The sequence below is a fragment of the Anolis carolinensis genome, chromosome 4 (assembly GCF_035594765.1).
Source record: "Anolis carolinensis isolate JA03-04 chromosome 4, rAnoCar3.1.pri, whole genome shotgun sequence".
NCBI classification, from domain to species: Eukaryota; Metazoa; Chordata; class Lepidosauria; order Squamata; family Dactyloidae; genus Anolis; species Anolis carolinensis.
The window spans coordinates 180,001,332-180,073,420 of record NC_085844.1 but is presented as its reverse complement, the minus strand read 5'-3'; the positions used below and the strand labels follow the sequence as shown (position 1 = coordinate 180,073,420).

The window sequence follows — 72,089 nt, the reverse complement described above, 5'->3', positions numbered from 1 at the left end:
TCCAAAAATGATGTATTTATTTCAGGCTCTCCCAGGAATTCCTCCCATGGCAAAATTAAAGGAATGGGATAGGAAACTAAATTATTGGGTTGAAGGAGGGAAAAGACCAAGAGTAAGGAAAAAATTGATAATTGCAAAAGAAATGAAAGGGGGATGGGGCTGTCCATGCATAGAGCTATATAGTGATGCCTTCCAAATTGAAAGAGCAATAGAATTACAAGTGACAAATAAAAAATGGGTGAGATTTGAAAAGGAAATGAATGGAGTTAATTGTGAAGAAATAATCTTTAGAAAATGGGATAAGAGAAATATAGATAAATTAATAGGACCAATGAAAGGAACAATGCAAGTGTGGAAGAAATGGCAAGGGAGAATAAGTAGCTTAAAATCTAAAATGTCAACAGTATGGATAATCAATAAGGATAAGGAATCAAATATGAATAGAAATATTCAAACATTGAAGGAAAAAGGAATAGAGAGACTAGAACAACTATATGACAGAGAGGGAACGGTAAGAGAAAATAAAATTAAACAATGGCTTGGAGAAGAAAATTGGTTACAGATAAGAGCAATCTGTGCATATTGCAAAATAAAAGAAAATATTAATATGGTTAAGAGAGAAGATAACGCCTTTGAAAAGATAATAAGAGAAAAGGGGGAAGGAAAGAAGGCACAGGCCAGCAAAATATATACAATGCTCATAGAGGCTGATGGATGTATAATACGGGATCTGAAAAGTATGTGGGAAACGGAGCTGCAAATCACAGAACAAGAGATGAGATATGTGGTAGAGACAATAGGGATGAAAATGAATACCAGAGTATGAGAAATGAGGAGGAAAATATTGCACAAATGGTATCGTACACCCTGCCATTTAGCATACTACTATAAAAAGGGGAGTAGTCACTGCTGGCATGGATGTCATCAGAAAGGGCGGTTTATGCACATGATGTGGGAATGTGAACATGTACAATATTTTTGGCAGACTATACAAAATGAGTCAAATCAAATACTAGGAAATGAGTGGGTCATAACAAAGGAAATAGCGGTATTAGGGAAAAGAGAGGAAATGGGAAATAAAAGGGAAATAAAAGAAGCAATAATTGAATGTGCACAAGCAGTAATAGTATTAGGGTGGAAAGATAAATCAAAATGGACAGTAAATAAATGGTACCAATATATGGTGGAGCAAATGGAATTTGAAATTATGAATGTGAAACTAAATGTTGTAAAAACTAATGAAAATAGAACAAGAGAAATGGAAGAAAGATGGACAATGGTAAAGAACTATATCATGAATCAATCTGGAGATCAAGCCATAAGAAATAAGATACAAATGTTATATAGTATATAGGTTGGAAATGGATTAAGATAAAGATATAAAAATTGTCTCATAAAGAAACGAATATGTAAAAAGAAAACAATCCTCGTGTTGGTGGTGGGAATTGTAAATGTTTTGTATGTCTACGGTATGTATTTTTTGTGTTTTAAAAAATAAAAATTTATTAAAAAAAAAAAGGGGGGGAACTACGTATTTGTGTGGACTATAGGGCTCTGAACAATATCACGAAGCGGAACTGCTACCCATTGCCGCTAATCTCGGACTTATTGGACCAACTTCGAGGAGCCAAAGTTTACACCAAGCTGGATCTTCGCGGGGCTTATAATCTGATTCGCGTGAGAGAAGGAGATGAATGGAAAATGGTTTTCCAGACCAAATTCGGATTATACGAAACGCTAGTTATGAATTTCGGTTTATCAAATGCACCCGCAACATTCCAACATTTTGTCAACGATATCTACCACTTTCTAGTCATATATTTGGACGATTTTTTGGTGTATTCTAGGTCACAAACAGAGCATGATCAGCACGTCAGGATGGTGCTGCAACGCTTGCGAGACCACGGATTATATGCCAAGTTGGAAAAATGTGCCTTTGATTTGAAAGAAGTAGACTTCCTGGGATACCACGTCTCGCCACTAGGGCTGTCCATGGATCCGGCGAAAGTTTCAGCCGTGTTAGAATGGCGGGCGCCAACTAACAAAAAGGAAGTACAGCGCTTCTTAGGATTCGCTAACTATTACCGTAAATTCATTCCAGACTTTGCCTGCTGGACAGATCCAATCACCAGTTGCATCCGAGGGAAACGGCCGTTCCGCTGGACAGAGCAAGCTGAAAAGGGGTTCCAGCAGTTAAAGCGATTATTCACGACCCAGCCAATTCTTCAACACCCTGACCCAAACACCCCATTTGTTGTCCAAGCAGATGCCTCTGATGTGGCAGTGGGGGCCGTGTTAATGCAGCCAGTGGGAGAACATCTCCACCCTTGTGCCTATTATTCCCGTCAGCTAACAGCCCCAGAGAGGAACTACACCATCTGGGAAAAGGAGCTCCTAGCTATCAAGGTAGCCTTCGAGAATTGGAGGCACTGGCTCGAAGGAGCCAAGTTTCCAATTGAAGTTCATACTGACCACCGGAATTTGGAGCACTTAAGGACTGCCCAGAAGCTAAACCAAAGGCAGCAACGTTGGGCTTTGTTCTTTGAACGTTTTGACTTCCGGATCCATTATGTGACTCCTGCCCAGACCAAGCAAGCCGATGCCCTATCACGGAAGCCGGAATACGCAGCAGGGCGTAAAGACATCCCAGAGACCCAGTTGTTGCAACCCGAGAACTTTGCCACGCTCACGGTGGGAAATACCAAATCCACTTCAGCTGAACCAGCTTCATCTAGTACAAAATCCACATCCACGGACTCTCTTTCTACCCAAGAGATCAGGACCAGTCAACAGACAGACGCCTGGGCCCAAGAACAGATCCAACGAGGACTACAGTTCCCATTTTCACTTAAAAATGGATTATTATGCTACAGGAATCATGTTTATGTTCCTCCAGGAGCCGGAAGGGAAAAGGCTCTCAGCTTGTGCCATGACAGCAAACCTGCTGGACATTTTGGACTGTTCAAAACCATGCATTTGATCTTGCGGGATTTCTGGTGGCCCAAGATTCGCAAGGACGTAGAAAACTATGTCAATTCTTGCCCTACATGCCAGCGTTCCAAGACACGAAGGGAAAAACCTTCAGGACTTTTGCATCCCCTTCCCACCCCCTCTCGGCCTTGGGAGATAATTTCAGCGGATTTCATCACGGACCTACCACCGTCCCTTGGATTCACCACGATCCTAGTGGTGGTGGACCTTTTTACCAAGATGGCCCATTTCATTCCTTGTGAGGGGCTCCCCACAGCCAAAGAGACCGCAGACCTACTCCTTCAGCATGTATTCCGACTACATGGCCTGCCCAAGAGTCTGGTCACAGACCGAGGATCTCAGTTTACCTCCCGTTTCTGGAGGGCCCTTCAGAAACTATTGGGCATTGACTCTCGTCTTTCCTCAGCTCACCATCCTCAGACGGATGGACAGACTGAGCGCACTAATGCCACTCTGGAACAATATCTTCGTTGTTATGTCAACTACCAACAGGACAATTGGGCATCCTTATTACCGCTTTCAGAGTTTGCATTTAACAATGGTGTCCAGAATTCAACCAAAGAAGCCCCGTTCTTTGCAAACTACGGATTTCATCCCCGTTTCTTCCCTCCCATTGTGGAAACCTCAGAAGTCCCTGCAGCGGAGAATTGGCTACAGGAACTCACAGCAGTGCAAGAACTCCTGCACCAGCAACTTGACCAAGCCAAGGAGGACTATAAACGTCATGCTGACAGCCATCGCCAGCCCGGCCCCGAGATCAAGGTAGGAGACCGGGTTTGGTTGTCCACTCGTTTTTTGCCCTCCCACCGCCCCTGTCGGAAATTAGATGCCCGCTTCATTGGTCCATACACCGTAGTGGCGCAACTTAACCCCGTGACTTTCAAACTCCAACTTCCGCGTTCCATGCGCATTCATCCGGTGTTCCACCGTTCCCTCCTCCTTCCGGCGGATGGTGTCCGCCCCGATGTGAACCAGCCACCCCCCGCCCCCACTTTGGTGGACGGGGAAGAGGAATTTGAGGTCCAGGACATTTTGGATTCTCGTATTCATCGCCGCCGCCTTCAGTATCTGATTGATTGGGTAGGCTATGGACTGGAAGAACGCTCTTGGGAGGACGCTTCCACAGTCCATGCTCCTGACTTAGTCCAACGCTTCCACCGGACCTACCCTTCCAAGCCGCGGCCCCGTGGATCTCGGGGAGCGGGCCCGGTTGGGTAGGGGCTTGAGGGGGGGGGATAGTGTGATGCCTCATGGGTTTTGTAGTCCTGTGCCTAGTGTCACCGTGACAGATGAGGATGAAAACATGGGGTTTTCACAGCCAGAGCCAGAGTTTTTCCAGATGCCTGAGGTTCTTGTCCAAGAACCAATTAAAATTGACCTTGATCAATGCTCACCTCTCTTCGCTAGAAAGCAATCCTTCTCGGCAGATAGGGGAGTGAGAGAGAGAATTCGGAGGAGTGCCCGAATTGCTGCCAAGCAAGAGACTGATTAGCCATGTTTCCCCTGGGAAAATCCAGTGAGTCTCACACCTGCAAGTTGGGTTTCGTTCCCTGTTCTATAGGGAAAGAGAACGCTGGACGCCCGTTGGCGGGAAATGAGACCCAGATAAAAGTATCGGGCTCTGTTGATTCTTTGCGGAGACAACAGCTCAGCTTCGGGAGTGAATTCCATGTTTCCAGCCTAGTGTGGACTTTGCTAAGTCCACAATCCAGTTTCCTTGCCTCGCCTGCTCAAGTCTCAAAGAATTGCCTTGCTTTGTCCTTAGTCACGGATTTTGTTCTTAGAATCAAGTTTTAGACTACCTTGCCTCGTTTTGAACCACGGACCTTGTTTCCTAGATTCAAGCCTTGTTCCCAGCTTCCTTGTGGATTTAACCTTGTGCCTTGAAAGACTTTGGACAATTCCCCTCACTATTGCCTGGCAATAGTGAGTGTTTCGGTAATGGATTTTATCTTTGAACTCTAATATCATTTATTGGACAAACTATTCCTGGACTATTTTAGACCTCATTTGAAAGGTCTGTTTCCGGACTATATTCTCTACTTGCTTTTATCCTTCTTATATATTTCCTTAATAAAGATATTAGATAGTTTTATTGGCCTCTGTGTCTGGTTCTTGGTGCTCCGCTGCCTTGGTGTGTGACATCTCCCCATGTTGCCAAAGTACAGTGTACAATCTATTATGTATGCACCACATTGCTATATTTCCGGGATCATGAGATATAAATGTACAAATGTGAAATTTCCAGCATGTATGAAGGAGCATATGTGAATAAATGACACAGTAGAGTTTTGTAAAGTTAAATCCAGCTGACAATATTAATTCATCGTCTGCTTCAAACAAGAAAAATCCCTGCTGAAAAACAACCTTGGGAATCTGGTTCACATCATTAATTGTGATGATGATGATGAATAGAGTAACATTTTATTAGTATCTAAAATCTCAGTATTTTTGCTTTAGAGGTTGACACCATACTTCTTTTTTTTAAGGGTATTAACTGAAGAAATTATTGTAAGTTTACTCATTGTCTAATGCATTATAAGAATTCTTCATAATTGTGTTTTTTAAAACAAAATATTACACTGATCCAAGGCTTGCAACATAAAATATTTATAAAAAATGCCTCAGTTATCTCCTACAGTTATAATTGCTCAAGAAACACTGTATTATTCAAATGTTCATAAGGCAGTAATTCAAAATGGAGAGGTTTTCAAAAATCGACATTCTCTTTAATTATCCATAGTTATAATGTTTGTTATCAAATCATTAGCAGTTCCAGTCATTCCAATGGATACTGTAATAAATTATACTGAACCTGAATATTTTGATATAAAGGAACACAATTTAAAAGTAAAGTATCTAGACCGTTAAATACAAGGACTATACAATATATATACAATATATATACAATATATATATATATATATATATATATATACAATACAATATATGTTATTAGGATAGTATATACTGGTATATTAAAATATGTATGTTTTTACATAGACTAGGCATATATTTTACTCGAATATTAATTCCTGAAATATGTAATTTATCAAGATCACATGGAACTGAGGTATGAATTTATTCTGAGTTCAGATCCTGTTCAAAGAGAAAACTGCTATTCTTTGCAATAAAAAGCTGCTTAGTGTCAATTACAATAAGGAAAGTTGAAATGTCTTCCCATCAACTGTGGCATTCACAGAAAGAGAAAGTGAAGTACAGAAAAAATAGGATCTAGGAATGAGGATCAGCACATTCTTGCTCACCAAAATGGTTGAGTTCTAAACAACAGCAAGCATGTTCTATCTTTTATTCCAGTCATTCTCAAGAGCAGGGGTCCCCAACAATTATCGGTCCACCAGTTTTGTACTTCAAATTCCAGTATCTTCTGCCAGTATGGGCAAGGAAGACAGATTTGGGAAGCTCACGTTCAACACTTCTGGAGGACCAAAAATTCGGAAATATTTCTGTAGGCTTTTTGCAGATTTTCTTAGTGGTCTGTGCTGCTAGCCAATATGAATCCTTCCATAAGTTATAGGGTTTTTCTCTCCTTCACAACATTCAGTGATGAGAATGGAGGACTGGAGCTGGTGTTTCCAATTTTAATCAAAATTGTTCTAATATACAGTATGACCTCGTATCCATGAAACCAATATATGCAGTTTCACTTAACCATGCTTTTTACTTATTCAGTTATTCGCTGAATTTGGTCCACCATGTCATTTTATGTGGCCTGTGAGGCTTTCAGTGCCAGGGCAACGTGGTTACATTTACACAGTCTTACACAGTACAAATGGCCCTTTGAAGGCAACCATAAGGCTGATTTGGCCCTAGGTCAAAATGAGTTTGACACCCCAACTGTAAAATGTTACCCTCTCTTCTTGGCACATCTACTATTCCTGCCATTGAAAAAATAGGGTTTGCTATTATTTGTGGTTTCACATATCCATGTGAAGTACAGGAAGATATATGGGGATAATACTGTATATGACTATGTAAGGATCTTGATCTTACCACTATTCAATTTTAAGGATATATTAAATTATACACCAATGTCAATAATTCAAAGTTCTTGAACATGATGGAAAAGGTATCCAATTTCAAAAGGTATACAAAGACAGTGTGTAAGTCTTTACTGTGACATTCTGTATACCACCACATCATTTTAAAAGCCCCATAGACTCCACATGGGCACAAGAACAAGACTTGGTCACACCAGCTAAGCTCTAAATCAATGAAAGCTGAGAAGAGCACAAATAGCAAACTTTATAGCCATAAATACTAGACTTGCTCTCTTTCAGTGGACTCTGACAGGTTTAACATTAGGCTCCATCACACACAAAAACAGTGGCTGTTTATTTCTGACAGCAACATGATTAAAAACCAGTAAACCGGGAAGGCAACAGAAAGTCTTTCTTTAGGTGTTTGGTTCCTTTAAAAGGAGTTTTTTTTAATGTTCTGATACAGCACACTCATGACATAAGCTGTCAAAGAAACAGAAACATTAATTTTTGTATCACCATATCCTTGAGCAGTAAAGAGTCACTGAACCCATTTTAAAAAACATGAAGAATCTGAATACTGCTGAAAAGGTTAAAAGCCAAAAAATAGTACATGGCCAGTTTGGAATTTCACACATACAAATTTCTCTTAAATGGTAATATACCACACACACACACAAACACACACACAAGAAGTAACAACAGCAAATAAAATCAGAATTAGGATGCTAGATTCAGCTGGAAAATTTCTAACGTATGAAATAATGTAAAAAGAATGAAATTGGATTGATCTAATCCAGCAATTAATTTAGGGTGATGAAATGCGATTTATCCCCAAGAGCTATGTTTCTTTCAAAGCCAAAAAATAATCCCAGTGTCTAGAGACGGTGCTTCCAATATAATGAAGAAGAAATTCACACTTAGAAATCTGCATATCTCTGCATGGCTATATAGATGTTCTAACTTCTATCCAAGTTGTATACCATTTTCACAATCTCATGGCTATGTTATGAACTGTATAATTCTGAGCTGAATCTAGGCTGGCTGCATAAAACATGAAATGCCAAAAGACAATTATATGTGTGGGGGTGGGGTTACATTAGTATTGTACCTCAAACCGATGACCACTAGCTTTTGAAGGCTTTGCATAGATAATTCATGAAAAATGCACTCAGGCCTTCTAACTTAAGTGGGTCACTACAACATTATCATTCTTTAGCACCTTTTCCATTTCTGCATGGATCCTCACATATGATCAAATTCTCTCCCTTTGGGGAGATATTGTAAATGGGCAGCATCCTGAATACACCACGGTAAGTTTCCACTTGGTAAATGTTTGTTTCCTTCCTCTGTTGAAAACTGCATCCAGGGTAGCCGTCTTGCTCAGTACTGAGAGCCAGATGGGTTTAGGAATTGTAAGATACTTAAATCCACAAAGTATTTGGGATTCCTTTTAACATGCTTTTGATTCTTAAGCTCATGGAGTACATTGTCAACACTTTTTTAGCTGCATGCAGCTTATAAAGTCATTTGCCCACGACTGCCATATGCTGATTACATTTTTATGTCATTTGCAAACAAAGAATCTAACGTATTGCAGGAGTTCTCATATCCTGCAATGGCATTTATTTTGAGAAAAAAGGACATGCCCACCAGTTTTCTGTTTCTCTTCAATTATATGGGGCTTTTTTCTGTACTGGACTAGGAATCTCTATTTTAAGACACAAAATAATGCCTCCCCTGGTTACAGACACACCACTTTGTAAAAGGGAAAAGATAAGGAACAAGCACAGAAATAATGCTATTGAAAACTACTTGGGAACTCAAAAATTTGCATTTGATAGAAGGGATTTAAATCATATCAGAAGGTAAGGTGCACTAAACAATTACTGTTTATTACAGTGTTGGTTCACCGCCTAAAAGGTTACTTATAATGTGCTGCAGTTGAGGAGACACAGCCTGCCCTGTGCTTTTGTTTGCCAGAAAACAGCAGGTTAGCCAATAGAAAACAGAAGTGACTTGGAGAATTATGCATGGATTGAGATGAGGAATTTCTACCTCTTATTCATACTCAGAATAGTCTTTAACCTGCAAAAGATATCATATAATACTTGAAGACAATCTATATATATAAAAGGGTAATGAAATTTCGGCCTAGGACAAAACAACAAAGCTACACATCCTAGAAACACTAAACTTGGCAGCACAACCCCTCATCCATGCCTCTACGTTCATACAACAAAAAGAAAAGAAAAATAAAGTCCTAATTAGAGGGAGAGGAATAATTGTTTTTATCCAATTGCTGCCAGTTAAAAGGCTAAGCTTCGCCCACTTGGTCTCCTAGCAACCTACTCAGCCTAGGGCCTCTTCCACACTGCCTATAAAATACAGATTATCTGATTTCAACTGGATTATATTTAGTGTAGACTGAGCACCAACACCCAGAGTCAGACACGACTGGACTTAACGTCAGGGGAAAACCTTTACCCTTTACCTTAACTACCACCAATTCCTCAATACTTTATTTCCCATACCACCATACTTCGCCACAGCAACGCGTGGCCGGGCACAGCTAGTTACTAAAGAAAAAAGGAAACCTCTTTCTGTATATAGGAAGAATGAGATCACGTGTTATGAACAGATGTACTTTCACATCTGCTACAATTATTGGTATTATTAACTCTGGTCTTAATGGAACAGTCTTGCAAAAAGTAGTAAGATGTCACAGGGAAGTAATAGGCAAGATAAAGAATAAAACCCAGCAGTATATAACAGAGGAGCTGCTTTGCATTTTATAAAAGGAGTATAACATATAATTGTAAAATAAGTTTTTCCTGAGGACACAAATCCCTCTTCCTATCTTCAAATTTAGCACTGCCAACACTACTGTACACAATTGCTATAAAGAAGCTCATAAGTTATCATCTGTATGTACTTAATTGACAATAAGTACCACTGAACTCAACAGGATTTGCCTATAAGCATATTTCTATATTTTACCTTTGTGTTTCCCTTCCCACTTCTAAAATTACTAGGTTAGTGGAGATTCACAAAGTACTGCTGAAAGCTGAGGAAAATATAACACTCTGTGGGAAATAATCTTTTATTTAGGACAGGATGAACAAAGTGCAGTCTCCAGATGTTGTAGAACTCCAGTTCCCATCAGTCCTGACAGAGGATTCTTAGTCCACCAAACTCTGGGCAGCCACACTTTTGGCAACCTAAGAGAATGCCCTTCAATACTCCAATTCAGAAAGGCACTGTAATGCGCACCCTTATCTCAAACATATCTGACCGTCTTTCTAAGGTAGCCTGAGAAGTTAAAAAAAAAAAAGATTAACTATCTGGGGATTAACAGAGGACAGCCTGCTGCATTTCATTTCTAGATATAGATGAGAGATGAGGGGTTCTATCCCTCCTTTGCCAAAGTAACTTGTCTAAACAGTTTTATGCAATTGATTCTAATCCCTAGATTCTCGGTTAAGGCTTAATAAGAGGCCTACTTAATGAAATTCAGCCAGGAAACCTTTTTGCTATGAAAAAGCACATTTCAGAACCAGTGAGGGAGGATACCAGGAAACTTAAGGTTGGCAAGTCTGGTCCTGAGAGAGTGTATTTTTCTGTAATCCAGCCCAAGAACTTGGTTCATGGGGCAGCATTTAGTTTATCATGCAGGCCTTGAAGAATGTATGACAAAGGACACCATCAATGAGATGAAGAGATGTGAACTATCCTTGTCTTTAGGTTTCATGGCTGCTCTTTTACACTTTTGTACAAACAATAACCCATCATTCTGCTGCACCTGTGATTCTATTTCATTTTCAAAGATATAAACATGTTAGTCTGAATCAGTGTGCAAAGAGATCTTGAAGCAAGATGATAGTAGCATAAGTTTTTGTAGACTTAAGTTTACTACATCAGATTCATGAAGTGTCTAGGAACAGACCTTTGTACCTATGGATGAGCTGTGACCAGCAACCGAAATGCAAAATTTGTGGGTATGGTGATGAGGTGGCAAGTTCATTTTTAGCAATGGTTTTTGTGAAATAAAGGAAGGAAGAGATATGTTCCCTAAGGCCAGGGTGAGCAGATAGGGACAATATAGGGACAATAAAGTCAATTTTTGGGACAATAGCGACAATAAAGTCAATTTTTGTGTTGTTGAAGGCTTTCATGGCCGGGATCACAGGGTTGTTGTATGTCTTTCGGGCTGTGTGGCCATGTTCCAGAAGTATTCTCTCCTGACGTTTCGCCCACATCTATGGCAGGCATCCTCAGAGGCTGTGTGGTATGGATAAACTAGGCAAGGAAAGGAAAAAATATATATCTGTGGAGAGTCCAGGGTGTGGCAAGAGTCCTTTGTCACCCTAATTAGCATTGGAAAGGTTTTGTTTCTTGCCTGGGGGGCATCCTTTGTTCAGTCATTAGCGTACTTGGGTCTCCTCTGCCCTCAGAGTGTTGCTTCCCATCTACTGTTTTGATTTTAGAGTTTTTTAATACTGGTAGCCAAATTTTGTTCAGTTTCATGGTTTCCTCCTTTCTGTTGAAGTTGTCCACATGCTTGTGGATTTCAATGGCTTCTCTGTGTAGTCTGACATGATAGTTGTTGGAGTGGTCCAGCATTTCTGTGTTCTCAAATAATATACTGTGTCCAGGTTGGTTCATCAAGTGCTCTGCTATGGCTGATTTCTCTGGTTGAATTAGTCTGCAGTGCCTTTCATGTTCTTTGACTTGTGTTTGGGCAATGCTGTGTTTGGTGGTCCCTATGTATACTTTTCCACAGCTGCATGGTGTCCGGTAGACTCCAGCAGAGGAGAGGATCCCTCTTGTCTTTCGCTGACCGTAGCATTTGTTGGATTTTCTTTGTGGGTCTGTAGATAGTTTGTAGGTTGTGCTTCTTCATCAGTTTGCCTATGCGGTCAGTGGTTCCCTTGATGTATGGTAAGAACACCTTTCCTCTGGGTGGATCTTTGTCTTGACTCTCATGGCTTGTTCTTGGCCTCGCAGCTCTTCTGATGTCTGTGGTGGAGTATCTATTGGCCTGTAGAGCCCAGTTTAAGTGGTTTAATTCACCTTGGAGGAGGTCAGGTTCGCAGATTCTTTGTGCACGCTCTGTCAGGGCTTTGATTGTGCTCCTTTTTTGACTTGGGTCAAATTTCAGTCAATTTTTGGTTGGTTTGAGATCCTAGTTATCAGGGCTCTGGAACTGTAATATCCCCCCACCACCACCACACACACAATCCAGAATTTAAGGCAATTTCTTAAGTAGCAGTTACTGACAGAATGCCTTCTCCAAGCGGGCCTAGTGCCAACTCTGCTGTTACTAAAGACATATTTACCATATATACTCGAGTATAAGCTGACCCGAATATAAGCCGAGGCACCTAATTTTACCACAAAAAACTGGGATAACTTATTGACTTGAGTATAAGCCGAGGGTGGGAAATGCAGTAGCTACAGGTAAATTTCAAAATAAAAATAGACACCAATAAAATTTCATTAATCGAGGCATCAGTAGGTTAAACATTTTTGAAGATTTACTGTATTTCAAAGAAAAACAATAAATTAGCTCTATAAGTGGAAAGGTAGGGGCAACAAAAACAATATGGTATCAACAATAACCTAATAATAATAATAATAATAATAATAATAATAATAATAATAATAATAATAATAATAATAATAATAAAAACTTCATTTGGATCCCACCCCATCTCCCCATGGGGACTCAGGCCGGCTTCCAACATAGTAACAGGCAAACATTCAATGCTTATATAAACAATGCAGAGCTAGATATAGATCTATAATTATAGATACTAATTTCACATATGCATTTCCCCCTGAAACATTTGCAAATCCCCTCTGTGTGTGTGTGTGTGTCTGCGCGCATTTCCCCTATAATATTTGTAAGCCCTATACATATACATATATATTCATATCTATCTAGACATGTCTATATATATTTGTGTGTTCATTTCCCCCCTGCAATATTTGCAAGCCCTATATATAGGTAGGTAAGAATATATGCATATTTATCCAGACATCTCTCTTTATATAGATATGTGCAGAGACTTGCAAACATATGAGGGTAAATTCATATATAGAAATAATGTATATGTATGGCTACAGATACACAGGTACATGGATCTATATGTATAAAGGATTTGCAAAGACCTGCATACATATGAGGGGAAATTCATATCTAAAATTAATGCATATAGATAGATACACATATAAAGGTACATAGAGATGGCAAAAGCTTGCAAGGGGTTAATGCCTATATATCTGTAGGAGAGTTTAACAAATATTTCAGGGGAAAATGCTTTCATAAGATTAATGAATGAATATATATATATATATATATATATATATATATATATATATATATATATCTCTTCTTCCTGACTTGCAAGGGTGTCTTTCTCTTTTCAAAACATTCCCTTGATTAAGAGGGAGGGAGGCTTTGCAAAAGAAAACACACTGATAAGGAAGAAGTAAAATATATTCATTAATCTTATGAAAGCATTTTCCCCTGAAATATTTGTTAAACTCTCCTACAGCCTTGACCTTGACCCAATTATAAGCAGGGGGAGGCTTTTTCAGCTCATAAATAAGGGCTGAAAAACTCAGTATATATGGTAATTAATATTTTTAAAAATAGCTTTTGCTGCCTTTAGCTGCTGTACTGAATTAGAATCCCCCTCTCCTATAATGCCATTATTCTACATACATGTCAACTTATATTTTATATTGGGAATTTACTGTTTTATTTGCTATTGTATACCACTTGGATATTTTTACGTGGGTGACTAAAATGTCTTTCAATTTAAAAAAATGTGATTTGACCAGAAACAGTCCTGTGGGGATATGAGACTTCCAATTTTCTGGCATAAACACAGTAGTACAAAATGGAGACGGCCTGGTAATAAAATAATACATTACATATGCTTCATGATATCTGCCAGCAACCTTGGTAAGCAATACTTACCGTAAGTCTATTTCTGTGATTGTAGACAGCAACTATTCCAAAAAGAACTTATTTCTTTCTTTCCTTTCTGAAAGGAAGTAAGAGATACAAAGTTCCACTTCTGACTTTTTTCTTCCTTTCTTGAAAAAAGTGAGACACTTGTCCTGATTTGTTAATGTGGGAAATATGCAGTGGAAGGATGAAAAGGTTCCTTCTCAGGGGAAGTTTCAAAACTGCTGGTGAACATTTGGTGTCCTTTAGCAGAAAGATGCCCAGCTTTGCCAGTACAGTTCTGCCAAAGCATCTCTTGAGCCTGAAAGGACAGACTCCAAATTCAATCATATTGAGATACAGGACATTCATAATGTGTGCATTTGGCTGTGTTACCTGATGTGCTCCAGACTTGCTTTTTCGCACTTAAACAATGCCCTGACATTGCTGATGCAATCTGAAAAGAACACTGGGACCTATTTGATCATGGGAAATTTGAGAACAAGCACAGTGAGAAAGAGATTGTTGAAACAGAGGTGTAAAACTGAAAGAGATCTAAAGGTCATCTTCTCCAAAATCCCAGCTCAGTGTAGGATTCAGTTAACAGAAGATGGAAACTGACTCCCTGTATTCTACACTATTGGCAAAGCTACTGGGATTTTTAGTCCAACATCTGGAAGCCACATGACTCCCATTCTTAAACTACAGCATTGCTAGGTTAAACCAAGATTACCAACAGAATATTATAATTCAAAGTGGTACAGGAAAGGAGAAAAAAATCAGGCCTTACAGATTTAAATGGGAATAATATCCCTATTCCTTCTGATGCACAATAAATTCAGCTCATAGGCAACATACACACATACTTCTTTTGATATAATTTCCATATTGGGATATTAGGATATTTCTACATTTATCTATCTGTAGTAAACAATGAGTGTATACTATCATATCAGGAGCAGCAGCAACAGGCACCTGTTTTGATAGTGAATGAGAGCTCTGATGATGATGCACACTTTACCACTATTCATACTGAATTCACACATTCAGCCACCATGAAAAATGCTGCTCTTCATTCCTCTTCTTGCATAGACATATGAGTGAACTATACTTTTTCAGAAAGATAATTACTGATACAGCACTGCTACTGAAAACCAGCCTCATGGATGCTTTTCAATAGCAGAATGTTAGAAACACATTACTGGAAGCAATGGAAGCGGATGGTTTCCATTTGTGCCTGTAAGAGGACTTGAAAGGCATGATGGATATACAAAACCATGGACATCTGTGTGGTGAATAAGCATGCATATTCACCCTGATTTAAAGCTGCATGTTTGAAAAATGGGAAGTTAATCATACTGTCACATCTATAAATCCCATATGCAAACAATACATCCTACTTAATATTCTCCAGATTTTATTTCTTTCCTTTTTGGAGTCCCAGCCTCAGAATTTCACAGGTTCATGTAAAAATATTTCAGGTAAAAAAAAAGAAAGAGTACAAAGATTAATCAGATAAACATCACCTTTAAATTATCTATCTTGTATATTGTTCATTTCTACCTGTTCTAAGAAAAACTTATTAATTTTTTGAAATGGAGCCCGAAGCTTTCCTATACATGTTTCGATAGATTTTCTCCAAACTGTCCTCAAAGATTGCTCTGTGTGGTTTGTTTTTATACTCAGAAGCTTGGCTGGTCCAATATTCACCATTATCCAGATGAACCATGATGTTCTGTCGTATGGATGAACTAGGAAGGTTCCACCATCCAAAACAAAAACAAAACAAAAAAAAGGGGGGGGGGGAGAGAAACAAACACATACATTAAAATGTTATTTAAAAACATTATTGAGAAGAATGACAGGTACTTATACTTTGTTTATGTATGACACCCATACATTTTTGCTTTTGTGTAGCTCCTATTTGCAGATGCTATGGTTGCAGCTAAACTTTTCTACACAGACATGGTTACCTAAACTCAGAACTACATTACAGTATATTCTTTTCTGTGTATATAAATGTGGCAGTATAGTGTCATTATTTTTTGTGTAAATACATAATTTAATTATTTAGATTAGAACCTCTGATTAAGTCAATCTGCTAATCACTTCTATGCCTATGAGGTCAGTATAATTGGTGGCATCCTGTGAATGCACTGTGAATAGTATAACTATAGAAGGGTAAGTGGCAACTGTAGAAGGCAAAAGACTATAGGCACCAACACTGTGAAGAATGTAAGTCATTGGAGAAAAACCTTCTATCTGGTTCCCCTTGCCATCATAAAACCACCCTAGAGAAAGTGTAGGTGCATGTGTGCCAATATCTACAGACTCCAAGAAACACTTGAAGTCATCCTTTATATATTAATCTATGTGACAGTCACTTCTTTATGGGGAGATCCTGTACCAAGTGATGCTACACTACCCAGCTGGGAGCTACCTGAACCCTACCCACCTGATTATAATATCCACTAAATAAGCTGCCACTTGGAGAAGGTGGCTTGATTCCTGTGAGAAACAGAACACATGCAAGTGGTCCCTAAGCTAATGGTGTCAAACTTGTGGCCCTCCAGATGTTTTGGACTTCAGCTTCCAGAATTCCTGATGATTGGACAAGCTGGGCTTCTGGGAGGTGGAGTCCCAAACACCTGAAATGCCACAAGTTTGACACCTCTGCCCTAAAAACTTGTCAGAATGAAGAAACGAACAACTGCATCCTGCTAGCCCAGAGATTCTCACATCTCTTTTCTCAACATTGTATCTAAACAGAGTGACGTCGTAGGACGTGGAACTTTTTAAATCATTTCATGATAGCAAGCTAAATACAATTCAGAATTTGGAAATTGATTCATCAGCAAATTAGTTTCATTACATGAAATGTTGTAGATGCTATAGTTGCTGGAACAAAACAAAATCTTCAATACTGTTACTGTATAGCCATCTTAAAAGTACTTGATGAAATCTCTTGGCTTTGGTATTCTATACAAAGCACACCTGACAGGGCTAAACAAGAGTACTGCATAAAGAACAGAATAATGTGGTTCCAAGAAATCCATTTCCTTTGCCTAGAACCATAGTCATCACAACAGATCAAGATATGCTTATAGTGAGTAGGAGCACTTCATGTGAATTCCACATCACTGACAATGTCTTGATGCTTGACAGTCCCTTGATTTGTGAATGTTGTCCCATCCTCATGAGAAATTGAACACTGGAATGGACATTGCTACATCCATGTTAGGAAAAAAATCAGTCTGCAATCTTAACTGGAAACTATCTTGACAAGCCAAACTGAAGTGATTTGGGGATTACATGCACAAATCATATTAAGACAAGGATAACTGCACTCATCTCCATTTTCTGAAACACCTGTCATATACCTGTCACATGCTTTTGTTCCATCGCTTTTAGAGTCCCACAAGTTCCTCTCAAAGTCACCCCCACACTAAATATTTAAATACCACAGACCTTCTGCACAGTCCCCATGGTTTTCAATCATTTACATTAGTGTGAACATTTGGTCAGCAAAACTACATTCTCCTCTGAACTCTGTCTTAATATGCTATTTATGAGGACGATAGCAGACTTCAAGCTGTCAGAATGTCCTTGAGTCTCTCTCTTTAGCCTCTACTCCCTTGACTGCACTACCTAATGTGATGATTCCATCAGTGCTCAACTCTATTTGAGTATTCCATTTTAAAGTACATTCTTTCAATGATGCTATGACAATAGCCATTCCAGATTTTTTTATGCACAGCCTGTAGCTCCCACGATCTCCATCAAGAACATAAGAGACATAATTATGCTGGAATTAGTTGACAAAGCAATAGTTAGAGAACTTAAAGGGTGGGCTAGGCTCAAATGTGTCTACATCCAATATCCCTGAGATAATGTGAAAAGCAATGAGCCCCATAAGTTAAGTGACTCTTCCATACACCGGTATACTCGTAATGGTTATTGGGAGTTAGAATCTTGATGTAAAGATGATCAAAGCTCGACCCCCTAAGATGCAACCTGGGGATTATCATATTACCTCAACAATATTGGATGGAGCATTGGTTTGCCGGCTACTAATCACATAACTTAAAGAGACAGAGTAGAAATGTATAGAAGAGAAACCTAGGGCTTCTCTCCACTAGCCAAAAATGGCAGAATAAAATGGAAGTCAGCTACCTCCAACAAATACCCCTATTTTTGTTTTTGTTTTTAGTTTAAAAAGGCTTTGCCCTACACTGAGCAAAGTTGGGGGATATTCCAGATTTTACTGAGTGCAGAGTTTGCTGAGTTTATGACAGTATTTGCCTGGACAGTTGGATTGAGTACAACTTGGCACAAGCTGCTGCCCAGACAGGATGCTAGTGCCAACACCCTTTCCTTGTGCTCTTCAGGGAATGGGTTATGGCTGTGTTCCTGTCATTCCTAGCTGGCCTTGGAGTTCTGTCCAAGCTCCTGGCCATTGCAGATGCTTCTGCTGACATCAGAATGGAGTGCCTGCCTCCTTCTTCCTGATTGTGTTGCTGCTCCATTCTGACATTAACAAAGGGCCCTGTGGGAACCAGAGATATCCACTTGTTCTTCCTCTGTTGAGGTCAGGATGGAGCACCTGTGCAATCAGGAAAATAGGTGGGGAAAGTGGTGACAGAGGAAACAGGATGCATGCCACCCCGCTTGAGTGGCTGCATTCCTCAGCCATGTTAAAAGAACCTCTAGGTTCAGGATCAACATACTGGATCTGGGATATTTTACACCAGATAAAACTCCTCAGTGTAGATGAATCACCACTGAAATCAATAATCTTAAATCTGATTAATTCATGGTTTTTTACAGCTCAGGTGTATCAGGTATGCAAAGTCTTTTCACAGAATGTTTTATAGAATTTCAATTTACATAGTTTAGTTCAATGACAATAACATCCACAGAATAGAACTTTCTACAGAGTAAAAAGGCTAAGCGTGGACTATGGTAAGAAAGGAATAATACGAAGAGAAATGTTACCTGCTCTGCAGCTCGTTGTAGCTTGAAGAATCTATACAGGAAACTTCTTTTTTATTAGAAGTCCTTGTCTTGCTTGTTCTAGCAGACTCTTCTTTTGACAAGCAACTGTCATCCTAAGAAATCAAGATTCGCATCTCATGATAATCTCATTTGTTGATATTCGTCTTTTAAAAAATAAGATTTCTTACAACATATCTTACCAAAGAAAGATGTACTATTGGGGCTTTGGGGATGGGATTCAAGGAGAACAGCCTGCCTCCTACACATGGCATCTAGCCTTGTGATATGTTCCTTCATAGTTTCCTATTCTTCCTTTATGCCTCTTAATTGAAAAAACTTACAAATGTCAGTCTTTGCCTTGTACTGTGCGTCCTTAAAATATTTTTCACCCGTTTATGGATATCTTCTCCATTTACTGGTGTGCTCCAAACAGAACGAAACCTTGAATGAAAAACATTTTATGGTTGATGTCACTTAATGTGAGTGCTATAAATTATTGGTATTGCTTTGTATTATATCATCATTATTTTCTCTTATATAGATACATATAATGAATACATTTTAAAATAATATAAAGCACACACTTAATTCTAATAGTATATAGTGTACACTTGAACAAGGTTTTTGCAATTGTATCAGCACAGTCCATGTAGACAGATCCTTTGCCTACTTGGGTATTTGTACCAACACTTTCAAGCAATGAAAGAAAATTGTTATGAATACATATCTCATCAAGTTGGTATGGACTAAATTTTCTGCATACTAGTTGAGGACTTTGCTGTAATAGTGAGACAACTTTACTATTCTCTGCAGCATAGTGCAGTTTTATGACATCTGGAACTTTAGCAAAATTATTAAATATTCTTGGAAGATCGGCATGCAGAAAAGTTGATAAACTTCTTGCTGGAATGATAGTAAGGAAATAACATTAGTAAATAGGGCATATAGCAGAATCATTTCTGAACTTTCAAAAAGAATGTATACACATTACTCTGGTTATTAGATGACATTAGGGGAAAGGATATGTAGTACCAAGTCTTTCTGATGGAACTTTCAAGCAAGCACAGTTTTCTAAACATATTATGTATTTCTATTTGTCACTAATCAAATTTCCAGTATTGTTCCACATCACAATGCTAGCCTGTGTTTGGGATAAAAGTGTGATCAGGATTCTGTTGTACTGAAAAAATGTTTTGAAATTATTTTCCATAAACTAAATATAGTGAAATGACCTAACAATCCACTAGTGTGCACTGTGGCATAAGAAATGTTTACTGGCCACATAGCTTTCTACTTGATTTTCTAAATACAAATATTTAAGTATTAATAAAAAACAGTATCAGCTTCTTTTTAATTGTCTTATTTGAGACATAACTATAAAACCTAATCCACACTTTAAGTCATTATGTTAATATTTACACCATCTAAAGTCACCATACAACAAAGCTAAACCTGAAATGTAACACCCATAATCTAAATTGAAACCTTTTTATGATGTGCTTACTCCTGGAGGAGATATTCTCTGAAGCTCATTTTCAAAAAGTAATTTCTTAAAACTATAAATAAAAGGAATTCTCTAGTATAAAGGCTGAAATAATGCCTGCGTAAACCACAAAGTCCGTACATATGGGATTACGGTGTCAGTAGTTTCTTGCAGTACTGCTGGAATGCTTTTATTATTTTACTGACTTTATTCTGACAAAACAAAATAAACCTCTACAGCTGCATTCTTTGTCATACTTTCATTTTCTTTGGGACTAGCAAACATTCTGCAGTTACACCAGTTTAAATTGTTTATTGATTCCAATAGATTGTATAAACACTTTGGATATATAGCTCAGTGACCTAGAATAAGACAGATCAATAAAGAACTACTCATAATTCATTTGAAAGATGCTATGCTGGAGCAATCAACAATACAAATTATTTTCTCTTGTAATGTGGCTAAAAGCATATTTTTAATAAAAAAAACAAAAACAAAACAACGACCACAAAAACATGAGTATATATTCTAGAAATGTTATTTGGCTGAATATACCTTTCGCCTATTCACTCAAGTAAAACAGACAATCCTATACAAGTCAACACAGAAAGGTCACACTGGATTCAGTAGAACTTGCTCCCATGAAAGATGAGTATGATTGAAGTCTTTTTTCCACAAGGTGTTTCCATATACACTATTTCAACAGAAGGTTACAGTTCTCAAGTACATTTTAAAAATACATGTTTACTGAATCATGCACTTCCATACAACAAAATATTCAAGTACAAAAGGGCAAAATATACTAATGCATTTAGAATTATCCAAATTATTATAAGCATATTCTGCAAAACATTTATGGCCTCATGTGGATTTTTGTCCTTATCACAGAGAATCACAGTAAGTGCAATCTCACCTCTGTAGCTTTCCTGAAGAATTTATTAGTTTCAAAAGGGATTTGTGCTAAGAGGAGAAGGGAAAAAGATACACAAGGACAAACTATCATAGGACAAAAATCAATGAAGTGCTGTAGGAGCAGATGTACAGCTGGAGAGTGGAACCTAGCAAAACAAAATTGCTCCATGTGAAAGTATGATAGAAAAATAATGTTTGAGCTTAAGACTGAAACTATACTCAACAAAATGAGATTTAATGTAACACACTAAGACTACAATCCTACACATACTTATCTGAACATATGGCACACTCAATTGAGTGGGACTTATTTCTGAGTAAATATGTGCAGACTTGCAGGCAATGATTAGGAAATATGCAGATGCCAGGTTGTGGATTGTTTTAATATAGACAATTCTGTAGTTAATTGCATATTCTGAAAAATGTGTAACAATCCATCAATAGTTAATCAGCTATTGGCATCCAAATGGTGATATGATGAAATAGTTGATTATTCCCCCCATCTCGCCTTCCCTGCAATATAAACCTGATGGACATGTTATCATTTCAAAGAAGGGACAAAGGTCAAAATTAAAACTTTCCGATGTTTGCTCAGAAGTAAGGAATCTAGTTTCAAGCTTCACTATATTGCATGCCCTGGGAATAGCATTTTACTAAATGGAGATGGGGGCGGGCGGGAATTGTTGTGCTACACGTTTTATTCTCTTAAGGCAAAGGCTTTGTCTGAAATGGGAAGGGAACTAGTGAAGAAAGAGAAAAGCCCCTACTTGTTTCCTTCTACTCTAGCTAACTATCAAAATAAGTGCACAAACTAGTGTTAAATACATGATATTTTCCAGCCCAAGTACCTGCACCTAGCAATTTCAGGTAAGTTGGGCACTGGCCAAAGGAATTGCTACATGTCTGAGGTATACAGTTTATCTCAAGGCCTGAAATGCAAGTAATCTCTCAAGAGCAGCAATCCCATTTTACAAACCCATTCAGGAATGAAAAAGAAACCAACTAGCCCACTTAACTCTTTCATGCATTCCAGTTAATTTTAAGAGAGAATTGACTGCTCACTTTATTTCCCAAAATACTAGAGAATTCAACATTTGAACATTGGCTTCAATTAAATAGCAAAACACATTTTATCTGAAATGGTTTTCAGATCTCCTTTCCTGAAACTATTTTTGAATATGCATATCAGAAAATGCTCAGGAAACAAAGGATCAATCCTTGGCATGGCTCCGAAGCCACCTAGCTTTCGCCTTCATGCAGCAGCCGGAGGAGGACAAGGAGTGACGGGCATGGCAGCAATGGAGCCCACAGGCGAGGCTCCAATGCCGCTGCCGCTACCCACTCCTCCCCCCTCCTCCTCCTAAGACAGCTGGGCAACAGCAGCAGCGCGGCACCGGAGGCAGGGAAGAGGAGGAGGAGGAGGAGGAGGGGGGCAGCCGAGAGGAAGCAGGCTCCTGCTGCTGCTGCTTTTCTGCGGTGCTGCTTCTGCCAGCTGCTGGCGGAAGGCGAGTGTCCTCCTCCTCCTCTTCCTCACTTCTGAAGCGACAGCGGCGGCAGCAGCACAGCTGCAGGTTGAGCGTTGTGTTGTTGTCACAGCTGCTGCTGCTTTGGAAGAGGAGGAAGGAGAGGAAGAGAAGGAGGAGGACGGGAGGTGGGCTCCTAAAAGTCCCTCTCCCACCCGCCTGCCGCCAGCAGCAGGCAAAAGCAGCACCGTCAGGGAAGCAGAAACAGCAGCAGCAGCCGCCTTCTCCCTCTTGGCTGCCCCCGGCCTTCCTTGCCTCCTCCTCCTCTTCCTGCAAGATGCCTCCTGCCTGCCTCCTCCTCTGCCTTGGGGTTTGGGTCAGAGGCAATGCCTGGAGAGAGCTGGTCTTGTTTCTTGAGAGACGAGGTGGAGACTGAAGCAGCTGCATCGCACTGGAGGTGGAGGAGGGGAACCATCCCCAGGACGGTGCTTCTGAGTGAATGACCTTCCTTCTCCACTTTCCTCCCTTCCTTCCGTCCCTCCATCCTTACCTCTTTCCTTTCCTTCCTTCCCTTTTTTCCTTCCCCTTCTTCTTCTTCTTTTCTTTCCTCCTTTTCCCTCCTTCCTTCCCTCCATTCCTTTCCTTCCTTTCTTCTTTTTCCTCCTCCCTTCCCTTCATCCTTCCTTTCCCTTCCTCTCTTTCTTTCCTTTCCTTCCTTTTCCTTCCATTCTTCCCTTCCCTCCATTCCTTTCCCCCTTCCTTCCTTCAGGGCCAGCTAACACCTCCTAACAAAGGATTCCCTCAGACAAGAAGCAGCCAGGCCTTGAACCTGAAAGTCTTTTCAATGTTAATCAAGACGACCAATTGAAACATTCACACCTGCCTCAAACATACAAGAATTCTTTCTCCCACCCTGGACATCATTCCACAGATATATAAACCCCACTTGCCTAGTTTCCAACAGACCCCACAACCCCTGAAGATGCCTGCCATAGATGTGGGCGAAACGTCAGGAGAGAATGCTTCTGGAACATAGCCATACAGCCTGGAAAACTCACAGCAACCCAGCTATGAAAGCCTTCAACAACACATTGCCTGGCTGCTTCCTGCCTGGGGGAATCTTTTGTTGGGAGGTGTTAGCTGGCCCTGAAATCAGCTAAACTCTAAAATCAGGACAGTAAATTTAGAACTACTCTCAGAAAAAAGGGGAATTCCAGACAGGAAACAATCAGGGCCATCTAACACTTCCCAACAAACTATCCCCCCAGACAGGAAGCAGCCAGGCTTTGAAACTGTAAGGCCTTTCAATGCTAATTGAGGTGGCAAATTGCAACATTCATACCTGTCTCAGACAGACAAGAATTATTTCTCCTACCCGGGACATTATTCCACAGATATATAAAATCCACTTGTCCGGTTTCCAACAGATCTCACAACTCTGATGATGCCTGCCATAGATGTGGGTGAAATGCTTCTGGAACATGGCTAGACAGCCTGGAAAACTTACAGCAACCAAGTAAATCAATCTCTAGAACTAGTCATAGAGACTCATTTGCTTTACAGAAGACCTGGTAGAGATCTGCTAAGAACTTGTAATGAAAACCTTTTGGCAGAAAAGGCTGCAATACTAAAACTCCCAGGATTGCATAGGAGCTGAAGTGGTGTCAAAGTAAATTAATTCGACAGTGTAGACGCGCTCAAAGAGATGGGAGCAGAATGCTCCCTCTCCCCCCTTCCTTCCCTTCCTCCCTTTCTTTCCTTCCCTTCCTTCTCCTTCTTTCCCTCCTTCCTTCCCTTCCTGCCTTTCCTTCTTTCATAGAATCATAGAATCCTAGAATTGGATGAGACCTCGTTGGCCATCCAGTCCAACCGCCTGCCAAGAAGCAAGAAAACTGCATTCAAAGCTCCCCAACAGATGGCCATCCAGCCTCTGCTTCAATGCCCCCAAAGAAGGAGCCTCCACCACAGTCCGGGGCAGAGAGTTCCACTGCTGAATAGCTCTCTCTCACAGTGAGGAAATTCTTCCTCTTCAGGTGGAATCTCCTTTCCTGTAGTTTGGAGCCATTGTTCCACTGTGTCCTAGTCTCCAGGGCAGCAGAAAACAAGCTTGCTCCCTCCTCCCTATGATTTCCTCTCACATCTTCATAATGGCCCTCATCATGTCTCCTCTCAGCCTTCTCTTCTGCAGGCTAAACATGCCCAGCTCTTTAAGCCGCTCCTCATAGGGGTTGTTCTCCAGACCCTTGATCCTTTGATTCACCCTCCTCTGGACACATTAGAGTCAACATCTCCCTTTGTTTGCAGTGCCCAGAATTGGACACAGTCTGATTCTAGGAATATAGAAGTCATGCTCCCTCTCTATTTCGCCTTGGTCAGACCACACCTGGAATACTGTGTCCAATTCTGGGCACCGCAGCTGAAGGGAGATGTTGACAAGCTGGAATGGGTCCAGAGGAGGGTGACTTCCTTTCCTTCTTTCCCTCCCTTCCCTCCTCTTTCTTTCCTTCCTCCATTCCCTCCTTCATTTCCTTCAGTCCTCCCTCCCTCCCCTTCCTTCCTTTCTTTCCTTCCCTTCCTTCTCCTTCCTTCCTTCCCCCTCTCTTCCCTTCTTGCTTTCCCTCCTTCCTTCCTTCTCCTTACTTTCCCTCCTTCCTTCCTTTCCTTCCCTCCCTCTCTTCCCTCCTTCCTTTCCTTCTTCCCTCCCTTCCTTCACAGCTTCTCTCTTATTTCTGTGGCTCCTTCTCCCTTCTTGTTTAACTCCTTCCTTCACTCTCTCCTCCTTCCACTTCTCCCCCATGATTATCAGTACATATTATTTCGTAATTAATCAGTATACTGTAATTACGTTTAGTAATTAAGTAGATCCTGCATATCAGATGTTTACATTATGATTCATAACAGTAGCAAAATTCGTTATGAAAAAGCAATGAAAATTATTTTATGGTTGGTGGTCACTACAACATGAGGGACTGTATTAAAGGGTCGTGGCATTAAACTTGCGTAAGATAAGATTAGATGATATTTTGGTGTTAGACATACAACACGAGGAGCCCCGGTGGCGAAGTGCGTTAAAGCACTGAGCTGGAGACCGAAAGGTCCCAGGTTCAAACCCCGGGAGCGGCGGGAGCGGCCGCTGTTGATCCTGTTGGGAATCATCCTGGACTACTCAAATCTAGATGTAGTTAGATAGATGATAGATTGAGGGAAACCTTTCCCTGTTTCCAAAGCATGCCTAGACAGGCTTTACTGTGTTTCACTCTATCCTGTTTACGTCACATCCCTTACTTTGAAGTTAGTAGAAATGTTTATCTTTAGGGACACTAACTTCTCATTGGTCAGAATGTCTTTTATGGCCCCAATAAACTGGACCATGAGGTTGGAACCATTTTGCTTCCCCCTTCTCCCTTTGTTCTTCTAGCTAACAAGAAGCATCTTGCCGTCTCTCCTGGCAAGATGTAACTATGTAGATGTTTGTTATTTTTCCTTTCTTATTTTTCCTTAGAAACCAGTCTATAGTAGACTAGACAGCTCCCAAGCCTTTCTATCTACAATGGAGTTCTTTTTACCTGAATAAATACTTTTTGAACTTTTACTGAGACTCTGCAGTCCATTGCAATCCTAACTGATCAAAGGCTTCTCTTGCTCACTCCCGTGTAAGTAACTGCTGCATTTAAAAGCTTTGCTTTTGCTACTCTGCTGATTTTTGGTGGAATCTCCCCCAGAAATGGTTAAATGGAGTCTAACCGCTCAGAGATTACCACAACAGCTCCAGCTCCTGCCAACCTAGCAGTTCGAAAACATGCCAATGTGAGTAGATCAATAGGTACCTCTCCGGCGGGAAGGTAACGGCGCTCCATGCAGTCATGCCGGCCGCATGACCTTGGAGGTGTCTACGGACAACGCCGGCGCTTCAGCTTAGAAATGGAGATGAGCACCAACCCCCCAGAGTCAGACATGACTGGACTTAACATCAGGGGAAGCCTTTACTTTTTTTTTTATACAACGCAAACCCTTTTTTTATGAAGGAACTGGAAACCCTATAGGTTCTTTACACCCCTAGGTGAGCAAATGATATTGGGGCAATGTAAAATAGCCATAACTGCCATGAGAAAAAAAATCAAAAGATGCCCAATTAAGATACATGGCTTAAAGATACAGGAGTCAGTTTTGAGTTTAGTCTCTGTGGAATAAGGATAATTATAAGACACAGTATAGCTATCAGCCAAAAAAAAAATACTTCGAACTTTCTCAACTATTTGTCTACATAACCACCTTACTTATGTATCCAAGTAGTCTCTCCTAGCCTGATCCCTGCAGCCACTCACCAAGCAGCAACCATTGTGAGAGACAAGGGTCTGTTATTCTATCAACTGGGAAACAGCAAACTGACATTTCACCTCCCTACTGAGAGTGATCTCTGGTGCAAGAGCCAGAAGTGGGAGTCCTATGGCAATGCCGCCTTGCACTTTAAATTGTTTTTGGGGAGGATGGAAACACCAGTCAGCTGCTTCCCTGACAACAGGAGAATGGAGCCCTGTTGCTTACACTGTCTGCTGCCTGGTAAGTGGGAATTGGGGGACTTTCACAGTCCCTATGTATTTTCTTAACCAGCAAATATTTTGAGATTGTGTATATGAACCAATTATGAAAGCATACTTTATGTTCATAACTGGCTTAGTGAATTCTGGCAAAACCTCCCAGTGACGGCAATGTACATTTTTTCCTAGATGTAGATCACATGTGCCACTCAAGCACTCTCCATAGGATCCCAGGCTGTGGGAAAAAGAACTTTGGCCGAGATTCAGTTACAAATGCATAACTGAGTAACATCTCTCATTCCAACTCTAAACCTTCCTAGGAGCCAGCAGACACACCAAGCAATGGTAACATATCCTGCTAGGGATTAGGGCATAGCTAACTGACATTTCCAGCCCCTTCCACCAGCAAGTGAGACTGTGATAATCAGAAGCAGGACTCCTGTCCTTGTACCAGAGGTTACTGGCAGGAGGGAGATGGAAACATCATCTTGCTGTTCTTCAATTGCCAGCAGAACAGACTTCCATTGCTTGGTCCAGCTGTTGCTTCTTAAGGTGAGGACAGGGGAGGGGGGGGGGGGTTACAATCATGGCAATAGTGACAATATTGTAAAACATATAGTATTAGCGAATACTGAGCAGCAGTGGATCTGTAAGTCTAGGTTACGAATCCATAACTGCAAAACAGGATACTCCATCAGCTCTGCTATTAGATCCACTGACAGCAACTGCACTCAGGATGTGTATAGCCCCCCCCCCCCCTTCAGTGACCCTGGAATATTACGTTGTTGACGGTAGAACGAAGAGGCCATTTTGATCAGTGTTGCAAGGTGGGAAGGATATTGTGTTCTCAATAATTCTGATGATATTTGCTTAGGTGTTGACGAGGACCAAATACACACATGGAACACAGGGAAAATCACAGATGTCATATTGAACTAACCCCAGAAGGCATTCTTATACTGACAGATATATAAGGAGTGAGCACAGGAGTTACTAGCTATACACAGAGAGGACCTGTCTTTTTTAGATCTCTTCAAACAAGTATTCAGCTGCTCACCCTGAAAATCTTGCTTCTGTCATATAAAAAAACTTCAGGTTTAGAAAGTGTCTCCTTTCTGGGAGGTTATGAGAACAAATCACCCTTTGGATAACTAAAAACATAAATGGAGTCTGCCAGACCCAAAGTGATTTCAAGTAAGATCATTTCAAACTGTTTTGACAAATATTTCACAGTATTCTGAATATGAATGGAAGTAGGTTAGAGCATCTGACATACAAAGAAAGATGTGATGAGCATTACAATAGCCAACATTCGCAAAAACACTTTGGAAATCTATTGTTCTGACCTACAGTAGACAAGATCAAGTCCTGATGAACCATATCAGACAAGTAGCAGAGGTCAAGAGTAACTGCTTGTGATGAGTTGCACCTTTCATATTCAATAGGCCAGCTAAGACAGTTTTTGATACCTGTCAACTGCAGAACAGACAAGGTCACATCACTCTGGGCAAATCAATCCCCCAGATATTCAGACTCCTATTATAACAGGAAAATGTAAGCATCTCTCTCCATCACTATGTGGCCTCTCTTTTTAAAAAAAGATCACAACGTTCAAGCTCTGTATGAATGACTGGAAATTTTAACCCAGGGAGTCATTTTATATCTTTTGTGAGAGATGCCTGTACAAGATAGATATATCTTGGTGACTTTAAAAATATCAGATAATCAGTTTTGATTTTATTTTAAACTTGATGCAGTTTTGTCCAGGGCAACATATTAACTCCTATACTAAGTAAACACGAATCATTCACATGTAAAGTGAAAATTACACTTCCACAATGAATATAAAAACAAAGATCTGCCCAGAGCTGAAATCTGCATACTGCAGATGATGCACTATGCTTCAACATAGTGAACAAGATAGTATATTTAAATAGGGAATATCAACAGTTAACAATAAATATTGTAGGCTTTGTTTTCCATAAATATTTTACAAGAAGAAAAAAGATAAGAAGACCCCAATCTGGCTAAAATTGAAAATCTACAGGACAGTAGTGAGACTGGTCGCTCTATATGCCACTGAGTATTGGCCAACCACTAAGGCCATCAGGCAAACTCTGCCCAATATGGAAATGCAGATGTTCAGGTCAATGGGTGTGCTCCATCTTTGGAGTTGCTCCGATTGCTGAGAAGATGAAGGAATCCTGTCTGATATGGTTTGGACATGTGCAATAAAATGACAAGAATTCTGTGGCTAAACCCGCGCTGAATATGGAAGTTGTAGGTGCCAGGCCACGCAGCAGACCTAAAACGTGCTGGCTTGACCATTTGAAATCCGACATGGCTGAAGCAAGATTCACAATGAGATATGCGACCAATAGGAACTAGTGGAGAACAAGAAGCAAACAAGCAGACCCTGCCAATTCATAATAATAATAATAATAAACTTTATTTATACCCCGCCACCATCTCCCCAACGGGGACTCGGGGCGGCTTACATGGGGCCATGCCCAGAACAATACAATATAACAAAATATAATAGAACAACAAATCATAGCACATTAAACAACACAATAAATAATTCATGTGACAAATGCTAGGAATAAGATTTACAAGAAAAAAAATGAAAATAGTGTTTATTTTTACAATTGCACTTGGCAAGCACATGGTCTATACACTGATTCAAACAGTCCTAGAAGAAAGATGGGGAAGACAGTGATCACCAAATGGGGAGCATGTAGTCCACCAAATGTGGTTAGGATGCAACTACATTCACACTTCACCATTGTCTATAATAAGGATTGTAGCCCAATAGACTGTGGAAGGCTACACAATCCCTAGCTTGTGAATACTCCAGACAAAATAAAAAGCACAGATAGGGGGCTTGGGATGACTGCATAAGAGTGAAATTAATGAAAACACTAAAAAGGATTGATTCAAGCGTTTCATATTAACTCAACATAATAGAGGTTGAGCCTCCCTTATCCAAAATGAATAGGACTAGAAGTATTTTGTTTACTAGATTCTTTCACATTTTGGAATACATGTATTTGCACAAACATAATGAATGAGAGATAGGTGAGAAAGGGGATTAAGTCACAGGTCCAGCAATCATTGAGTTTTCCATCAAGGAGCCTTTGCTCCACTACTGTCAGAAATTTGAAAGGGGAAAGAGAAGAGGAAGAAGTTGAGGAGGATTTTAATTCTTGCAGCTTCAATCACAAAAACTTCTTTGCCATCAGCATACTTTTTGCCCTTTTAGCAAAGTTGCCCTCATAGTAAGAAAGAGAACAAAAAGCAACACTACTAATTAGTACCTCACTGAGTTGCCAATATGGCCATGTGCACATGAATATTCTTTGCTGACCAATTCATGCTTGTTAATCAATCTATACATGGACATGCATACACACTTCCACTTGAAGCTCCTTACCATTGAAATATACTGTAAAAATATACATGTCGAAATTATATTACAGGCAGTCCCCAAGTTATGAACAAGATAGGTTGTGTAGGTTTGTTTTTAAGATTTCACCTCACGTTCTGTCCTTGTGATAATTGGATTTTGAAAAATTTGGCATGTTGTGGAAACAAGAATTGGTGATAAATCTTCAGCTGAGACCCCTTTTTCCCATGATAACTCTTTTAGGAGTGAATTTCCTTTCTTAAGGGTAAATTTCTTTCACTTTCTATTGTTTCATCCCGTTCTTAACTATGAGTCGTTTGTAAGTCGGATGTTTGTAACTCAGGGACTGCCTGTATATCAAAACATATGTTATACACATCCTCCACCTTTATCCTAGGAAAGTAGTTGCAGAAGGAGATTAAAAACTTTTTTTTTAAATGATCTTTATTGGAGTTTTACATATACATCAGTTAAAACTACAGATTGGGTATCCGGGAAAGGTAGAGGCAGGGGTATAACTAGGGTTGGGGGATAATCTGGGGGGGTACTAAAAGTCGGAAGCGGAGAAAGGGGTAGGAGGAGTAGGAATAAGGGGGGCATGGGGTAAAAGGGGAAGGGGGAAGAAGGGGATGTTGGTCTTCCTTTATCTTCCGTATCGGATGTATAAGTTATCTATTTAACATCTTTCTTTCTGTCATTATTGTGCTATATAATTTCTAAGCTTTCCCCAGTTTGTTTGTTCGATACTTTTTCCTCTGGATTCTCTTAATAGAAATGTTAATTCGTCCATTTCTTGTATTTCTATCAATTTCTGAAGCCACGCTTCTTTCGGTGGAGTTTCTGCCAGTTTCCAAAATTTGGCGAAGACTATTCTTGCTGCCGTAGAGCTATACATAAATAAAATGTCATCATTTTTGTCAAACTGTGCGTCTGAGTCTGTTAATCCCAGTAGATAGTATTCTGGTTTAATTGGGAATCTTTTCTTTAAGATATTTTGTGTCTCTTCGTGGATTATCTTCCAATATTTTTTGGTCATCTCACAAGACCACCATGTGTGGTAAAACGAGCCTTCTTGAATCTTGCATTTCCAGCAGGAGTTGTTGTACGATTTGTACATCTGTCCAAGTCTTCCGGTGGGCTGACATGGCGGCAGGACGGGTCTTTTGAGAGCTCTCTTTAGATCAACGTCTGTAGCGGTTGGGTAGAGCTTCTGCTCCCCTCCCCTTGTGGATTGAGACAAGGGGGGACGCAAGGCTCCTGCATCCCGTCGAGCCGACCCCGAATTCTGTCGGGGGGAACGGATCCGGGCGCTGCAGGGGAGCGCGAACCGCGGCGACGGCAGCGGCAAAGTCCGCACAAACTGCCAGCCGAGCCCATTTTACCCATAAGAGGACAAAGAAGACGAAGACGCAGAAGGCAGCAATAAGCCGAGAACTTAAGCGTTCTAAAAACTCTCTTCCTATCGGTTACTTCTTTAGAACTATCTCATACAGAAATCAATGCCCAAACTAAAATATGTAAGTTGCATCAAGCTTCCCACAGAGAGGAGCAGATAGCCAAAAGACTGGATCTGGAGATAAGTACTTCCTTAATACAACATTGTTTCAATATAAAACTCAACTGAACTTATTTCAACAAACTGAATCAACTTAAAACCTGACTGGCTGCAGATGAGATTTTAATGCACCAACACCATCACCCGTTGAGCCGACCCCCGTTGAGACGACCTCTGGAACATCGCGGGGCGAACGGATCCAGGCAGCAAATGTCATCCTCTGTGCCGAGGGGATTTGTTTCCCTATAGCTGGACGGCTTGATGAATATACCCAGCCAAACTGACGGGAATTAGTATGCTATTCATCTGGTGTGGGAGAGCTTTGGCTTAGAGCAAAATAAATCGCAAAGCCAAAAGCCCAAAGACGAAAGCGGGTCTGCCTGGAAGAATAGCTGAGTCACTGAGCAAGACGCCGCCATAACTCAGCGACCTTGGACACTGATGTTGGGAGGGTTAGTTCCCCCCCCCCCCACGCACCAGACAGGCAGCAAGAGATTAAAGTGCTGTGAGGCGCGCTTAGAAGGAGGAACGGCGAATGACAGATCCCTTACTAGAGACGAAAGCCAGATACTCTCTACTGAAAGGAATATTTCTACCAGCATAAGAACTAAATGTGTTCCATAGTACAACTACCCCAGTCAAGGGGAAACTAAAATCCAATAAGGAGGGTAGAGCACGAATAAAAACTTACCCATAGCGAACACTCATAAGCGAGATAGTGGACACTTAAAGGCTTTTTTTTTTTCTTCTTTTTCTCTCTCTGCTCTCGATCCTCTTTCTTCCTCTCTCCCTTTTCTCCCCTCCTTTTTTTTTTCTCTCTCTCTCTCTTTTTCTCTCCCTTTGAACAGCTCTCCTATTTAAGCCAACCTAGTTCACAAAATGGCAATTCCCAAGACTAAGTTTGATAAGGACCTTAAGGATATTAAAGGATCGGGAAGAAGACCCTCTCAATCGGAAGAGGTCAATCTAAAAGATATTCTCCGGGAAATACAGAAGCTAGCAGAGAGACAAGAAGAACATCAAAGACAATCACAAATGAAACTTGACCAGCACAGCCTACAACAAAGAGAACTCTACCAGGAAATGATGGACATGAAAAAAGAAATCAAAAAGGACATTGGACATTTGAAAGAAGGAATGATTAAATCTCACAAGGACATTAACGATTTGAAACTGGAAAATTTGAAACTAACCAAGATTCAAAAGAATCAACAATGTAAAATAGAAAGACTAGAAACCAAAAACGAAAAATTGGAGAGATTACAGGAAAGAACTGAACAACATGAAAAAGAGTTCCAATTGAGGTTTCGTAATATCCTGGAAGATAGTAACGAAGACATAAGACAAACCATCACCAAATTACTAGCCAATTTGTTAACCCAATCAGAAGAGTTTATAGAATATGAACTAGACAAAGTCTATAGGATTCAGACGAACTTTTCAAGGAAAAACAAGGTCTCAAGAGACGTGATTGTCCACTTTGTGAGAAAGAAAATACGCGATGAGGTTCTGATGAAGAACAACCATAATCCATTAACATGCAAAGAGAAAAAGATCATAATTCTGAAAGAATTCCCTCAATTAACTCTAACCAGAAGAAAAAAGTACCTCTTTCTAACTGAGGAACTGAAAAAACAGAAGATTAGATTTAGGTGGGAAAGGAACGAAGGTATTATGGTCACGCTGAATGGAGAACGACATTGGCTCACGAGTGAAGACAAGGCAAAAGACTTCTACAGAAAATATATACAAGACAAAGAAAAACACCTCGTTGACTCAACCCCTCCTTCTTTAAAGAGGAAAAAACCAAAAAGAGCGAGGCACCACTCACCACAAAAGACAGATCCTAAGATAACCAAACCCTCACAGACTTCAGAAGCGTCAGACGTAGGCAGAGAGGACGAGGAAGACGAAGTTAACATAACAGAAGAAGAATTAATAACAGAAGAAGAGGATACAACCAACAGAGAAGGTATCAACAAGAATGAAACATCCGGCGAACATGTCCAAGAATGTATGTAATCTGAAATGTCAATTGAAATTTTATTCTAATAATATTAACGGAATTAACATACCAAATAAAAAGAGAATTCTATTTAACCAACTAAGCAAAGGAGGGTATGATTTCGTTGCCCTGCAGGAGACACATATCACTTCTAAACACGAGGCCCTTTTAATTAACAGGAAAATAGGAAAGGAATTCTGCTCATCGGATAAAAAAAAAAAAAGGGGAGTTGTACTCTATGTTAACGAAAACCTATCAGCTACACTTCAGTTTAAAGATAATGAAGGAAGATATGTGGCAGTTCTTATAAATTTGGATGGGCAAAAAATTCTTGTTTGTAATATATACGCTCCCAACGGCCCCCAACGTTATTTCATTAAAGAATTAAGAAAACAAATAAGTAATTCGGACTTTGATCATTTGATCATATTAGGCGATTTTAACAGTATAATGGACATAAAATTAGACACAAGTAAAAAAATACTGAAAAAGAAATATGCCAATGCAAGATTGATGCCACAAAACTTTAGAAAGCTAAAGGAAGAATTCCAACTTCAGGATATTTGGAGATTACACAATTTGGAAACTAAAGACTACACTTTTTATTCCCACAGACACAAGTCGTGGTCAAGATTAGACATGATTTGGTTATCAAACTCCCTTTGCTCTAAAGTAGATTATATCAAAATTCTACCCAGAGATAAATCTGACCACTGCCCACTAGAAATGCATTTAAATCAAAGGAAAATAAGAAAGAAATGGAGACTAGATGACAATCTCCTTAAAAAAGAAGAGGACATAGATAAGTGTAAAAAATTAACACAAGAATTCTTCAAAGTTAATTGGATCCCGGAAACAAGAGACCATATCGTATGGGATACATTTAAGGCAGTCCTAAGGGGCCATCTAATCCAACAAAAAGCAATAAGAAACAAATTAAGGAATCAAAAAATAAGCGAAATAAATACAGAAATAACTCAATTAGAAAAAAAATTAAAAGAGAACCCCCAAGAAACAACATTAACAAAACAGTTGTTGGGATTGAAAAACAACAAGAAGAATCTGGAAATGGAACAAACCGCGAAGCAACTGAAGTTCATCAAGCAACACCACTTCGAAAATGCTAACAAGCCGGGTGCTTGGCTAGCACGGAAAATTAGGCAAAAATCGCAAAAACAACAGATAACAATGATTAGAAAAGAAGGAAAGACATTAACATCAGACGAGGACATTTTGCAAGAATTCCAAGAATTCTTTAAAGCATTATATCAAAAAAATCACACCGATCCAGATGAAATCTCACAATACTTGAGCAATCAAGGACTGCAAAAGATAACAGAAAAACAAAGGGAGCTGTTAAATCAAGATATATCTAATGAAGAAATTAAAAAGGCCATAAAACAGATGAGACCTAGCTCAGCACCTGGTCCAGATGGCTTTACATTAATTTTTTACAAAACATTAACAGATGAGATAATGCCTTATTTAAACCAAATAATGAATACGGCACTAAAAGATAAAATAATCCCGGATTCCTGGAGGCAAGCGGACATAATAGTAATTCCAAAGAGTAACACAAATACCACAAACGTAAGAAACTTTAGGCCGATATCACTATTAAACACAGATTATAAAATCTTCTCTACAATCCTTGCAAACAGATTTAAAGAATTTCTTAACAATTGGATAGGGACTGAACAAAAAAGATTCCTACCAAACAGATACATGAAGGACAATGTTAGGTGCGTATTGGACATTATTGAATATTATGAAACATTCCACCAAAAAGAACTAGCCCTAATAACTATTGATGCCGAAAAAGCCTTTGACAATTTGAATTGGGAATTTTTTAAACTTCTATTAAAAGAATTAGATATAGGCTACTACTTCATAAATGCAATTGAGGCGATATATACAAAACAAGAAGCAAAACTGTTAATTAATGGACAACACTCCAAAATAATCCAAATTGAAAAAGGAACGAGACAGGGCTGCCCCCTCTCCCCCCTAATCTTTATATTTGCTTTAGAAATCTTGATTAGGAACATTCGGACAGATAATCAGTTAAAAGGAACTAAAATTAGAAACCAAGAATACAAAGTCCGCGCTTTCGCTGACGATATTGTATGTTTTATTGAAGATCCCCACCGACAAATAACAAAATGGATTAACAATATGGAAAATTTTGGTAAAGTAGCGGGATTCTTCATAAACAAGGAAAAAACAAAAATCTTGACAAAAAACATAACTAGGGAAAAGCAACGGAAATTGGAAGAATCAACAGGATTTGAGACAGTCACGAAAGTGAAATACCTAGGAATTTGGATTACTGCAAAAAATGCCCACCTACTAAAAAACAACTACCAAAACAAATGGAAAGAAATCAAAACCGATCTACAGAACTGGCAAAATCTAAATATTTCCCTACTAGGAAGAATAGCGACCATTAAAATGAATGTGCTGCCGAAACTAATGTACCTATTCCAAAACCTCCCAATCTTAAGAACTCAAAAATTATTCCAGGAATGGAATAAAGATATAGCAAAATTCGTGTGGAAAGGCAAAAGGCCAAGAATTAAATATAGCATCATGACTGATGCAACCAAAAGAGGAGGCTTTGGGCTACCGAACATACAACTTTATTATGAAGCCTGTGCACTACAATGGGTAAAGGATTGGACAACCTTGGAAGACAAAAACATATTGACCCTAGAAGGTTTTGATCTCCGGCGAGGATGGCACGCATATGTGGGCTATGATAAAAGAAAGGTTGAAAAGAACTTCGGTAACCACTTCATTAGAGCGGCTCTAATAAAAGTATGGGAGAAATATAAAATGAGGTTTTACAACAAAACCCCCCTATGGATCTCTTCTCTTGAATCCTCTCAGCGTCACATTCTACAATGGACAGTTTGGCCACGCTACAAAGAAATATTGGTGAAAAGAAATGGGATTTATGAATTAAAATCACAAGAAATGCTAAAGGAAAACTTTAAAAACATGTCCTGGTTCCAATATGCCGTTATCAAAGAACAATATATTAAGGACTCTCAAATTGGCTTCAATGACCCAAATGGTTTGTGGGATAGAATCATGCTATCAAAAAAGAAGGTAATCTCCACAATTTATAACACATTACTAGAATGGTCAACGGAGACGATAGCAATCAAAAACTGTATGATAAATTGGGCCAGAAACATTGGACATCCAATTATGCTAGCCGACTGGGAACGGATATGGAACAAAAAATTAAAGTACACTTACGCAATAGAAATAAAAGAGAACTGGCTTAAAACATTCCATCGATGGTACATGACCCCTAAAAAACTTGGACAGAAGGAGATTAAAAACTTTTAATATGCTTCACAAGATGAGCAGAGGAAGCATTGCACGTTAGTTATTCTTAGTAGGAATAAAGTGATACAGAATTAGGTCTCTACCAAAATCTCAGCCAGAAGCCTAGATTCCAGTTGAGATTAAAACATTTTCAGATGTATCCTAGGCAGATTACTTTGCCTATGAAAAAATGGCACAAGTCTGAGCAACTATATCATGAGGACTATACGTTCACTAAGTAAAGTCTGGGATCTTTGGAGTAAGTGTTATTAGTTTTTATTTGCAATAGGTCAAACTCCTAAGCAAGTGTGCATGCCTACACTGGACTGTAGAATTCATTTTAAATCTCAGAATTATTTTGTATATGACAAAAAAAATTAATTTTTCTGCAATTTGTTCACAATTCTTCGGAACAGAACCACATAGTCTCATCATTTCCAGCTCCTGGGGTTTCTTGTCATGGCAATTAAAGAAGAAATAGAATTGCCCTTGCATTTAGGAGTCTTTGGTCAAACTGAAAAGAAATTCCACTTAAAATGGCAGGTATTTAACTTGTTGGAAGTGGATGGAAGCTTTAACCCCTGCCACTAAAATGATACATACAAGGGGAGTAAAAGCCATTTATGAAATTATCCAGCTAGATTTTACGAGATTGCTGAATATAGCCAAATGTTTCACATTCTAACTCCAAACATTTACACAAGTATGTGACTCTAATGGTAAACTAATATCTGCTAAGTGCCAATGGTAGCCCTTGTCTAAAATTGTTCAGTCATTAGAGACTAAGGATTAAATAAAGTGCTTAAAATACGAAATACAGTAAGCACTGCTAAGAACACAACATACAGTTCCAAATTTCATGAGATATCCAACACTACCTTTCTTTAAGAGATGAGGGATTCAAAACAGGAGTTGAAGAATATTTCTGCAACGATGGGGGTGCTGAATGCGTTAGCAACCGAGTTGGATGAAGCTGTCTGCCTGCTACGCTTGACATCAAGTGCTCATCATAGTTGTCAGAAAAACCACCGAAGTCTTTCTCTTGAAATGACCGCATAATCTATCAGGAATACAAAAATGGTAGTGTGACCACTAAAGAAGACATTTAGCATACTTATTGTGTTGGCTATGCTGAACTGTAGTACATGAAAGAAAATATCTTTCAACATTACAACAGCAGAAATAGACTAAAACTTATGTAGCACAATGCTTTCCAAAAATGTTCTGCTCATTATGTCATTACCTGCATTTGAAAATTCCATCTCAGATATTATCTTTACTTTAAGATTATTATATTAAATGTCTTGGAAGTTAACAGAAAATGCCTGGCTATACATGAATACAATTAACAGAAAATTTGACCAATAAATGATTCCATGTTATGAAAGTGAAATGAATTGTCTTTAGTTTAGTTTTCTTTTTCAGAGTTAAATATGCTATGCAAAATTAGCACAGTAAATACAATCCTATTTATTGATATTTTAAAATATATAATCTGTTGTGCATACTGAAGATGTGCAATTTCAATCAATTTCAGCAAGTGCTAAATTAAAAAAGAGTTACACAGAGATCATATTTAAAGGATCAGATAAATCTCACGAGATTTTTACAAAATGGATCTATCCTACACTATACACAATACATTCAAATGACAAAGAACTGCCACTAAAGACAAGTATTTTCAATACTAGCTTCATTTAGTATCTAATATATGATTCTTCCAGTATCCTGTCATGCACAGAGCCATAGCATCTTTAGATTCACAGTGTCCTGCTCTGTAGCCCTCAACACATACTAAAGTCCTACCAGGTTTATGCCAGCAGGACAGAGGAAGGAGTAGCAATCTCTTGCTTTCCTCCAATCCTTCCTACAAACAACTAGATGGACATTATCTTTCCCATCTAGGAGCTGGCATTGCCCCCCCCCCTCCCCCTGGGAAGTTGCTGCTAACTGCGACAGAAATAAGGCTGAACACTGTGAAAGCCATCCACTGCATGGCTATCAGCCTCCTCCCAGTAGACTTAAATCAAGGAAAAGCTTCAAGAAAACCACAACTCCTCTTAATGTTCCCCCAACAACAGCAAGAGTATCCCTCTGGGCAGCTAAACCAGGAAATCCCAAATGGATTTTTTTTTCCGTGTCAGGAGCGACTTGAGAAACTGCAAGTCACTTCTGGTGTGAGAGAATTGGCCATCTGCAAGGATGTTGCCCAGGGGACACCCAGATGTTTTGATGTTTTTACCATCCTTGTGGGAGGCTTCACTCATGTCCCTGCATGGAGATGAAGCTGATAGAGGGAGCTCAATCTGTGCTCTCTCTGGACTGGATTTGAACCGGCAACCTTCAGATCAGCAACCTGTTCTTCAAGTCATCAGTATTGCTGGCACAAGGATTTAACCCACCACCGGAGGCTCCTATCCCAAATGGATGGCCCCCCACAAGGGTCTTCCTCCAGGGGGAAACCAAGAATGGGCAACTTGGAAGTCCCTGAACAGTCTCAGAAGTAGAGTGGGCAGATCAAAAGACAATCTGGCAAAATGATACTACCTAAAAGAATCCTCCGCCTTGTGCGATTGTGAAATAGAACAGACAACTCGCATCTGTATGCTTGTCCACAATGCCCTGCCTCATGCACAGAGGAAGAATTGTTTAAAGCTAAAGACAATGCAATAGCTGTTGCCCGTTTTTGGTTAAAAATCTTTAGCTGCTTGAGCTCTCTTTATTTTATCAGTTTTATACTTATTTATGCCATGCTTTTGACATGAATTTTGCCCATGGTTGGAGGGGGGTGAGATTGTTGATATGTCAAGCTAGTTTCTGTTGACTGTTTTTTTTTTCTAATTTAGATATCAATAAAAACAGGTATTTGTTAGAAATGGTCTCTAGTTAAGAATGTGATTAAATATACGATTTCAGGGGTGTATTTATTCACAATTTTTTACTGTTTTTACTGTTATGAATCATAATGTAAATATCTAATATTGTCAGGACCCAGACTGCGGAGCACCAATAACCATGCGCAGAGACCAGAATCTATCTAATATCTTTATTAAGGAAATATATAAAGTCAATAAAAATAAGTGTAGAATATAGTTCAGAAGTAGACCTTTCAGGAAAGGTCAAATATAGTCCAGGGTAACAATGTCCAATATGAGATATTAAAGTCCAAAGTTGTAATCCAATAACCGAAACACACACTTTGCCAAGCAAAGTGAGGGGAAATGACAAGGTCCTTTAGTCCATGGAGCTTGATGCAAGGCTGGAGAGCAAACTAGATTCTTGGCAAACAAGGCTTGATTCAAGGTAACAAGAAGCGAGGAACAAGAACAGGGTCCGTGGCGAAATCCGTGGCGAGGTCCAGGGAACACGGCAGGGCGGGAACGAGAACAAGGTCCTGGAAACTGAAGTAGCGTAGTCCACACACAATCTACTCCCGAAGTTGACGAATTGACTCCGCAAGGAATCCTTCTGGCCAAACACCTATATAGGATCTTGTTTTCCCGCCAAAGAACACTTTCTCTGGGGAACAAGAAACGAAACCTATTCTGTGTCCAGATGCAGGACTCCTTAAACTTTCCCAAGGGAAACAGACTTAATCATCTAATTGTCTGGCAGCAATCCTGGCGCTCCTGCGAGTCGCCTCCCGAGCGCTTCTATCTTGATTATAATAAAGGCGGCGAGAAAATGGGGGAGATTTCTGCTCAAGGCTTGTTTGGCTGACTTCTTGTGGGCAAACATCTTGCAGCTGCAAGGGCTCCAAATCCAGCAGAAACGGTGGGAAACCCAAGTTTTCCTCTTCATCTGTCACAACAGTACTAGGAACGGGACTACATGGCCCATGAGTCATCACACTATCCCCCTCCTCAAGGCCCCTCTCCAAAAAGGGCCCTCTCCCCGAGGTGCGGGGCCGCGGCTTGGCAGGGTAGGCCTGAAGGAAGCGGCGGACTAAGTCGGGGGCATGAACTGTGGAAGCGTCTTCCCACGAGCGTTCTTCGGGGCCAAAACCCACCCAGTCAATGAGATATTGAAAGCGGCGGCGGTGGAAGCGAGAATCCAAAATGTCCTGAACCTCGAATTCCTCCTCCCCATCCACCAAAACAGGAGTGGGGGCCGGCCGGTCTGCATCGGGGCGGACACCATCCGCCGGAAGGAGCAGGGAGCGATGAAACACTGCATGGATGCGCATAGAGCGCGGAAGTTGAAGTTTGAAAGTCACGGGGTTAAGTTGCGCCACCACCGGATAGGGACCAATGAACCGGGCATCTAGCTTCCGGCAGGGACGGTGGGAGGGCAGAAAGCGAGTGGACAGAAGAACCCGATCTCCTACCTTGATCTCGGGGCCTGGCTGGCGATGGCTGTCAGCGTGGCGTTTATAGTCCTCCTTGGCTTGGTCCAGTTGCTGGAGCAATAGTTGTTGCACCGCTGTGAGTTCTTGCAGCCAGTCCTCCGCTGTGGGGACTTCTGAGGTTTCAATGATAGGAGGAAAGAAACGTGGATGGAAGCCGTAGTTTGCAAAGAACGGGGTTTCTTTAGTTGAAGCCTGGACACCATTGTTGTAGGCAAACTCTGACAGAGGTAACAGGGAAGCCCAATTGTCCTGCTGATAGTTAACATAACAGCGAAGGTATTGTTCCAGAGTGGCATTGGTGCGCTCAGTTTGCCCATCCGTTTGGGGATGGTGAGCTGAAGATAAACGAGAGTCTATGCCCAATAGTTTTTGTAGTGCCTTCCAGAAACGAGAGGTGAATTGAGATCCACGGTCTGTGACTAAACTCTTAGGCAATCCATGTAGTTTGAAAACATGCTGAAGGAATAAATCTGCAGTCTCTTTGGCCGTGGGGAGGCCATCGCAGGGAATGAAATGGGCCAATTTGGTAAAAAGGTCCACCACCACTAGGATCGTGGTGAATCCAAGGGAAGGTGGTAGGTCAGTGATAAAATCCGCAGAAATTATTTCCCATGGACGAGATGGAGTAGGGAGGGGATGCAGTAGCCCTGAGGGCTTCTCCCTTCTTGTCTTGGAACGCTGACACACCGGGCAGGTATTGACATAATTCTCCACATCCTTGCGGATCTTGGGCCACCAAAAATCTCGTAGGATCAAATGCATGGTTTTAAATAGTCCAAAGTGCCCTGCTGGCTTGCAGTCATGACACAGACGAAGTGCCTTTTCTCTGCCTGGTCCTGGAGGGATGTAGACGTGTTTTCTGTAGCAAAGTAACCCATCCTTAAGTGAGAAAGGAAAACGTAGTCCTTGGCGAATTTGGTCCTGAGCCCAGGCATCCGCCTGTTGACTGGTTCTGATTTCTTGAGCACAAAGGGGCCCTGGAGTAGAAGGAGTTGGTTCAACTGCAGTGGAATTGGTGTTTCCCACTGTGAGCGTGGCAAAGTTCTCGGGCTGCAGCAATTGGGATTCGAAAGTCTCTTTGCGCCCTGCAGCATACTCTGGTTTCTGTGAGAGAGCATCTGCTTGCTTGGTCTGAGCTGGGGTTACATAATGGATCTGGAAGTCAAAGCGTTCAAAAAACAAAGCCCAGCGCTGCTGCCTCTGATTTAACTTGCGGGCAGTTCTTAGATGTTCCAAATTACGATGGTCAGTATGGACCTCAATGGGAAATTTGGCCCCTTCTAACCAATGTCTCCAATTTTCAAAAGCTGCCTTTATGGCCAAAAGTTCCTTTTCCCAAATAGTGTAATTTCTCTCTGGGGCTGTTAGTTGACGGGAGTAAAAGGCACAAGGATGAAGATGTTCTCCCACTGGTTGCATGAGTACAGCCCCAATTGCCACATCGGAGGCATCAGCCTGCACAACAAAAGGGGTTTTAGGATCAGGGTGCTGTAGAATTGGCTGGGACGTGAACAACTTCTTTAGTTGCTGGAAACCTTTCTCTGCTTGCTCCATCCAGCGGAAAGGCTGTTTTCCACGGATGCAGCTGGTGATTGGGTCAGACCAGCGGGCAAAGTCTGGAATGAACTTGCGGTAGTAGTTCGCGAACCCCAAGAAGCGTTGCACCTCTTTCTTGTTGGTTGGCGCTCGCCATTCCAATACTGCTGAAACCTTTGCCGGGTCCATGGAGAGCCCTAGTGGCGAGACACGGTACCCCAGGAATTCTACCTCTTGTAGATCAAAAGCGCATTTTTCCAACTTGGCATATAGTCCATGATCCCGCAATCGTTGCAACACCATTCTGACGTGTTTCTCATGTTCTGATTGTGAACTTGAGAACACCAAAAAATCGTCCAGGTATATGATCAAGAACCGATCTAGATAATCCTGAAAAATATCATTGACAAAGTGCTGGAACGTTGCGGGAGCTCCACATAATCCGAAATTCATGACTAGGGACTCGAATAATCCGAATTTAGTCTGGAAGGCGGTTTTCCACTCGTCCCCCTCTCTGATGCGAACTAGATTGTAAGCCCCCCGAAGATCCAGCTTGGTGTAGACCTTGGCCCCTCGAAGCCGGTCTAATAGATCCGAGATCAAAGGCAGGGGGTAGCGGTTCCGCTTCGTGATATTGTTCAATGCTCTATAGTCCACAACCAAGCGTAGGTCCCCTGACTTCTTTTTCACAAACATCACTGGGGAAGCGGCTGGGGATTGAGAGGGTCTGATGAACCCCTTGCGGAGGTTTGACTCTATGAACTCCCTGAGAGCTTCTTGCTCTGGTTCAGTCAGGGAGTAGAGGTGTCCTCGCGGGATCGGGGCCCCCTCCACCAAGTCAATGGCACAATCATAGGGCCTATGCGGGGGTAGTTTCTCGGCTTCCTTTTCATTGAAAACATCCCAAAGGTCTGAGTATTTCTTGGGCAAGGTGATGATGGGTTCAGCGTCTGTGGCATGACAGACCTTGGCTACAAGGCAATGGTTTTGGCAATATTTAGAAGCAAACTGCAGTTCTCTGTTGGTCCAAGAGATGCTGGGGTCGTGGAGTGTCAGCCATGGAATTCCCAAAATCACTGGGAAGTGAGGAACCTCGGTAACAAAAAAGGAAATCTCTTCCATATGTTCCCTCATCCACATTCTGGTGGGTTCAGACCATTGGCTTACTGGACCTGTCTTTAGGGGGCGGCCATCTATGGCTTGCACCACCCGGGCGTTCTTGAAATCATGATATTGTAATCCCAGAGAGTCGGCATACTCTCTATCGATGAAATTGTTTGTTGCTCCTGAGTCTATCATGGCATGGATCATGACGGGTCCTTTTTTCGCTGACCACAAGGTGACCACTAGGAGAAATAGGACTCCGGTTGGCGGCTCTTGAGTGGGGTTTCTGACCGGGTTGGCGAGCCTCTCTACGCCCGGTCGCTGGCTTCCCCCGCCAGCTTTGCGCCAGCCGCCTCGGCTGTCTCCGTCTCCACGGAGGACGCCGCCGCCAAATGCGTGGCGGGCTTTCTTTTGGCTGGACACTCTCTGGCAAAGTGGCCCCCGTTTCCGCAGTACCAACAGAGGTTTAAACGTTGGCGGCGGGCCTTCTCGGCAACATCTAATCTGGGACGCACATTGCCCAACTGCATCGGCACCTCCTCGCTTTCTCTGGGGTATGGGGCTGGTGGCGGGGGCCTGTCCCCTTGGAAAAGGCGCCGGAGTTTGTGGCCGGCCGCCTCCAAATTGTCCTCGATCCCCCAAGTCGCCTTAAGGTGATTCAGGAAGTTTAGCGCGGAACTTAAGTGTGGGGAGGCTTCATCAAACAACGCCGTCGCCCAACTGGCCGCTGGCCCGTCTAGGAGACTGTAAATCCACGCCACCTTGATATCTTCTTGGGGAAACTCGGCATGGCGGGCTTCTAGGTATGCCTGGCATTGGCGACGGAAAACATGGACCTTGGAAGCTTCTCCAGAAAACTTGGTTGGTAGCGCCAGGGCAGGGAGACGGGCTCCGCGTTCCTTCAAGCCCCGTATTTCTCCCTCCTGCGTATGGAGTGTATCTCGGATTCTGTCCACTTCATCCTTGGAGAGGGTGTAGCTGAGTGGTTGGGCTTCCGCCCCAGTTCCAGTAGACATTCTGGCCTAGGTTAATTGGTGCTTAAGGTGGTGGAGTCAAACTGTCAGGACCCAGACTGCGGAGCACCAATAACCATGCGCAGAGACCAGAATCTATCTAATATCTTTATTAAGGAAATATATAAAGTCAATAAAAATAAGTGTAGAATATAGTTCAGAAGTAGACCTTTCAGGAAAGGTCAAATATAGACCAGGGTAACAATGTCCAATATGAGATATTAAAGTCCAAAGTTGTAATCCAATAACCGAAACACACACTTTGCCAAGCAAAGTGAGGGGAAATGACAAGGTCCTTTAGTCCATGGAGCTTGATGCAAGGCTGGAGAGCAAACTAGATTCTTGGCAAACAAGGCTTGATTCAAGGTAACAAGAAGCGAGGAACAAGAACAGGGTCCGTGGCGAAATCCGTGGCGAGGTCCAGGGAACAAGGCAGGGTGGGAACGAGAACAAGGTCCTGGAAACTGAAGTAGCGTAGTCCACACACAATCTACTCCCGAAGTTGACGAATTGACTCCGCAAGGAATCCTTGTGGCCAAACACCTATATAGGATCTTGTTTTCCCGCCAAAGAACACTTTCTCTGGGGAACAAGAAACGAAACCTATTCTGTGTCCAGATGCAGGACTCCTTAAACTTTCCCAAGGGAAACAGACTTAATCATCTAATTGTCTGGCAGCAATCCTGGCGCTCCTGCGAGTCGCCTCCCGAGCGCTTCTATCTTGATTATAATAAAGGCGGCGAGAAAATGGGGGAGATTTCTGCTCAAGGCTTGTTTGGCTGACTTCTTGTGGGCAAACATCTTGCAACTGCAAGGGCTCCAAATCCAGCAGAAACGGTGGGAAACCCAAGTTTTCCTCTTCATCTGTCACAACAGTACTAGGAACGGGACTACATGGCCCATGAGTCATCACAAATATGCAGGATATATTTTCTTTCACTGGACCAAATTTGGCACAAATACCCGATATGCCCAAATTTGTATACTGGTGGGGGTTTTTTTGCGGGGGGGGGGGAGGTTGATTTTGTCATTTGGGAGTTGTAGTTGCTGGGATTTATAGTTAACTTACAATCAAAGAGCATTATGAACTCTACCAATAATAAAATTGAACCAAACTTGGTACACAGAAATCCCATGACCAACAGAAAATACTGAAAGGGTTTGATGAGAATTGACCTTAAGTTTTTGAAATTGTAGTTACATCCAGAGAGCACTATGGACTCCAAACAATGATGGATATGGACCAAACTTGGCCTGCATCTCCAATATGCCCAAATTTGAACACTGGTGGAGATTGGGGAAAATAGACTTTGACATTTCGGAGTTGTAGTTGCTGGGATTTATAGTTCACCTACAATCAAAGAGCCCCTTGAACCCTGTAGGGGTTTGGGTTCCTAAGACCATCAGAAATATGTGTTTTCTGATGGTCTTTGGCGACCCCCTGAAACCCCTCCTCATGACCCACTCAGGGGTCCCAACACCCAGGTTGAGAAACACTGATCTAAACTATTTAAATAATATACTTGTCCATACTTTAACTGAAGACAATGTTGTATACATAAAATAATGCAGTTTGGACATCTTTATAGATCTTAACATACTGGAATCATACCAGCAGCAGTAACCACTGGAGTTCTCCTAAGGGCCATTAAACAGGACTAGTGATAAATAGCTTTTGTCTGGCATACATCTCTGCCCATGATAAACACATCTAATGACATTCATAATAACCAGAAAGACCTGTAGTCTTAGATAGTTCTTGATAACTGAAGTACTTGACTAGAGGTACTAACAGTCTGATGGGTATGGAAGCATTTCCTTCAACTCTTATGAAAGTATCATATTCTAACTTTGCAAAATATAAAATAGTCAACAGGCAATGAAAATATAAGCCACAAGATAATTTCATTCAGCTTCACATACCTAAACTTTCACTCTCTTTTAAGGTACTTACTTTAACATTCTTCGGTCTGTAACTGCCAAGAAGTGTAGGATCTTCTAAAAAATCAAGAAAAATTTATTTGCAAACACTAGACATAATTCCTATAAAGCTCATAACAACCTTTCAAACAATTCCCAAGGCAGTTCACAAAACAAGTAACATTATTACTGCTGCATTTTCAGTAGTAACTGCTGTAAAGAGTGACTTGTCCAACTATCATGCTAACTATAACAATCTGTACAGACATGTATGATTAACAGCTTATGCTGTAATTATTGGGAATGAATGATCAGTATTTGGATAAGGGAACTTTTATATGTAAAATACATTTTGGAAAAATTGGATTTATTTATCAAAACATCAGGGTTCAAGTAAATAACGTTCTCAAATAAAATGTATTTTACTTCTTTTTGTTTTGCTTTTTCACCTTCCATTTAATTTTCTGCTTGTCATGAAGTCTCCTATAAAAACATAATAACCCTCTTGATTTCCATAAAAATTTCCAGAAATTGTACTGTGACAAAGCAAGAAAACCCGGGGGGGGGGGGGGGAGGCTCACAGGAATGTACCAAAACCTTCCTTTTTTCTCCAACAGTGGAAGGTAAGAATTTGTTTTTCTTTCTCCTACTTTATACTTTACCATAGACTGCTCAAATGTACCTCACACTCCTGGGAAAAGCTTTTCCAATCATCTGCCTTCTGGCTTACTTGGTCTTTAGACAACTATGTTCTATGATCACTGACTAGCTTTTGTCACTCAATCTTGGAGGTGTATGATATTTTCCACTCTTACTACCCTCCCTCTTGTTTTTCTGGTCCTCTTGGGGAGTCATGTTCCATTCTACTAGTTCTGGCTTTCTCAGTCCCAATGTCTGAATTCAGCTCTGCTGGCAGCCATCTGACAATGCAAATCTGAACACGATTAGCTGGGCCATTTAATTAAATCAATTATAATATTGGAAAATAAGAGGCAGACTGCAAATCTTAGGTTCAGCACTAACACATCACCAAATTCTAGATGGAAGCACCCTCAAGTCAGTTTAAACGATAGAAAATAATGGTACATGTAAACGTGAATTATTATTGCCATGTATTTAGATTTCTATATTCTGTTTCCACACCAAAAAAATTAGCCTCATAAAAGCAGCATGCAGGCAACAACCATGAAACCAAGCTTGACATTTTTCCAATGTACATACAGGAAAAATTATATAGGAGGAATCCAACTCTTAGTGACTTCCTATATTAGTGTGTGACATAGTATGGAACTGCAACATGGGCCACTTCCACAAAACTAACAGTTTGTGAGATAGGAGGAAGACAAACAAAACAGACTCCATGTCCTACAATACAGTTTTAAAAAAGGATTCGAGGATCCCCAGAACAGCTAAAAAAAGGGGTGATATTGAAGTTCAAGTCACACTGTAAACAGCTTATGGAAAACGTTATCTTATATGGAAAGGTTCTTCTCTCAAGCAGAACAGTTTACTGAAGGGAATTCTAGTTGCTCCACCCCGAGAATACTGATGTTTTTAAAAATAAGTGAGACTGCGTTCTTGATAACTGGAAAGCATTACAAAGAAATTATAATATATAAAAATGTGAAAGACTTCAAATAATATTTCTAAGTATTATAGTGCCTTAACCAGAAATAAATGCAGATGATCTATACTGCAGGAGAACACCACATAGAGAAAGAATTCCTTGCAATACAGCTTTCCTCTAGAAGGTTCTAACTCTAATCCATGGATTACTGGAAGCAACAGAGGAGATAATCCAAGGGGTATAAATGGGAAATAAAAGATCATGAGCTCAGTAGAAGCACAGCCAGTAGTAAAGGTTGATTTTATAGGAAAACAGTGTGCATGTGTTCATGCTTAGGGTTTGATGTGAGACACAGAATTTCAGTATTATAAGGAATAAAACATGCATGGGATCTCCAGGCGTGAAGGAAGCATTGATCAGCAGAAATGGCATCCCAAAAACAGTAAGATTCATAACTATGTGTTACAATCTAAGGCAGAGGTGCTCAAATTTTTTCAGCATTGGAGCCCTTTTTGAAGCAGAAGTTTCTTGTGGACAGATTATATATTTTATTATATATTATATTATATATAATGTATATATATCAGGCATGAGCAAACTATGGCCACCTAGTGTTTGGAAGGAGGAGGAGGAGGAGGAAGAGGAAGAGGGATGATGGGAGGGGAGGGGGAGGGGGAAGGGAGCAGCAGCAGCAGCAGCAATCCAGTTCAACTTCCTTCTACCATGAAGGAAATGCACAATCAAAACACCCCAAACAGATGGCCATCCAGTCTTTGCAATAATAATAATAATAACCAAACTGTTTGTTGGAAATGAAAACTATGGACTTGTGAACATCAGAAGAGGAATTTTCCAGGGAGACTCACTATCCCCACTGCTTTTCATTATTGCCATGATCCCTCCGTCAACAATCTTACAAAAAACAAAGTACCTCCTGAGTGGTGGGAAGGAAACAGGATTTTGAAAGCAAGCAAAGTGAGGGGGAAAGGATCTAGAAGGCAAGGAAGCTGAGGAAGGTGAGGAAAAACGGTTTTTGGGGGCAAGGGATAAGAGGAAAAAAGGCTTTGGGGCAAGGGAGGGAGGAAAAAAGACTTCTGAGGGAAGGGAGGGGAGGAAAAAAAGCTTTTGGGGTGAGGGGGAGAAAAAAGGCTTTTGGGGAAAGGAAGGGGAAAAAAAGGGGTTTTGGAAGCAAGAAATGGGAGGAAAAAGGCTTTTGGGGGTGAGGGAGGTGAGGAAAAAGGCTTTTGGGATGAGCGAGGGGAAGAAAAAAGGCATTTGCGCTGAAGGAGGGGACGAAAATATTTTTATGGCAAGGGGGCAGAGGAAAAAGGGTTTTTGGCAGCGAGGGAGGCGGAGGAGCAGAAAAGAGGAGAAAACGTTTGGAGGAGGAGAAATGGGGGAAGGAAGGAAGTGCGGAGCCCTTGGGACTCTGCAGAGCATACTTTGAGAACCACTGATCTACAGGATATAGGAAACAAGACATTATATTTCTAAAGGAAATTTGATGAAGAAATGGCATTATTCAGGCCAACAGATTTGATAGACTAGATGAAGAAGATAAAGTTTAGGTCATTGGAATTGCTATAGTGTTAAGAGCAGACCAACTGTATCAATGACATTTACCTATGTGTTGACTCACCACTCAGCAATTCATTTAGTGGATCTACTTTAGTTGGTACTAACAAGGAGATTCAAGCTGTGATACACATCTAAACTTATACATATTTTGAAAAAAATACTTTAAAAAACTTGCCACAGGTAGTTTCATCTTTGACATTCTCCCTGGAACGACACCAAGTATGAACATCAGGTGACGGACTCAGTTGTTCTACCTGAAAATAAAATAATATCTTTCGTGATATTGAAGCTCAGTAATTTATTGCAATAAGCACAAATATTATGTTTGTGCACAGTAACCTTATATGGACATAATGATAAAATTATGGCTTAGTTAAACATTTTCTAAAATGGGTATTCTTCATACATTTCAGACTACAGCTCCCATCACACCTAATCACTGGTTATGTAAATAAAGTTGATGGAGTTTATAGTCCAAAATGTCCAAGGAAACCACATCAAAGTTATTACACTTAAATCTTTAAAACTCTGGTTAATTTTAGCTCCATTAACAAGCCAACTTCATAAACAAAGGTTTCTGTAAACCATAATTAACAATTATTTTCTTAGTTTAAAATAAAAGTGAAAGCTTCAGATTTTCTTGTCATCTTAATGCAAGAAATGTGGAGAGCAAATAAGTAAATAAGACAAGGACAAATGAAATAAACAAAAGATTATCATTACATTCCAATTACACTTTAACCTGTATGTTCAAATAAATCAACAGCATTACAATGTATATACCATATTTCCTCAACTGTAAGACATCATTGACTGAAAGTCGCAGCCTGATTTTTGAGGTCCAATTTGGGGGAGGGGGGATTTTCTATTCTTGGACATACCTCTTTTATTTTAGCCTCAATTTTTATTTTAAAAATAGTCCTCACCCAAAAATATTTGTCTTGCTGCCCAACTGTCCTGCGTGATGGTGCCACTGCCTCTCCAAGCACTCAACTTTTGCATTGCTGCTGTCTTGGTGCATCTAATGCATACAGCTTCTACTGCTGGCATTGGTTGCTTCTATCACCTCTATGTTATTAGGTTCATCTTGAAAGAAGAGGATTAGCGGTAGCGGTGGCTGAGAAAGCAAGAGCTCTTTTTTTCAGGCAGCTGTAGCAAGTGGGAAAGGGGACAGGAAAAAGAAGTCCTGTGTGCCAGGAGCATGAGGTAGCAGCTCCGGACTCTCAGGGATTCTTCCTTGCTGCGGCCACCTCCAGTGAGAAAAAAGAGGCTTCCACTCTCTCAGCAGTAGCATCCCAGAGTGCGGAAGCCTGCACGCACATTGGCTGTGCCAAGTCAGCAGTGGCATGAAAGGTGCAGGTTGAGAAGATAGTGGTAGCATCAGTCACAGGGTCTGGAAGGCTTTACGGCAGTGGTTCTCAACCTGGGGTCCCCAAAGTGGCCTTCAACTCCCAAAAATCCTAATAGCTGTGACTGGGATTTCGGGGAGAGGTAGGCCAAAAACATCTGGGAACCACAGGCTGAGAACCACTGCTTTACGGGGACTGGCCAGAACAGTTTGCTTCCCTCGCACTCTCTTAGCCATTGCTCTTAATACTCTTTCTTTTTTAACAACTGTTATTCTAGAATGCAATTGATTCTAAGGGCCCATCCAGACAAGGCCCAAAATACATGAGCTTGCACGCTTTTACCTGAGACATCCAAACGACACCTCCAGTAAAAGCAAATTAATTTCAGACAAAGCAGGAAAACCCTGCTTTGTCCTGAATTAATTTGACACTTCGAAAGACCTAGATCTTTCATAAGATCTGAGTCTTTGCGGGTGTGGGTGCTGTGTAGATTGGGCTTGGGGATCCCGTTGCATAATGCATGGGCCCAATCCACACAGCTGTCTCGGGATTTCTGGGCTGATGGCAGCCGGAAAACCAAATACAGTTTTTGGACCTCCTTCCAAAAACTCACAGAAAAGTCCTAAAAATTACTCTTTCGGCTGCCATGAAACTGCTGCAAGAGTCCTCCTGGCTTGTAGAAATGATGTGCTTGGGGGGGGGGGGGGGGGAGGGACAAAAATTGCTCCTCGCCTAGCCCCCCTGGTGTGTCATTTCTATGCACCAGGACTCCAGCAGCAGTTTCATAGCGGCTGGGTGATTATTTTTTAATTTTTAGGCCTTTTCTGGGAGGTTTTGGTTGGTATCAGGATGGGGATGGTGTGGGGACTGTGACCCACAGCAAATTGGGCATGGGTTAAATGCCGGTTCCATGGGTTTTTTTTTTTTTTTTGGGGGGGGGGGGTCTTAAAGTCCTTCCAGACAGGTCTTATATCCCAGGATCTGATCTCAGGTTTTCTGTTTATCCCAGATTATCTGGCAGTGGGGACTCATATAATCCAGTTTAACACAGAAAACCTGAGATCAGGTCCTGGGATATAGGGCCTGTCTGGAAGAGCCCTTAGAATCGGTAAAATATGATAGTATACAATATATGCAAGTTTGGAAAGACCAGGAAACCCACTGGCCACACTTTCAAAGGATGTGCCTGAAAGACAGTATCTTTCCCTATGACAACATTCACACCATGCTGCTTGTCACTAAAACATCAGACATTTTCCCAAAAAACATTATTTAGAGCAGGGGTCCCCAAACTAAAGTCAGATTCATCCCTCCAGATTCATCCCTCCAACGTCATTTACCTATCCCGCTGACCCACCTCAACCTTAGATTTTAGGTCGCCCTAAGTCTTAAATGAGCACACAACAACAATCCTAATTAATTTGACTAGCTCATCAGCCAAAAGCAGGCCCACACTTCCCACTGAAATATTGGTAAGTTTATGTTGGTTAAAATTATTTTTCATTTTAACTAATGTATTGTTCTTTCTTTTTGGACTACAAATAAGATATGTGCAGTGTGCATAGGAATTCATTCATTTTTTTTTTTACAAACTATATTCCAACAGTCTGAGGGATCATGAACTGGCCCTCTGCTTTAAAAGTTTGAAGACCTCTGATTTAGAATCTCAAATTATTTTAGCAAAACAGTCTGATACTTAATTAAGCCAAACTTTGTTTAAACCCTACTAAAACATTTAATAATACTCAGATTCTTCCAAGTAGCATTGTGTTCATCATGTTTGAGAGAGGAGACAAACAAAACAATGATGTCTTTTTCAGTTGCTAGAACTAATAAAAGAACTTGCATTCCCCTTAAGTTTTGATTTAGGTCATATGTGTGAGAGATCACAAAGAGGAAGAGCAGAACAAAAAGCTTTTCAAAGTAGCTGTTGAAAAATACAATTTGATCCATCTTTCAACTGGAATTGCTTTAAAAAATACATACACGGCGAATTACAAACGGGGGCCTATCTGATTCTTTTTTAAAATCGAAAGGCCCTAGGTCTAAGTGGGCCAGGCGTTGCCCAACTTGCAGAAGCTCAGACATTCGCCTCTTTGTGTAAGGAGATGGAGATCGAGAAAGAGATGCTATTGTTGGCTGTTCATAGCTCTTCGTGGCTATGACATTCCTGACTTTCTCAGGTGAAGTTGTGTTCTTTTTTGGCGACCTTGTCTGCAACGTTCCATCTGTTGGTGCATGATGCTGCCAATCTGAGTTATCCTGAATCAAAGAGAGGAAACTGTGAAAGACTGAAATGCCTGGGAGTATATGCTTTCACTATGGACAAAATATCCATGTTCCTGCTATTAACAAACTTACAGTCTCCAAATCAGACTCCAACAATTTGAGATCAAATACTCTTCTATTCTGAGGACTTAAAATTTCAAACTACACTTGCAGTATACTCAACTCTCTGGTTCACTGAAGCAGTTCTGCTGTGTGGAAAATAAAGCACTCTGTTGCTTCTCTATCCCAAGCAGCTCAAAATTTCAGGCATGACTGTTTTTTTTTTCTTTCTTTTCTTTCACTGCTACTACTATTAAAGGTAAAGGTTTCCCCTGAAGTTAAGCCCAGTCATGTCTGACTCTGGGGGTTGGTGCTCATCTCCATTTCTAAGCCAAAGAGCCTGCGTTGTCCGTAGACACCTCCAAGGTCATGTGGCTGACATGACTGCATGGAGCGCCGTTACCTTCCCGCTGGAGCGGTACCTATTGATCTACTCACATTTGCATGTTTTCAAACTGCTAGGTTGGCAGGAGCTGGAGCTAACAGCGGACGCTCAAGCTGCTCCCGGGATTTGAACCTGGGACTTTTCGGTCTGCAAGTTCAGCAGCTTAGCGCTTTAACACACTGAGCCACCAGAGGCTCTGCTACTACTATTACTAGCTACAAATGGCCAGGAGTGGGAGTGAATAGTTGCTGTAGTAATATTTTATTTTGTTTTGCACTAATCTAACTTTGTAAAATATTTATATACACAGTAGAATGCCTGGTACCTTTTCTGTAATATATTGTTGTAGTACTAAATTATTACTAAATAATACAGTATTTTTACTTCCAAACATTAAATACTTAAGACAGTTATAGCATTTTATTTTATATTCAGTTATTTTATATTCATTTTGCTCATATATTCAACTGTCTTTTTAAAAAAAAACCGATTTCATTAAAAATGTTTCCAGTTTTCAAAACACTATCATATGAGAGGCTTGACCAAAAGAAATGATTTAAGAGAAATAAAAATCTGGCTGTCAAAATTCAATGTAGAAATCAAATTGAAAACAATTAAATTATGCTAACCTGCTTTTGAGCTTTTTCTGAACTTAACAGGCTTTCAGAAATAAGACAAGTCGTGTAAAACTTCAATTTTGGTGCAATTCCCTAGAACAGAGACAATAATTGAACATCAAGCTACTACTGCAGACATAAAGGGTATCATAGAAGTAAATGTCACCTACTACAACAAACTATCCCTAATTTTAACAGTTTCCTTTGTTAATTTCAGCCTTTAATAAAGATAATTAGAAAAGACAGAACACCAATGGTAAATGTCAAGAAGATAACATTTGCATTTCTGACAATTCAATTACAGATGATTATATTGCTTTTGTACAACAATTAAGGTCTGGCATTTATTTCAACATAGTGCTTTGTCAAAAGCGTTTTTAAAGATTTTTCATGGCATGTTACATATCACTAATTAAAAGTCAAGTCATGCTGTTCAACCTTCACTCACATCACTTTCAGACTTCTTGATTATATTCACTGGAGAAACTATAGTCTCTACAATTATGGCATAACAATTTGTAAACAAGGAAGCTACAGTCTTTTATACAGTTGGCCCTTTCATATCCATGGTTCTCTATCCACAGATTCAACCATTGACTGATGGAAAAACTGGGGGAGGGAGGGAGGGAGGAATAAAGGCAAAGCAAGCTTTGATTTTGCTTTTATATATACAAACTATGGACACCATTTCACTGTGCCATTGTACATAATGGGGCTTGAGCATCCACAGAAGATGTACTAAGAAGTCCCACAAAACCAATTCCCTGCCCAGTTCTCGGGTAGGACATTGACCAAAGTCACCTGACCTGAATTCATACTTAAGTGGGTCTGCACCAGTATTTTCCAAACTCTGTTTTTTTCAGGTTAGATATGGCCTATATACAAGATTTGTTTTGTTTTTTAATTAGCTTGGCTTTTAACAGATAGCTACTATATATAGGATCTGGCTCACTATTATCAGCTTTGATTTCTAACAGCTATCCAGCATCTCAGGCAAAAATACTTAAAAAAAAAAACCTAACAAAGAACCTGAAGGCCTGCTGCCAACCAACATGATTCTGAGACCTCCCATGGAAAAAACATATGTTCTCTCACTAAGCCGCTATGGTTCCTCCACTTGTTTGTAGTACATTATGGTATAAATCAAAGCAGAAATAAGAATTCCAAAGCATCTCTATTATCTAAATGGCTTAGCACCCAAGCACCAAATCAATTAATTTTAAAAAGCATGAGGAAACCTAACCCCAATGAGACAAAAGATTTGAACCTGGCTCAACAGAAAAGCTCAATCAAATAGTTCTATTTAACACAAAGATGTCAAAAGATTGGATTCCAGAATCATATGACAATGTGTATACTGTATTACATAATTCACATACTACATATTTCAGCACTTTTATCAAAATTTTATAAAATTCAATCTTGGATTATTATTTATAATTTGAAGTATTGATTCCATCAGTTAAAAACAATATTTTGGAACATGAAGTATCATAGTAACTATTCATAGAAGTCACATGTTTACAAGTGTACTGTGCAAAAGTTCACATACTGTGAAACTGTTGGTCTTCCTCATTAAAACCTCACGAATGGAACCTTGCTGGCCACGATTACGCTTAGGAGCAGGGAAAAGGAAATTTCTTGTATTTTCTTCATAGGCAGCTATAATTTCTCCCACTGAAAGTATATTAAACATGTTTTACTGAAAAATATCCACCATAAAAATCCCTAAACTGTATATACACACAGAACACAATTCTACAATGCTAAGTATTCTAAAAACTCCACTGATGTCAGCTAAAAATAAAAACAAATATAAATCTTTTTCAGTGAAATTTGTATTGGTTAACCAATGTTCCATGCAGGATCCTTTCTTATTTAGCCTACAAAGCAATATTCTATATAACTAGAAAAATCTACTGGAGGAAGGTGGCAGAAATAATATACTAAAAGATATTTATTCCTAAAACAGAATCTAATATTAATTCCTAGCATTTTAGGTGATGTAGATTTAGTCAGGGGCCTTAATGCCAATAAGTAGACCTATTTAATCAACTGCAGAATGGTAAATCAACACTTTTGTAAATCCCATGGATTCCAGAAGGCCCAGGAGTCAGCAGTGGCCAGGAGGGTCTTTGCACAATTAAAACTTAATATTTTTGCAAAATAGAAACATCACGTATTTCATAAAAACTATTTGTTGAAATACTATCCTATTTATACGTAAAGAAACAAAGATTTATCTTCTGAATTTTACCTTATTGTTACACAATTTACTAAGATATGAATACAATACCTGGAGGAGCAGTTTGTATTAATTCAAGCACTGCTGTGTCAACTGAAACAAAAGGAGGAAATTATAGTTAGAAGTCATTTTAATTTACAAATGGGAAGCTTTTTTCCAATTCTCTCCTACATGAACACAAACTGTGCAATGATCAGAAGACAGAGAAAGAGAGCAACACGTACAAAGAGAGGTGAGGGTGGAAGAACATATCCTTGGTTTTTGTTCTTGTTAAAGTAAGACTTTGCAGAAGAGGAATTTGCTGCTTGGACAAGTGAGGAACCTTTGGAGATTTTTATAAACTTGATAATTCAGATACAAATTGTACTAATTAGTTCTTGTTTATGCTGACATGATATTTTGAGCTTTTCCCTGGAGGGCTGACAGGATGAAAACCTTTTCTGTTAGTTCTGACAGCTGCTATCTGGACAGGGCTGAATGAAACGCCAGATCACAATGTCCAGAAGACTCTGAAGGAACATCTGAAGCATTCAAAGGATCAAGTAAGGTTAGTAACTGGGAATGCAATTTGATGTTTGATTGAAGGAGAAGGCACTTCTGCTAATGTAGGTTTGTGAAAATGAGGAAGTAAAAAAGCCCTTGACATCTGAGGGAGACTAAAATTCTTCAGCCCTTCAAATATTATGCATTTTGACTACTGAATTGCTGGTTATTGTTTTCTAAATAATATGTCAGACAGTTGTCTTTTCTTTCCTTTCCTTTCCTTCTTTCTCTCGCACTTTGGACCATTATCAACACTATATCATAAGCCTTTGCTAACTTCCACATAAGTTGATGCTGGGGATTCACAACACTCTCTCTGAAGTCTTACTTTTAAAATGTTATCCTAAAAATGAATCCAGCTTAGAAAAATTTTACTTAAGTCTTATATACTTTTATTGGACATAACTCCAAGTGAAGTAGATAAGAGCCACTGTGGTGCACAGTGGCTGAGTGCTGGACTAGGATTCTGGGATATCAATGTTCAAGCTCCTACTCAGTCATGGAAGACCACTAGATGAACTTGAACAAGTCACACTCCCTCAAGTCTGAGGAAGACAATGGCAAACACCTCTTGCCAAGAAACTTCAGTGATACTAAGTCATAAGTCAGAAATAACTTGAAACAGAAGAACAAGGCATGCATAGGATTGGATTACTATGCATTTTCATTCATTTTTTGTTCAGCAAAGAACTCAAAGAAAGCCATATGGGAATGACAGACAGTCGCTAATCCAGGCACTGACCAGATAAAGATTTACTGAACTTCAGCATGTTTGCTGTTTCATGTGCTCTCAACTTGACCAGAAACAGATATCTGAGTTTGATTTTTTTTTGTTAGCTTCCTTCCTTGCTTTATTTTATCACATTGCAGTTGCATCTTCTGCTACATCTCACAACAGTTAGGAAATTTTCATGTGCAGGTGTGGAGGGACTGGGCTTATCTGTTTTAAGACAGATTTCTGCAGATTTGAACACAAATAGGCATGAACTGGATGTTAAACTATTTAGACTTCCATTATATAATGGTTGGATCGTATATCCTCTAACAAATACATAGCAACCCATAAACAGATTAATTCTGCATGTTTTCATTAAAAACCTTTGCAGGATCTTCCTATTAAGAAACGCACACTAATCTCAATTTAGATCTTCCCCTTTGTTTTGACACAATTCAATTTGAATCAAATTTTCTGAGAAAGCCAATAACTTCATAACATATTAACCATGGTCCTTTGATTTATTTACTTTTTAAGGAAGATATAGTCATATTTTAATTTCTTGCATAATCTGCAATCGAGTTTTCATATCGTACATTTTAAAGTAATTTGGTAACACAGAAAAAGTAAAAAAAAAAATACCTACATTCCAAATGTGTAACAAGACCTGCTGGATCTACTACATCAGTATATACCTAAAATAAACATTAAAGAAAAGAAAACTGAATCATTTGGCTGAGAAACACAGGAAACAGGAACACTGGATTAAAATACAGTAGCGTCTCATTTATCCAACACTCACTTATCCAATGTTCTGGATTATCCAGAGCATTTTTGTAGTCAATGTTTTCAATATATTGTGATATTTTGGTGATAAATTCGTAAATACAGTAATTACTACATAGCATTACTGCGTATTGAACTACTTTTTCTGACAAATTTGTTTTATAACATGATGTTTTGGTGCTTAATTTATAAAATCATAACCTAATTTGATGTTTAATAGGCTTTTCCTTAATCCCTCCTTATTATCCAACATATTAACTTATCCAACATTCTGCCGGTCAGTGAGACTCTACTGTAAACAGAAAACTGGCTGATTTCTTTTAAGGACAGAGCAGGAAGAAAGACATAATCCTTTACTTGAAAGAAAGCAGTTTTCTCTTTTGATCCTTTCAACAGTATTCAACCATCTTATATTTAGAGGAAACACAAGCAACAAAAGATGCAAGTCCGTGATACACTTCATAAGGTTACATTAATCCTGGCAACTCTTCCAAAATTGTAACATTTGGGTACATATTGGTTACATTCTTTTCTCAGTCACTTATGTAAACTAATGAAAGCACATTAACTCAAGATTGTAAAGATAAGGTCTGATTCTAAGCAGCATTGCTCAAAATTATTATGCTAGACAGACCAAAAAGATTGGTTCTTGGGTATAATATTAACTGTGGAGGTTGAACTACAGGGAGAGAGAGTGAGCTAGCACATCCCATCAAAATTTTCTGTGCACTTCCGATCACCAACTGCAGCAGTACATGGAACAGGCAGTGAGAAGACTCACATATACATCCTTCTACTATTCTTGGGCTAACTACTTTGTTGCAGTCTCCAACACAAAGAAAAACATATAGTCAACAATACTTGTGTAGTTCCCAAAAGGATAGGTTTCCCTGATTACTTCAAAGCTGAAGATACCAGAAAACACAAGGAAATCCAGAGTGCTGACCATAGCATTTAAACCAAAGGAGACACACTTGTTCACTCAGACATATCTGAAATACCATTCCCATCCAACAAGAAAGCAAGGGATCAGATTGCCAGTCTCTCTGCAATCCCATTCTGCAAAGCCTATCTTAACCAGTTTTCAGGTAGACATGAAAGTTGAGGAGAGAAGAGAGGATTAATCATGCTAGCACTGAAGAGTTACTGCAATGCTGGGTGCATGGCTATGCTTTTTGATGTCTTCACAGAAAGGCAATAAGACCCCATAGTTGCAGAATCCAGTTTAAATCTACCTGTGTCTGGGGAAAATTGCCTCTCTAGGATTTGTTAGTTCCTCCAGGCAATTCTATGGCATACTTCTTACTGAACATAGCATTGTGTTGGAGGATCTAACAAATTCCTCAAGAGGATACATCTTTAGCAATCTCTAGATCTGCCCATTTAAATGTTAAATTAACTCAGAATTTTGGCTATAGTATAGAATTGGAAAAATGGGGGAAATGTGGATGAAGGGTTTAAAATTTACATTATCAAATAATCTTAAAGAGAAATTCTACAAATGATGTTTAGATGGAATTTAACCACCCGAGAAATATTTAAAAAAGTATAAAGGGCAAAAAATAAGTGTTAGAAGTGTGAAGCCCATGAGGAGTATTATTACCATTTGTGGTGGATCTATAAAAGGCCAAGAAATTCTGGAAGCAAATGCATGGGTTAATCCAAGAAATTCTTAAAACAAGCATCAACTTCAAGTCAGAACAGGAGATAATACTGCAGTACATGATAACAGCAGGAAGAATTTTATATGCTCAAAAGTGGAAAATGACAGCGATACCAACTGCAGAAGATTGGACAGTAAAGATATGGGAAATAACAGAAATTGATAAATTAACAAAGTTGTAGAATAAGTCATTGAACACATTCTCAGAAGAACTGAAACTATTTTATCAATATATATATTGGAGGAAAAAACTTTATGTAGAGGTTTGGAGACATAAAATGTTGGGATATTCACTTGCAAATGTTAAAATAAACAGAAGTAAACAATTTGCTGGATATAAAGTGGAAGAATAAATATTAAATATTAAATTTATAGAGAATTTTAAAAAAGTAAAGCTGGAAATCCACTTTTATGAGTATGTTGGTAGTTTTAGAGTTATAGGTAGAAATGTATGTTCAACAAGCAATCACATAAGTTTATGTACTTATAAGTATTGTTTTTCTTTTGGTGTGTGTTTTTATTGTCAAAAATCTTAATTAAAATATTGGAAAAAATATTTATATCTGCCAAACTCAATCGTATGCTGGAATTGGAAATGAGGTAATTTAATTGTGATTGGTTGTATCTATAAGTTCAAGTACGTAAACACAGTCTGGCTGGTAAAGTATCCCCTGCAGACATGGAGCTCTTACTGTGTGTAAAGGAATTTTTAAAAAAGGAAACCCTGTTTTTTATGCAGGATAATTCACCTACACAGCTGTTTATTTTATTTTAATGTACTGCTTTTCTTCCTGCACAGGATTAATGGGCAGAATTTCTCGGTTTCACTACATTAAGGAGTAGTGACTTTTCTACAAGTATCTATATTTTCTAATAATTCCTTCAGCTAGCTTTCCTACAATAAATAATATCCAAAGAGATTTATCAGAAACAAACAAGCCTAGACTGATTATATAAGAAGAATTTTTCATTGTAATTATTAACAAAATATTTAATAACTGATTGTAATGACAGTCTAACTCTAATTGTAATTCCCAGTAAGGAAAAAAACCCTGTTGAATCAATGGAACTTATGTAAGTGTGAAATTAGCCAAGTTTTCAGTGATTCAGTGGTTTTATTTTAATCATAACTAACAGTTTGATTTAAGCCTGCAATTATAAGTCAACTGCGTTTGCAAGCTGTAGTTCATTATATGTGGTGCAAGTTGTGTAAGAAGTTAGCCATTATACAGTAGATGTTTACCTTTTCGAAATTCAGTTTCTCATCAAATATAAGGGGAAATACTGCACGGACACATGAAGTCTTCTTATGCTGTCCAAAAATGGAGGCGCTGATGTAGACATCATCTCTGGCTTTCAGTGTAACACCTGGGCATGTTACCTAGAAGATCAATTGTTTTTCAAAATGAGTATAACTGGACGGGAGGCTACCAATGAATATTGGGTACTGTAGATAATATTTCAGATGAATAAGCTGGAAAACCACCTCTTGAGTTTTCGGTGCCTAAGAAAACCCTGTGAAATTCATGGGGTTATCATGAGTCAACAGATGACTTAAATACATGTATGTGCGCACACACACACATACAGGTCTACTTTTCTTTCAATGGCTTTGCTAGAAAGGGGAAGAGAAGAGATTTGAAAATGCTTTGTAGAATTATGATAATAAAATGGAAACAATAAAAGCAGCAGATTCTGTAATAACTATAATAACTAGAACATTGTGCTGTATGTGAGGCTACCCTTAAGGTGGCTATGGAAGCACCAAGAAGGGGCTGAAAAAACAGATATCAAGTCACCCATTAACCATGTGCTGTCATCACCAATGTAACATATTTACTGATGGAACTGTACTGGGAGCTTGTTTGCAATAAAGTTAGGATTTACAAGTTATATTGTTGGTTTACAAAGCCATAAACAACTTGGGACCAGGATGGCTGACAGCATCCTTTCTCTGTCATGGACTTTCCTAGTCACTAAGGCGCACACCCTTGGTGTTTCAATATGTGCCTGAGATCTGTTTAGAACTTTTTGTTTATTAGCTACATCTCAGTGAAATTTCCTGACAGTTGAAGCAAGGCATGCATAATTTGCTTTGCTTTCAGGCCCTGCTGAATACATTTTTATTTTAACAAGAATTCTTTAAATAAAAGAACAAATAGTTTTATTTATGCAGTTCTTTGACATGTTATTTTTTGTATCATTTACCTATTTTAATTCTAATTTGTTATTATTGCTTTTTAGGTGTATCTAGGGAAGTTTCTAATGAACGAAAATAGAGCACATTCCTAAAGATCTAGGCATCTTATTCCATTTTCAAGAGAACTGGATTTTTATGGTATCAGATTTCTTATACTAACATCCACTTCAAAAGATGTGCTGAGTGTTTTATTAGCATGTTATACATTATATTTAGGTGGCAGATTATAAACAATTCGGAAGAATGGTAAGTATGGTAGTAAGACCAGTAGTAAAATACAAATAGGAAAGGCTATGCTTATGATAAAATATGCTTATGTTTAACTTTTAACTTTAAATATGTTTCAATGGATTTTAACTGTGAATTTTTAAATACTGTTTATATTTAATTCAATTTTAATGTTTGCATAATTGCATACGGTATTTTAAATTGCCTGCTGGTGCTTTTTCATCAAGCCACTTTGAGTCTCCTCTGGGAGATATAAAGCAGGGTATAAATAAAAAATATCATCAACATAATAATAATAATAATAATAATAATAATAATAATAATAATAATAATAATAATTTTATTGAAAACATGATGGAACACTGGAAAATTGAACTGTTTGTTGGAAATGAAAGCTATGGACTTGTCAACATCAAAAGAGGAATTTTCCAGGGAGACTCATTGTCCCCTCTGCTTTTCATTATTGCCATGATCCCTCTGTCAACAATCTTACAAAAAACAAATCTCGGCTATCAAACATTTAAGAAATCTCACAAAATTTCGCATCTGATGTACATGGATGACCTGAAGCTGTATGGGAAAATGGAAACTGAAATCCAGTCTCTGACTAACACTGTCCAATTTTTAGCACTGTTATCAGCATGGAGTTTGGTTTGGACAAATGTTCAACAGTGGCATTGAAGAAGGGAAAAATCATTGAAAGTGAGGGCATAAATATGCCTAATGGCCAAACAATAAAGTGTCACCAACCAGAGGCCTATAAATACCTGGGCATATTACAGCTGGAAAACATCAAACATGAACGTGTGAAAACTGTGGTCAGCAAAGAATACACACAAAGGGTCAGAAAAAATTTCAAAAGCAAGCTCAATGGAGGCAACACCATTAAGCCCATAAACACCTGGGCCATACCTGTCATAAGATATACTGCTGGCATCATAAACTGGACACAGATGGAACTGGACAATTTGGACAGAAAAACAAGAAAACTCATGACCATTCATCATTCACTGCACCCCCGCAGTGATGTTGACTGGCTATATCTGTCTAGAAGATCAGGGGGCAGAGGACTCTTAGAAGTAAAACAAGCAGTCAAAGAAGAAGAACATGCCCAAACACGAGTCAAAGAACATGAAAGGCACTGCAGACTAATTCAACCAGAGAAATCAGCCATAGCAGAGCACTTGATGAACCAACCTGGACACAGTATATTATTTGAGAACACAGAAATGCTTGACCACTCCAACAACTATCATGTCAGACTACACAGAGAAGCCACTGAAATCCACAAGCATGTAGACAACTTCAACAAAAAGGAGGAAACCATGAAAATGAACAAAATCTGGCTACCTGTATTTAAAAACTCAAAAATCAAAACAGTAGATGGGAAGCAACACTCTGAGGGCAGAGGAGCCCCAAGGACGGCTAATGGCTCTTAACAAAGGATGCCCCCCTGGCAAGAGACAAACCTTTCCAATGCTAATTAGGGTGATTAACTGAAACATTAACGCTGGCTTCCTACTGACAAAGGATTCTTGTCACACCCTGGACTCTCCACAGATATATATTTTTTCCTTCCTTGCCCAGTTTATCCATGCCTCACTGCCTCTGAGGATGCCTGCCATAGATGTGGGCGAAACGTCAGGAGAGAATACTTCTGGAACATGGCCACACAGCCCGAAAGACATACAACAACCCTATAATAATAAATATTGGGAAGGACATAACCTTCCCAAATAACTAGGAGTTATTTTTTTAAGCTTTTGACATTGTTCACTCTGCTTTAATGATACATATACACAATCATGTTGGTTCCAATTTTAAGTAATAGTAGAAAAGTAAAGTCATCTTCATGAATGTAGTCAAGAAATGGAATTATAAAAGCAGAATGAAGAGAACTTATTCAAGATAGCTATCAGATTTGTTCTGATGAGGATGAGAATGAATGTTATAGCCTTATAAAAGCAACACAAAAATTGTAATATTGAAAAAAAATATGTTCATTTCATTTTTTTAAAGGTCTTAATAGGAGGTAAGAATATGAAGCAATGAAATTATAGTACACTGTGGATGGTTAAAGTGTAAAAGAATGAATTCCAATAGGCTTAAATGACACAACATTTTTAAAGTTTTAACCCATAAAAAAGAGAAAGAGAAGCAATGTCAAATACAAGATTTGGGCGGGGGAGAGAGAAATCTCTGCCAAGTATTTGAACAGCTGATAGGACATTCAAGATTGAATTTGCCCAATCCACATTCTACAAAGTGATTGGTGCAGATAATATAAAAAGGGTAATTGTTAGTATCTCACTGGTTGGTATAGATGGAGAGAGAAGTGAATTTAATCTAATGGTAACTAGACCACAGCAGAATGTTGAGGGAGAACAGAGAAGCTAAAGTCAATGTTTCCAAATGTAGTTCAGCTCATCTGGAACTTCAGCTCCCAGAATTCCTGATAATTGGCCAAGTTGGTTGGGAGCTTTGGGATCTGATGTCTAAAACAGCTGAAGGATCAACATTTGGGAAACACTGCCCTGGAAGAAACTGGTTCCTGATCCAAGCCCCAAACTGCATAGAAGGAAAGTGGTTCCCAAATTTTAGTCCTAGGTGTTTGAAACTTCGACTCCCAAGTGCCCCAGCCAACTTGGCCAACTATCAGGAATTCAGGGAACTGAAAGGCAATCATCTGGAAGATGAAAGTTTTGGAAACACTGTTCCTTTGGGAAAAGCCCCCTAAAAGATGCAATTTGTGGACAGTGGCTTGAGTGAGGATCCTGTTGTACGGTGCCTACTTCTTTCTTGCCTTAAGCTTCAGACCCTAAAGGCCATGGTTGAGGAAGTTTGCCTGATACCATACAATGATTAGAATCATATGTATTCTGTTCCCCTCAATCTCCTTTTTGGTCTTTGGGTATGGTTTTAGTATCTCTTTTGCATTCGCAATGTTATAGGTAGTAATCAGAGCACAACCCCCAAATTTAGGGTGCATCTATGAGCCCAATAGTGTATGGAGTATAAGCCATTCAGATTGTAGTTGGATGCTACTTTAGTTGCCACAGCTCAATGCTATGAAATCCTAGAAGTTATAGCCTGGTGAGGCATCAAGAGCAGAGAAGGCTAAAGACCTTGTAAAAGTAGAACTCCCAGGATGCCACAGCATTGAGCCATGGCGGCTAAAGTGGCGTCAAACTGCATTAAATTGATAGTGTAGATGCCTCCTGAATGGCTTATTTTCCATAAATGATCGAGATTGCTGTGAGTTTTCCGGGCTGTATGTCTCAGAAGCATTCTCTCCTGACATTTCACCCACATCTATGGCAGGCATCCTCAGAGGTTGTGAGCTCTGCTGGAAACTAGGCGAGTGGGGTTTATATATCTGTGGAATAATGTCCAGGGTGGGAGAAAGAACACTTGTCTGTTTGAGGCAAGTGTGAATGTTGCAATTGACCACCTTGATTTGCATTGAATGGCCTTTCAATTACAAAGCCTGGCTGCTTCCTACCTGGGGGATTCCTTTGTTGGGAGGTGATTAGCTGAGATCATCAAGATCATAGTATGGCTAGTCTATTATCCACTTTTTCAAGTTTCAAGCTTTATTGCTCCTAGAAAAATGTGACCCACTCCCCCTCCCACCCAATCGTTCCTTTCCATTCATTAAAATGCCTTATCACACTAGGACATGAATCCGGTTTCTGCCTCCTGCAGAAGTCTGGGGTTTGTAGTTTGGTGAGCCCCAGGAACTGTCTGGCTGTTTAAACCCCCTCCCTAAAGTGGATTTAAGGTAAATCCAAACTCTAGTGTGATGAGGTCCTTTGTAAGGATCCGCAAATTGACCAGAACTATATTAGAAAACGTTGGATGTAACTTATCCCTCTCTCCCAACTTTCTGTTTTAATAACCGTTGGGTTAAATTCACTTCTCCCTGCCTTCTTGCCAGCCAATGAGACATTACAGTTGCCTTTTTCCTCTCTCTCCCCCTCTTTTTGCACCAATTCCTTTGCAAAATATGGATAGGGCAACGTAACCTGAGGACCCAAAGTGGTGAACTCCTGTTCTAGCCTTTATGGCCGAACTTCAGAAATATGATGATTATTGGCGGGTAGGGGGATTCACATCACTGGCTTGGGGGGGGGGGGGGGGGTCTGGAAGTTGTAGTCACCCAAATAATAACTTCCCAACTCTTGGCAGAGGGCGCGAAAATCTTCTATTGCTGCTACTGCAAGCCCACCCCCTCCCCAGTCCCGCGTGCGTTGGTTCTTCTCATTTCCTGTCACAAAAAAAGAAAAAACGGGCGCGTCCGCCTCCATCTTCTCCCTCCCCAGATAGTTGGTGGGGTCCTTCTTTCTCACCGTGCGGATATGGAGTTCCAGGGCACACACGAAGACCTTGCGAGCCGGCATCGCGGTGTACTTGGCCCTCTTCGCCCCGTCCCACCGGCCAGAAGCATCACAGGATGCGGCGCGCTGCTAGGCCCAGCCTGCGCCCGGCACTCTCCGTTGCCATAGCAGCCCGAACGCGGGTGGGGGCGGGGCCTGGGCAGCGGTAGGGGGCGGAGCTAACGGAATCCTCTCGTTTGAAAGCCAGAGGGACTTCTGTAAAGTCCTATACTTTTCAAACTAGCGTTCTGTTCTACCATCACTTCCGGTTCCATGTGTTGTCGAAGGCTTTCATGGCCGGGATCACAGGGTTGTTGTATGTCTTTCGGGCTGTGTGGCCATGTTCCAGAAGCATTCTCTCCTGACGTTTCGCCCACATCTATGGCAGGCATCCTCAGATGCCCTCCATATAAGGCAAGATTTGGGAGGATGTTCTAAAGTCATATGTAGAAGATTCATTTAACCAGAACTTTCAAGCAATTTGCAATAATAATAATAATAATGACGAAATAATACTTTAAATAAGAATTCAAATGAAATCAGTTTTTTAAAAATCAGTTTTTATAATAGAAAAAATCTTTGACATTCAGTTAAGTCTAACTACATCCTATGGATTCCTGAGGTTTGTAGTTTGCTGAGGTACTAGAGGAGCTCTCTAGTTCATAATAAGTTTCTGAATTCACTGGGTTGTTGTGCATTTTCTGGGTTGTATGGCCATCCGTGCTCCAGAAGCATTGTCTGCTGACGTTTTGCCTACAATGTCAGGAGAGAATGCTTCTGGAGCATGGCCATACAGCCTGTAAAATGCACAACAATCCATTGAAGGCCATGAAAGCCTTCAACAACACTTTCTGAATTCAGTTTATCTGATTTGAACTTAATTATATAAATCTACATTGCCATATAACCCGGTTGAAAGCAGATAATCTGGATTCAGAAACGGAATTAGGTGCCTTAGAGGAGGGGTTAGAAGGCATGATCATCAAGTTTGCAGATGACACCAAACTGGGAGGGATAGCTAACACTCCAGAAGACAGGAGCAGAATTCAAATCGATCTTAACAGACTAGAGAGATGGGCCGAAATTAACAAAATGAAGTTCAACAGGGACAAATGCAAGATACTTCACTTCGGCAGAAAAAATGAAATGTAAAGATACAGAATGGGGGATGCCTGGCTCAATAGCAGTACGTGTGAAAAAGATCTTGGAGTCCTCGTGGACAACAAGTTAAACATGAGCCTACAATGTGATGCGGCTGCTAAAAAAGCCAACAGGATTCTGGCCTGCATCAATAGGGGTATAGCATCTAGATCCAGGGAAGTCATGCTCCCCCTCTATTCTGCCTTGGTCAGACCACACCTGGAATACTGTGTCCAATTCTGGGCACCACAATTGAAGGGAGATGTTGACAGGCTGGAATGTGTCCAGAGGAGGGCAACTAAAATGATCAAAGGTCTGGAGAACAAGCCCTAAGAGGAGCAGCTTAAAGAACTGGGCATGTTTAACCTGAAAAAGAGAAGGCTGAGAGGAGACATGATTAGGGCCATGTATAAATATATGAGGGAAGTCATAGGGAGGAGGGGACAAGCTTGTTTTCTGCTGTCCTGGAGACTAGGATGTGGAACAATGACTTCAAACTACAGAAAAGGAGATTCGACCTTAATATTGCCAACAACTTCTTCACTGTGAGAGCTGTTCAGCAGTGGAACTCTCTGCCCCGGAGTGTGGTTGAGGCTCCTTCTTTGGAAGCTTTTAAGCAAAGGCTGGATGGCCATCTGTCTGGGGTGCTTTGAATGCTATTTTCCTGCTTCATGGCAGGGGGTTGGACTGGATGGCCCATGAGGTCTCTTGAAACTCTATGATTCTGATTCTATGATTTAGTGCAGATGGGGCCTAAGCCTCCTCTGTCAAAGAGTGCTGGTGCTTCACCAAATTACAGCTCCCAGAATTCCATAGCATAGAACCATGGCAGTTAAAGCTGTGTCAAATTGTGTTAATTCTACAACATAAAATAAATGCACCCTGAGATGCTGCCCGTAAGATGTAGACTATAATCTACTATTGCAAGATGTGGCATCATAACTTCAAAGGATCTTTCTCTGGTCACTAGATACCTGAATGCTGAAGAACCTCAGGAGTCAGATAAACTGATGTAAAACGAGTTGGTGTAGCAGTTGATGTAGCAGTCACCCAGCCATAGCCACTAAAAAAGATGCAATTTTTGACCAGAAATTAAAATTTCCCCAAAAATCAGGAGATTTCTTTCTGAAACTTGGGGGGGGGGGGGGAATGATGCCCTGGTTATGTTATGTTACATAGCTCTTGTAATTTGTTTTTTTAAAAAAAGGTTTTTATAAAAACCTAAAAATTTCTCCAAAAATTAATAAATGAGTGATAGGTTCTGAAACTTGTGGGGGGGGGGGGGGTAACTGTGGTAAATATGTTCTACTATTGTAGCAAATGTTCACCCCAATAGCCATGATGGTCCATGCTCTTGTTACATCCTGCATACACTACTGCAACATGCTCTATGTGGGGTTGCCTTTGAAGACTGTTCAGAAACTTCAATTAGTTCAACTGACGGCAGCCAGATTGCTCACCAGAGTGGCGTACAGAGAGCATACCACCCCCCTTTTATGTCTGCTCCACTGGCTGCTAGTCTGCTACCGAGCACAATTCAAAGTGCTGGCTTTAGCCTATAAAGCCATAAATGGTTCCGGCCCAGGTTACTTGTCCAAACTTATCTCCCTCTATAATCCACCTCGGAGGTTAAGATCATCGGAGGAGACCCTGCTCTCGATCCCACCACCTTTGCAAGCATGATTGATGGTGACGAGAGACAGGGCCTTCTCAGTGGTGGCCCTCATCTATGGAACTCCCGCCCTAATGTAATCAGGTTGGCCCCCTCTCTTCTGTCCTTTCGGAAAAAACTGAAAACATGGTCGTGGGACTAGGCATTCAAGCAGCAAACGCAGCAATAATAAGAAGAAGAATGATTTAGGTGACTGATAATGGACAGACCCTGGACTATGACTTAGACCTATGCAATTTTTAAATGATGTGTTTATAATTGATGTTTTAATTATATGTTTTAATTTTAGTTGTTTGTATAACCATTTGTTTTTGGCGTCTAATGACTGCCGGTTGTGAAGCTACCCTGAGTGTCTCCCCCCCCCCCCCAGGGGGGTAAGAAGAACGGGATAGAAATGTATGAAATGAATAAATAAATAGCTCTAAAAATAAGTGAGAAAGGAACCCCGGAAGCCCCCCCCCCCATGCAATTACTTAACAAAATAGTAACAACTTATTATTATCAACACAACGACGTTGTATGGCACAGCAAACAAGATAGATATGCTGGATTTCGTTTCGCAAAACCACAAGTCGAACACTTCCCAAGTGTCTAGGACTGTGTGATGTATTTTCTGATGATGTGTGCAGATCCCAGTAGGGTGGCCTTTTGCAGTTGGCAGATGGTGATTTTGTCAATGTCTATTGTTTCCAAATGCCGGCTGAGATCTTTTGGCACAGCACCCAGTGTGCCCATCACCACCGGGACCACCTGTACTGGTTTCTGCCAGGGTCTTTGAAGTTCAATCTTGAGGTCCTGATAGCGGCTGAGTTTTTCCTGTTGTTTTTCATCTATGCGACTGTCACCTGGGATGGTGATAATAATAATAATAATAATAATAATAATAATAATTATTATTATTATTATTATTATTATTATTATTATTCACTTTATTTATATTTCTCCCTTCTCCCCTAGGGGACTCAGAGCAGATTACAGCATTTATAGAAGACATAGGCAAACATTCAATGCCTTTATGATCACATACAATGAAAAACACAAACAAAGGCAAAGGCTTCTCCTTTTATTTCCGTCTTTTGGAGGTGGTGCTCATCTCTGGCTCTAGGGGGAGGTGCTTTCTCCATTTCCAAGCC

At 40.1% G+C, this 72,089-nt stretch overlaps 1 protein-coding gene across 3 annotated transcripts; it reads right to left on the bottom strand.

Moving 5' to 3' along the window:
* Positions 1 to 15,350: 15,350 nt before the first annotated feature.
* spata6 (spermatogenesis associated 6) lies at positions 15,351 to 68,355 on the bottom strand. 3 transcript variants are annotated; one of them, XM_062978319.1, is made up of 13 exons: positions 68,118 to 68,345; positions 62,584 to 62,721; positions 59,538 to 59,586; positions 57,685 to 57,726; positions 56,941 to 57,065; positions 55,401 to 55,481; positions 54,045 to 54,320; positions 50,885 to 50,963; positions 47,599 to 47,642; positions 38,522 to 38,703; positions 19,287 to 19,386; positions 18,946 to 19,058; positions 15,351 to 15,701 (listed from the first exon to the last, which is right to left on the bottom strand). In XM_062978319.1, exons 1-13 carry the CDS (start codon positions 68,166 to 68,168, stop codon positions 15,533 to 15,535), a joined length of 1,449 nt encoding a protein of 482 aa, XP_062834389.1. In that variant the 5' UTR covers positions 68,169 to 68,345; the 3' UTR covers positions 15,351 to 15,532. The 3 variants fall into 3 exon arrangements, 2 of the variants coding, with proteins under 2 accessions (XP_062834389.1, XP_062834390.1); XM_062978320.1 differs by lacking the exon at positions 54,045 to 54,320 and having other exon boundaries at positions 68,118 to 68,349; XR_010005414.1 differs by lacking the exon at positions 15,351 to 15,701 and having other exon boundaries at positions 19,146 to 19,386; positions 68,118 to 68,355.
* Between the last annotated feature and the right edge of the window lie 3,734 nt (positions 68,356 to 72,089).

Excerpts from the sequence above, each read along its gene's own strand:
- spata6 (XM_062978319.1), bottom strand. The coding sequence starts at position 68,168 with ATGCCGGCTCGCAAGGTCTTCGTGTGTGCCCTGGAACTCCATATCCGC. Across the intron at positions 62,722-68,117 it reads TGGAACTCCATATCCGCACG|GTAACATGCCCAGGTGTTAC; the intron begins GTGAGAAAGAAG and ends TTGATCTTCTAG. Across the intron at positions 55,482-56,940 it reads GGAAGACCAACAGTTTCACA|GGAATTGCACCAAAATTGAA; the intron begins GTATGTGAACTT and ends TCTCTGTTCTAG.